Below are 71,288 nucleotides of genomic sequence, written 5' to 3'. Positions count from 1 at the left end.
TTTATATTCGAGTGCTATTTATTTTGTGGCACCGAAACTTTATATATAACAATATAAACCTGAGGCCTTGGCAGGCACACACACACACAAGCAACTGAATATCAAGAGGAGCAGAGGAATGGAGTGGCAGAGAATGGCAGAGAGCGCTCGAGAGTGGCAGAGCAGCATGGCAGAGAGGGAGGGAAGAGGCGTCTGAACGTTGGAAGCCACCTTCACTGCTCAATAAAGTCTCCGCATGTATCACCTTTCAAAGAGTTCATGTGACCTGATTAATCCAGTATGCCAGACAAGAATCTGGGGAAGTTAACATTCAGCCATCCCCGGATGGCAAGGCTAAAGGAGCACACTGTAACATATACCCACTTGGGCTCCAGCACCTGTCCATTTGCATGCTCCCCCTTCCCTCTCCCTCAAGGGTTTGAGCAGTGGGGTGACCAAACAGGCGAGCCACACCCCCTGTTGCATGTCCTGTAAGGAGAACCAGGGAACTCTCCTGCTTCAATTGGAAGAACAAGTGTCCCTCTCTCTCTCATGGTGGGGGGCCACCTGTTCCTTCTGAGCTATCACAGCCACAACCTCACCAACCTACTTGACAAGGGAGTCTGGCAGAACAAGGGCAAGGGCAGGGAGAAGCACCTCTAACTCTATTCCTGGATAATAATCAAGCCTCTAAAAGTCATCCTGGGACCGGGCGCAGTGGCTCATGCCTATAATCCCAACACTTTGGGAGGCTGAGGTGGGTGGATCACCTGAGGTTAGGAGTTCGAGACCAACCTGGCCAACAGGGTGAAACCCTAACTGTACTAAAAATACAAAAACAATTAGCTAGGCATGGTGGCAGGTGCCTGTAATCCCACCTACTTGAGGGGCTGAGGCAGGAGAATCACTTGAACCTGGGAGGCGGAGGTTGCAATGAGCTAAGACTGTGCCACTATGCTCCAGCCTGGGCGACAGAGTGAGACTCTGCCTCAAAATAAATAAATAAATAAATAAATAAATAAATAAATAAATAAATAAATAAAATCATCCTCTAGGGCTCTGAGGCCGTTCAAGCCCCTATTTTTTCCATCTCTGTGGATGAGCCTCTGTTAAATCTGACTGTGGCTGAACAAGAGACAATGTTCCTAATAGATATAGGGACCAGTTATTCAGCTTTAAGTGTTTATTACAACCCAATGTGCTAGTCCTCCATTGGAGTATTGATGATAAACTCCAATGAGGCTGTTTCACACTGCCACTCCCTTGTAAAATGAAAGGCTATTCCTTTACCCATTCTTTAGTCCTGCCAAGCTGCCCTGTTTCTTTATTAGGTCACAATTTACTTACAAAATTATAAGCGAATTTACAGTTAAGACCTCACCTTCTAGCTGTATTAACTCACACTTCACCAAAAAACTGCTGCAGTCTATAGAACATCACATTTTAAAATAAGCACTGGCCAGGCACAGTGGCTCACGCCTGTAATCCCAGCACTTTGGGAGGTTGAGGCGGGTGGATCACTTGAGGTCAGGAGTTCGAGACCAGCCTGGCCAATATGGTGAAACCCTGTCCCTACTAAAAATACAAAAAGTAGCTGGGCATGGTGGCACTCACCTGTAATCCCAGCTACTTAGGAGGCTGTGGCAGGAGAATCACTTGAACTTGGGAATCGGAGGTTGCAGTGAGCCGAGATTGTGCCATTACACTCCAGCCTGGGCATCACAATGAGACTCTATCTTAAAAAATAAAATAAAAAAATTTAAGAAGTACCTTTTGAGGTTTAAAATACTTCTATTCCTGGCTATTCAAGATCAGCTGCTCTCATCGTCAATCAGTGTAAAAATGCCAGTAAGAGGCCGGGCGCAGTGGCTCACACCTGTAATCCCAGCACTTTGGGAAGCCAAGGTGGGTGGATCACCTGAAGTCATGAGTTCATGACCAGCCTGGCCAACATGGTGAAACCCCACCTGTACTAAAAATACAAAAATTACCCAGGTGTGGTGGCAGGCACCTGTAATCCTAGCTACCAGGGAGGCTGAGGCAGAGGAATCACCGGAACCTGGGAGGCAGAGGCTGCAGTGAGCCAAGATCGCGTCACTGCACTCCAGCCTGGGTGACAGAGCAAGATTCCGTCTCAAAAAACAAACAAACAAAAAATGCCAATAAGTTCCCTAGAACCCCCAATACCCTTGAAATCAAAAGCACAAAAAGGATTAAAATCCTCTAATAACACAATTTTTAACCCATTGATTATTGCACCATGCAACTCCTGCAACACTCCCATTTTATCTGTAAAGAACAGATGGCTCCTACTGACTAGTACAAGACCTTAGAATTACTAATTAAGCTGTTAATCCTATTCATGCTATTGTCCCAAACCCTTACACCCTTTTCATACGTATTCCCTTCACCACAGCTTGGTTTACTGTACTTGATCTCAAGGACACCTTTTTCTGGGTGCATTTCTGTACACCCACATAGCCAATTTTTGTTCACTTTTGAATGGCAAGACTCAGATACTCAAATAACTCAACAGTTAACTTAGGACAGTCATGCCCCAGATATTCAGAGACAGCCCCCATTTTTCTGGGCAGGCCCTAGCTGAAGACCTGTGCATCCTACACCTTTTCCCAGACAGCAGTCTACTCCAGTACGTGGATGACCTACTAATCTGTAGCCCTAACAAGGCTGTTTCAGACCAAAATACAGTATTAGTACTAAATAAAATTGCTGATGGTGGGTACAAAGTATTTCCTTCTAAGGCGCAAGTATCTACACAATGGGTTCAGTATTTGGGTCTTATTTTAGCCCCCCATACAAAGAGCCTCTTTAGTGCTCTTAAAGATCTTATCTTAAACATGACAACCCCAATAACCCCAATCATTTTGGTCCTTCTGGGGTGTGGCTGGGTTTTGTAGAATATAGATTTATTCATTTGGAGTAATAGCAAAACCTTTATATGACGCCCTCAAGGGAACTGAGGAAAAACCTCTATCCTGGAGTGATGATATGAAGCATGCTCTAAACAGTTTAAAACAGGCTTTAATCTTGGCCCTGGCCTTAACTTTACCAAATCTGGCTAAACTGTTTTTTGTTTATTTGTTTGTTTGTTTTTTGTTTTTTTGTTTTTTGGTATGTACATGAACAAGGGGAAAAAGTTTTGGTAGTTTAAGCCCAAGATCTGGGGTCCTCTAAGTGCCCTATAGTGTATTTTTCCAAAACTTTAGACCTAGTATCTCAGGAAGGAACTCCATCCTACCCCCACTCACCACCACCTGCTTAAAGCCTTAACAGTAGTGGCCCTCTTAGTCCAAGAAGCTTCAAGAATATATTACCTGCCCCTTCTGAACCCTTATGGCTTTGCAACACTGCCAATAATTATTTAAACCCTTTTTGAGCTTTGACCCTATGCCACCTTGGTAATTCTCTTCATTATGGTGATTGTACTCTGGGAATAATAGCTCTCACCCAAGTCACTGTCTTGAACATAACTTCCAATCTATAATTCCATTCTAGAAGAAAATGGGTCTAGGATTTATCATGGCCATAGTTATGCAAACTATCACAACTCTTGCCCCTTGAGGAGGTTTTGCTTACTATGAAATCACACTATGGGAATTTACTGCCTGTCCTGAGATATCCTTAGCAAAAACTGGCACATGTCTGTCAGCGCTAGAAAAGTCTTTAGACTGTAAAAGGAAAATAAATCTCGACCCCAAAATCGCTAAGCCAAAAGGAAAAGACAAGTTGGGAACTGCATCGGGCAAACTGCCTCCCATTCTATGCCTAGATAAGATAGCTACAAAGATTTTAAAAAGCTACATACCTCCCTCACAGTGTTCCCACAGGAAATTCCTTGTAGACATAGGACAGACAGAACTCAAAAGTCATCCCTCTGCTCATGGGAGACAAATGCATATTTGATGGCTTCCTTTGCCCTGTTGTTTCACTAAGCCAGACTAAGGCATACGTGACTATTCCTGTAAATTGCATATTCAGTGAAAGGTTAATCAGAAGCTCAAAAGAATGCAACCCTTTGTCTTTTACCTACTTATGATCTGGAAGCCCCCTCCCCACTTTGAATTGTTCCACCTTTCTGGACCAAACCAATATACATCTTATATATATTGATTGATGTCTCATGTCTCCCTAAAATGTACAAAACCAAACTGTGCCCTGACCACCTTGGGTACATGTCATCAGAACCTCCTGTGTCAAGAGTGTGTTTATAACTCTGGCAAAATAAACTGTCTAAATTAATTGAGACTTGTCTCAGATACTCCTGGTTTACAAATTGGCCATCCAAGGAAGGGACTCGGAGTGGATATGACCCTGGCCTTTGACAAATATATTGGTGCTTGGTGCTGGGTTGAGCCCTCTTTATGGCTCAAACCAATAGGACAACTGGCTGAGGCCTGGGAGCCCCCCTCCAGATAATTCTTGATCTCCCCAAATTTGGTCAAGATATAAAGTTTATTTTGCTGTACAACTCTTTTTTCGTGGGTTTTATTTGCTTCCAACGAGGAAGGCAAGGTTTCCTGCCTCCATGATGATGGAAGACAGGTTGAATTGGAAATTTTATCTTGATGAAGTTAATATTAACAACCAGCTGGTCTTAATTACTGAGCATTAGACTGCTCAGTAATCATATTGTTGGGTTTTGTTCTTTTTTGTTCTGTCTTTCTTCCATCAGATTTTACCAAGTTTACCTGGTTTCATCAAATCTGAATGAGAATTTCAAACTTTGGGGAACAAGGCCTTTCTGAATTGGCTAAAATTCCTCACAGCTGCAAAAGGAAAAAAAACAAAAAACAAAAAACCACCACTACCATGAACTTGGTTTCTGTGTTTGCTTTCTGACATAGGAAAAAAAAAAAATTGGCTGGGTGTGGTAACTCCCGCCTGTAATCCCAGCACTTAGGGAGGCTGAAGTGGGTGGACCACCTGAGGTCAGGAGTTAGAGACCAGCCTGGCCAACCTGATGAAACCCCATCTCTACTCAAAATACAAAAAAATTAGCCTGGCATGGTGGTACACTCTTGCAATCGCAGCTACTCAGGAGGCTAAGGCAGGAGAATCACTTGAACCTGGGAGGTGGAGATTGCAGTGAGCCAAGAACGTGCAATTGCACTCCAGCCCTGGCAACAAGAGTGAAACTCTGTCTCCAAAAAAAAAAAAAAAGTTGTTGTTCTTTCACCCTGATTCCTCCTCCCCGCTTTGTCATCTTCACTACCAAGCTACAAAGTTAGGGGTGGCTGAGGACAGTAAACAGAATGTGGTCTTAGCTGGTTTTTTTCCCTCCTGGGAAGTTGTTGTTTAGGATCCTAATTCTAGTTCAGAGGTGCACTCTAAATAGGCTTCTCCATTGCCTTTCCCCCCAAAATTAATCTCACACATTGGCTTGTGTGTGCATTCACGTGAGGAACTGAACTGTCATTTTCATAGATAAATAAGAGACTGAGTTTCCTCAGCTCCAAAGAAAAAGGGCATTTTGCTAATCCCAGCAGAAAGGTACCCGAGTGACTGCAGGGCCTTGTGGGAGTGTCTGGGGGTTGAGCCCCCAGTGACATGAAGTGGTTCTGTAGGGAACTCACAGCAAAATTAGTTTTAAAAAGGTTTGCCCAGGAAACACATATAGGAGCTGGTCACTCTGAATTTTGAGCCCTCTTGGAGGTGCTAGGCCTCTGGAGAAAACACTGAGACACCTAAGAGGGTGGTAGCAATGATTTAGTGGTGACACACTGTGGAATCTCACCGCAACCATTACGCTTTGACCTACTCCACAAAAACCCTAGGCCACGGCTCAGTTACTCCTTTAAAAAAGTGGGAAACAAATAATCTAAGAATAAGGAAAAACAAGGTGTTGACTAAAAGAGTTAAACTGTGTAAAATAGTTAAAGATATTTATTCCAAGCCAAATATGAGTGACCATGGCCCATGACACAGCCCTTAGGAGGTCCTGAGGACCTGTGCCCAAGGTGGTCAGGGTGCAGCTTGGTTTTATATATTTTAGGAAGGCATGAGACATTAATCAAATACATTTAAGAAATACGTTGGTTTGATTCAGAAAGGCAGGACAATTCAAAGCAAGGGTCAGGGTAGGGGTGGCTTCCAGGCTATAGGCTATAGGGAAATGGGTAAATTTAAACTTTTTGTTTTGTTTTGTTTTGTTTTGAGACAGAGTCTCACTCTTTCACCCAAGCTGGAGTGAAGTGGCACAATCTCAGCTCACTGCAACCTCTGCCCCCCCGAGTTCAAGTAATTCTCCTGCCTCAGCCTCCTGAGTAGCTGGGATTACAAGTACCCACCACCATGACCGGCTAATGTTTGTATTTTTAGTGGAGGCAGGGTTTCACCATGTTGGCCAGAGTCATCTTGAACTCCTGACCTCAGGTGATCCACCCGCCTCAGCCTCCCAATGTGCTAGGATTATGGGTGTGAGCCACCTTGTCTGCCCTAAATTTAAACATTTTCTGATTGACAATTGGTTGAGTTTGTCTAAAGACCTAGGATCAATAGAAAGTAAATGTTTAGGTTAAGATAAAAGATTGTGGAGTCCAAGGTTCTTTTGAAGTCTTATAGTGGCTGCCCTTAGAGATAATAGGTGACAAATGTTTCCTATTCAGACCTTTAAAAAGATGTTAGACTATTAGTTAATCTCTTCAGGATTGGGAGGGCCTAAAATGAAAAGATCTAGCTATGTTAATAGAGATTCTTTATAGTTGAAAATTTCTCCCCACAAAGGACAGCTTGGCAGGGCCATTTCAAAATATGGCAAAGAAACATGTTTTGGGGTAAAATAATTACCTTTCTTCTTGGTCATGTAATGTTATGCCAGAGTTAGATTGGAAAGTAGTCGTGATATATAATGTTAAATAAAATCCATCTGGTGAGAATTTATGATTTGTAGGGCATGATTCCCCAGACCCCTTAGATAGGAATTTAGGCAAGATAAAAAAAAATCAGAGCTTAGTCTTCTCATAGGAGAGTGACCCCCTTTTAGGCATGCCATTGGTTTTAAGGCATCTCTACTTTGCAAGTGTTTGTGTAAAATGTACATATTATGGTCTCTTTGTGCACAATTGTATCAAGGACAATTTAGAGCTTGAAGGTTGACCTCCAACTGTAAAGTTCCTAAGTTCTCTATCTGCTTGCTTTTCTGCCTGTTTTAAGTCTGCTATTACTTTTCTTTTTTTTTTTTTTTTTTGAGACAGAGTGTTGCTCTGTGTCCAGGTTGGAGTGCAATGGTGCAATCTCAGCTCACTACAACCTCTGCCTCCCAGGTTCAAGCAGTCCTCCCACCTCAGCCTCCTGAGTAGCTGGGATTACAGGCATGTGCCACCACTTTTGGCTAATTTTTGTGGGTTTTTTTTTTTTTTTTTTGAGACAGAGTCTTGCTCTGTTGCCCAGGCTGGAGTGCAATGGCATGATCTCAGCAAACCAATAAGTTTGTATTAATATCTCATGGCTACAGTTCTGAGGTAAAAACTAGAGGATCTTTGGTTGTATGAGTATGTATGTGTGTGTTTATGCATACATAAACTTATTTCATTGTGTTTTCTAGCCACAAGGTACTGAATTGGCTTAAAGTTAAAGAATACTCATAAATTAAATAATAAGCCAAAATGCTTTTCAAGTTCACATGACTTAAGTAAAATCTTTAATAAGCTAGCTTTAAAATTTTTGATAAAGTAATATTAGAAATGTCTTAAAAATTGTTAGCATAAATTTTTGTTTGCATTTATTGATCAAGGGATTTCATATACTGCCAAATACTATAAGGTGTCAAAATTTGGCATAGGGTTATAAAACTATAAACCCAGCTCAAAACAGAATGATCTTTGCTTGTGTAATTTTTGATAAATGAGACATTGATATTGGTTTAGTGAAAACAGCTAAATCATGAATTATTTAGTAAAATAACCATATATTTAATCTTAAGCTTCTTACTTAGCAAACACCTGAAATTCACAGGCTATCAAATGGTTGACAGGGAAATAACTTTAAATGATGCCTGTCACAGTTTTCATAAATAATCTGGGTAAACTATAAAATAAAATATTTAGGTAAATGTAATGGGATAAATACTTGTAGACAAACTTGTCATAATTTAGGATCAAAAGTTATGTTAAATTAACTAATAGATATTTCATTAACTGGTTATTTTTTATTAAAAATATATTGTAGGAAATCTTTTTTTTCTAAAAAAATGTGTTCTTGTTAAAAGGAGGATAATTTTTGTCTAATTCAAAGCTTATTTAAAGGTTTTATATAAAATAAGGTAAAAAACAAGAAAATAAGTGTAAAGAAAGTTATAGAAATAAAGTATTTTTGGTAAGAAAGCTTAAAGAAAAATAATTTTACATGAGAAAGAATCTTGTATGGTAAATTTTTGTCCTAGAATAAAATTACTGGTTGTTTAAGAAAGAAGAATGTTCATACAAACCAGAAAGTCCAAGCATGTAGTGAATGGTCTGTTTAAGTTATAATAAGAGCATTTATGGAAAAAACCGCACAAACTTTTATATAATCAAGTTGTCTATAATTAAAGGGAAATTATTTATAATGACCTTTTGAGAGATTGGGTTTTGATATCAAAAAACACACACTAAAGAATTTGGTAGAACAGCATTTTCTTAAGGTATTGTTTTACTTTTAATAAATTACAAGACTATATAAATACATATATATTTTTTTTTCCACAAAGTTCAACTTTTTTTGCATCTCACTGTTTTCAGCTTTTTCTCCCCTTTTAAAGCACCTGAAATAATAACTCTATCTTTCCACTCATTTTTAACTCCTATAAGTTTTTTTATTTTCTCCTTTGGGTTCTAACTGTTGTGGCCTGATGCTAATAAATGTTTTATCTTTGTGGTCTAAAGGAAACATTCCTTCCAACATAATATTCCCTGTAGGGAACAGCAGTTGAAATGCAGAAGGTCTTTTGTTTTCCCTTTGGGAAACTGGCCTAATAAACAGATTTTATGCTTTGTTGAAATAATTCCTATGTCATTATTACTAAGTTTTGGTTTGCTTAGAAAAAAACCTCTTTGGGAGGCCGAGATGGGTGGATCACAAGGTCAGGAGATCGAGACCACGGTGAAACCCCGTCTCTGCTAAAAATACAAAAAATTAGCCGGGTGCGGTTGTGGGCGCCTGTAGTCCCAGCTACTCAGGAGGCTGAGGCAGGAGAATGGTGGGAACCCGAGAGGAGGAGCTTGCAGTAAGCTGAGATCGCGCCACTGCACTCCAGCCTGGGCGACAAAGCGAGACTCTGTCTCAAAAAAAAAAAAAAAAAAAAAAGAAAAAAACCTGAGATTAAATTTTTTAAAAATTAAGATTATTACATCCATGTAACCCTCTGTATGTGTTTTTAAAGTCCTTGTGCCATTAAGTTACAGAGTTTTGAGTCCTTGGTCTAAAAAGAACACCAAGTCCTGCTAAATATTAAACACTGACAGCAGTTAAAACCTCATTTTCTGACCTGGTGGAAGATGCAAATCAAAATAAACCGTGTTCATGAGACAGAGGGCCAGAAATTAAAACTATTCAACTCCTCAAGGTCTGGAGACTATCACAGAAGAAGTGTGTGCATGAGATTGTAAGGGCCAATTTTGAGAGATCAAATGATTGTAATGGCCAAGCTTGAGAGATAAAATAATTGAGAGTTTCTCTATAAATTAACCATTAATCTTAAAGGCACACTGATGCAAGACTAGCATATAGGCTGCTGTGTCACATTAACAAGGTTTTCTTGGAGAATTAACCCACTCCTTAATAAAAGGTTATAAAGGTTATAAAAAGGCTTATGGAATTTTCATCTTGTGGTCAAAATGATTAAAATTTTATAGATTGTTTATAAATTTGAAAAACGAATTTAATTGGCCTCATGTTGTTTTTATTAGGGCTTATTGTTTAGAAAATTAAGTCTTCTCTCTCAAAGAATCAAGGTTTTTGCTTTTTTTTTTTTTTTTTTTTAATGTTTGAGCTATCAAGTTGGGTAAACGAATGACTTATTTTACAATGACCTGATCTGTGATCCTATTTTGTGATATCAAGCATTTTATTTATTTATTTATTTATTTATTTACTTATTTATTTATTTATTTTTGAAATGGAGTCTTATTCTGTTGCCCAGGCTGGAGTGCAGTGGTGTGAACTTGGCTCACTGCAACCTCCATCTCCTGGGTTCAAGTGATTCTCCTGTCTCAGCCTCCCAAGTAGCTGGGATTACAGGTGCTTTCCAACATGCCTGGCTAATTTTTGTATTTTTCATAGAGATGGCATTTACCATGTTGGCCAGGCTGGTCTTGAACTCCTGACCTCAGGTGATCCACCCACCTTGGCCTCCCAAAGTTTTGGGATTACAGGCATGAACCACTGCGCCCACCCAAATCAAGCCTTTTAAACTTTTAAGTTTTATTTTTAAAATTTGAATCTTTTGAGATGGAGTTTCTCTCTGTCACCTCAGGCTGGAGTGCAGTGGTGCCATCTCAGCTCACTGCAACCTCTGCCTCCCAAGTTCAAGCAATTCTCATGCCTCAGCCTCATGAATAGCTGGGATTATGGGCATGTGCCACCACACCAGCTAATTTTTCTATTTTTAGGAGTGACAGGGTTTCACCATGTTGGCCAGGCTGGTCTTGAACTCCTGACCTCAGGTGATCCACTTGCCTTAGCCTCCCAAAGTGCTGAGATTACAGGTATGAAAGGTGTTTAAAGGCCACTGTGCCTGGCCTTTAAACTTTTTATATTTGACAAACTTCCCAAAGTCAAATTCTAACTTGGTTCCTCAATGATTTTTTGATATTAGTCCCCTGAAGTCCAAAAGAGACATAGTGAGCTTATTTGGTATAAAAATCATACAGGAAGCATTGTCGAATATGAAATAGTGTTTGGTTTTCTTTGGGCTGTATTTGTATAAATATGTTATTGGCATGTGTTCCAACTATAATTCTGAATGACTTAGTATATGTTATTAATCATTATAATTATTATGTAAAATTGTTGTATGCTATGGAAGTAACCAAGTTTCTTTGTCAATTGTGTCTTTAAGTATGACTTTTCTAAAACTTTTGTCATCCACAGTTGTTTTACTTTTATTCTTTTCAACAGGATGATTTTATAATCAGTATAGGACTCTGACAGTTGCTCTTGAATACAGGTTTTGGAGATTGTGACACTGAAATAGAGAAAAAAAATCCAATACTCCCATAGAGAGCTGAAAAATTCATGAATATCAAGCAGAACAGGAGTTAACTGCATGGACTGAACTAATAGAAGACTGAAATAATCCTTTTATGACTTTTGGCTTAAAACATTGCTAATCCTTTCTTTGTTTTTCAGAGCCAAGAAAACATTTATTTTGAGCTTTTAAAAAATTTATTTTTATTATTATTTACAAATAAATAATATTCTTTCTTTTTTTTCTTTTATTTTTTCTCTGCAGGGCAAGTTCTGTATTTACAGCTTTTAACAATTGAGGAAATTATACTCCTATAAACAAAATTTGGAGCGTATTTCTCTCGGTTTCTCTAAAATTTGGAAACTAGTTGTGAGTATTCTTAACTTATAGCAATATAGTTATCTGCACAAGTAGAATAAGAATATGTTTTCTTTTATAAGAGGACATAATTGGAGACAGTGGTCATTTTACCAAAGTTTTGACTGGAACAACATGCTATCAGATGCAGACTCCTTTAAGGAATCAAAGTTAACTTACAGAGTCTCTTGGGAAAGCTGGCCTCCTATCTTGTCTACACAGTCACTGTACAGGTTCCTGACCTGTGGTTAGTAAAGAATGTCACTTTCTGACAGGCCCAGGAGCCCCAAGTCTTCCTGAGGTGAGGAATTCACCCAATTAATACAGGTATTTGCAGGCACAGGCTGGGCTTAAGATGTTAAAGTGGAATGTGAGATTACTTATGGAATAAAGTTCCAGCAAAGTGAATTTAAAAAAAAAAAAAAAAAAACACACAAGGAGCCTACGTGGCAAATGATTATTGTTGATGATTTTATGCAACTACTCCAGCCAAATATAATACAACAGAAACTTATTTTGCAAATGAATTTTGTCCTATAATTTGTCCTCAGTGAAAGGGGACTGGAGAGAGAAAAAAATATGTTTCAAAATCACCTATGGTACACCTGTTGTTAGATTTTAGTCTTGCTTAATGATTTTTAATTTTTATTATTTTCTATAGTTTGGACTAAATTCTAAAAATTTTCCTGGCTACAAGTCTCCAACATAATTTTTTTCATTTTTTTTTCTTTTTTCTTTTCCTTTTTCCCCTACATTTTTTCCTGATTAGAAATCACTTAAACATTAAACTGTGGTTTCTTAAAACCCTGTGAACTAAAGCTAGACAATCTATTTACATACATAAGCTACTTTCATACCTGCCTACTGATGTATGAACTTCAGAGCAATATGACCTTTATTGATTTTCCAGGATTGTTGTTGTTGTTGTTGTTGTTGTTTTTCTCCCTTCCTCCCCCATTTTCTCTTAGGACATGAGACTTCACAACCTGCTAAAATGAGCTTTCCTAATAATGTGGAACCTACCTATTTCCTAATAATGTGGAAGAATGTCCTAGTCATGAGAAATCAGACAAAACCTGAGACCAGAGACTAATTTTATTCTAAAATCCCTTTAAAAAGAAAAGTGGGGGGGGAACATGAAAAGAGAATAAACTTGTGTCCCTCAAATCATTAAGCCAAAATGAAAAGTCAAGCTGGGAACTGCATTGGACAAACCTGCCTCCCATTCTATTCCTAAATAAGATAGCTACAAAGATTTTAAAAAGCTACATACCTCCCTCACAATTTTCCCACAAGGAAATTCCTTGTGGACATAGAACAGACAGAACTCAAAGTCATCCCCCTGCTCATGGGAGACAAATGCATATCTGATGGCTTCCTTTGCCGTATTGTTTCACTAAGCCAGACTAAGGCATAAGTGACTACTCCTGTAAGTTGCATATACAGTGGAGGGCTAATCAGAAACTCAAAAGAATGTAACCTTTTGTCTTTTATCTATGACCTGGAAAACCCCTCCCCACTTCGGGTTGTCTCACCTTTCTGGACAGAATTGATCTACATCTTACATATATACTGATTGATGTCTCATGTCTCCCTAAAATGTATAAAACCTAGCTGTGCCCCAACCACCTTGGGCACATGTCATCAGGACCTCCTATGGCTGTGTCACTGGTTTGTCGTTGACCTCGGTAGAATAAATTTTCTAAATTGATTGAAACTTATCTCAGATAACTCTTGATTTGCAGTAAGTAGCATTTCTATACATCTCTGGAATGCATGCATATTGAAACTCATTATGCAACCCTTGCTGACATCAAGGCACCAAAATGTCTACATATGTAATAATTTAGCATGACCTATGTGGCTAATGTGGTCCAAATTATCCTTAAGCTCCTGCGTTAAGGTCCATAAATGCCCCTGCGGAAAAATCCACCTTGGCACTCTCCATTCTATCTTGCTGAGGTGCTCCCCTGCGTTCTTCTACAGAGTTCTTTCTTTCTAATAAAACTTTCCTTTTTTCAAACCAACACTATCATCCATAAATAATTCTTTTTCTTCCTCCTCCTCCTCCTCCCCCTTCTCCTCCTCTTTTCCTCCTCCTCCTCCTCCTCCTCCTCCTCCTCCTCCTTCTTCTTCTTCCTTCTCCTTCTTCCTCTTTTTTCTTCTTCTTCTTCCTTCTTTTTTGTTTTTTTGAGATGGAATCTCACTTTGTTGCCCAGGCTGGAGTGCAGTGGCATGATCTTTGCTCACTGCAACCTCCGCCTCCTGGGCCCAAGTGATTCTCCTGCCTCAGCCTCCAGAGTAGCTGGGATTACAGACGTCCACCACCACGTCCAGCTAATTTTTGTATTTTTAGTAGAGATAAGGTTTCACCATGTTGGCCAGGCTGGTTTTGAACTCCTGACCTTAAATGATCCACCTGCCTTGGCCTCCCAAAGTGCTGGGATTACAGGTGTGAGCTATTGTGCCCACCAGTAAATTCCCCTTACTAACCCACGAGTGGACCACTTTCCAATGCTGAGGCTCTGACACCTCGCTGGGCAGCCACTTTTGATTATTGGGGTTGTCAGGCCTCAGGGACACAAGAACTTGCTCCCTAGGGAAGCTGGAGGCCTGGTAGGGATTGCTTATTCTCCATCAGGCCCCCAGTAGGGAAGCCTCTCCTGTCCCTAATCCCTGTCTCCCAGGGATGCTCCCCTGCAAGCCCCAGCAGGAAGTTCCCCCTTAGGTGTGACCCACAGCCCTGCTGCTGTGGTCTCACTGCAGGTCATATTCTCACAGGGGCCTCTTATATTATTTTAATTTTAATTTTAATTAAATTAAATTAATTTTGTTTGAGATGGAGTCTTGCTCTTATCGCCTAAGTCTTGCTCTTATCGGAGTGCAGTGGTGTGATCTTGGCTCACAGCAACCTCTGCCTCCCGGGTTCAAGTGACACTCCTGCCTCAGCCACCTGAGTAGCTGGGATTACAGGCATCTGCCATCATGCCTGGCTAATTTTTGTATTTTTAGTAGAGACAGGGTTTCACTATGTTGACCAGGCTGGTCTTGAACTCCTGGCCTTAAGTGTTCTGCCTGCCTCAGCCTCCCAAAGTGCTAGGATTACAGGTGTGAGCCACCATGCCTGGTCTTATATTGTTTTAATTTTAAATTTAAGAATACATTCTTAACATCAACCTTCAAAGACTCCCTGTTGCTTACCAAGTTAAGAAAACTAGTTAAACCTCACATATAATTCCTTTCTCAACTGAGACCAATAAACCATGACAGCTTTATTGAAGGGGGCCAGCCCCTCCACACCTGTGGGTATTTCTCATCAGGTGGGACGAGAGACTGAGAAAAGAAATAAGACAAAGTATAGAGAAAGAACAGTGGGCCCAGGGGACCGGTGCTCAGCATATGGAGGACCTGCACCAGTGCCAGCCTCTGAGTTCCCTCAGTATTTATTGATCATTATTTTTACTTCTTAGCGAGGGGAGTGTAGCAGGGCAACAGGTGGGGAGAAGGTCAGCAGGGAAACACGTGAGCAAAGGAATCTGCACCATGAATAATTTCAAGGAAAGGTGCTATGCCCAGATGTGCATGTAGGCTAGATTTATGTTTCTCTTTACCCAAATATCTCAGTGTAGCAAAGAGCAACAGAGCAGTATTGCTGCCAGCATATCTCACCTCCAGCCACAGGGTGGTTTTCTCCTGCCTCAGAATAGAACGAAAGGGAATGGTCGGCTTTCCACGGAGACATTCTATTCCCAGGGACAAGCAGGAGACAGAAGCCTTCCTCTTATCTCAACTGCAAAGAGGTCTCCCTCTTTCCCTACTCCTCCTCAGCACAGACCCTTTACGGGTGTTAGGCTGGGGGATGGTAAGGTCTTTCCTTTCCCATGAAGCCATATCTCAGGCTCTCTCAGTGGGGAGAAACCTTGGACAATACCCAGGCTTTTTTGGGCAGAGGTCCCTGCGGCTTTCCGCAGTGCATTGTGTCCCTGGTTAATCGAGAATGGAGAATGGCGATGACTTTTACCAAGCATACTGCCTGCAAACGTATTGTTAACAAGGCACATCCTGCACAGCCCTAAATCCATTAAACTTTGATTCAATACAGCACATGTTTCTGTGAGCACAGGGTTGGGGCTAAAGTTACAGGTTAACAGCATCTCAAAGCAGAAACAATTTTAGTACAGATCAAAATGGAGTTTCTTATGTTTTCCTTTTCTATATAGACACAGTAACAATCTGATCTCTCTTTCTTTTCCCCACACTTTATCAGGTGTTCTTTCTTTCTTTCTTTTCTTTTCTTTTTTGAGATGGAGTCTCGCTCCGTTGCCCAGGCTCGAGTGCAGTGGCGTAATCTCAGCTCACTGCAACCTCTGCCTCCCAGGTTCAAGTGATTCTCATGCCTCAGCCTCCTGAGCAGCTGGGATTACAGGCGTGCACCATGACGCCCAGCTAATTTTTGTATTTTCAGTAGAGACGGGTTTCACCATCTTGGCCAGACTGGTCTCGAACTCCTGACCTCAAGTGATCCACCCACCTCAGCCTCCCAAATTACTGGGATTATATGCATGAGCCACCATGCCCGGCCCATGTGTTCTTTCTTGTACTTTAGGCTTTGCTACTTACAACCAGAACTGTTTACCATTCTGTCAGAGGCCTTCCAACCAGGGCAACTCCATCTTGAAGAGGGGCTGGGTAAAGTAAGTCTGAGAGCCACTGGACTGCTTTCCCGGGAGGTCAGACATTCTTAGTGATAGCAGTTTGGCAGGACTGGTATCACAAGTACGGGTCACAAAGACCCTGCTGATAAAACAGGATGCAGTAAAGAAGCTGGCCAAAATCCACCAAAACCATGATGGGGATGAAAGTGACCTCGAGTCGTTCTCTCTGCTCATTACATAGGAATTATAATATATTAGCATGCTAAAAGACACTCCCACCAGCACCCTGAGAGTTCACAAATCCCATGGCAACATCAGGAAGTTACCCTATATGGTCTAAAAAGGGGAGGAACCCTCAGTTCTGGGAATTGCCCATCCCTTTCCTGGTAAAACAATGAATAATCCACCCCTTGTTTAGCACATGATCAAGAAGTAACTGTAAGTATGTTCAGTTTGAGCAGCCCATGCCGCTGCCCTGCCTATGGAGTAGTCATCCTTTTATTCCTTTACTTTCTTAAATAAACTTGCTTTCACTTTACTCTATGGATTCACCCCAAATTCCTTCTTGCATGAGGTCCAGAAACCCCGTCTTGGGGTCTGGTTTTGTACCCCTTTCTGGTAATAATTCTGTAAGTATTTATAGTACGTCTGAGCCACCAAAATTTCCTTACTGATCCTTCCATCAGAATATCCTTTCTGCCTGTCTCTTTCTGGCAGGATCTGATCCATATTTCAAAGCCAGTCTCAAATGCCACCTTTTCCAAAGAAACCTGTCCTGATATCTTTATCTGATGTAAACAGTATATATTGGGAGCCTAATAAATGCTTGTTGCATACATAAATGAATGAACTCCAAACCAATGTATTTCTCCCTTCCTTGTAATCTCCAGAAGTTTTTATAATCTTTGTGGTTGTTTATTTATTTGCTTTATATTTTTATTTTGAGATGGAGTTCGCTCTTGTCGCCCAGGCTGGAGTGCAATGGCGCAATCTCAGCTCGCCTCAACCTCTGCCTCCAGGGTTCAAGTGATTCTTCTGTCTCAGCTTCCTGAGTAGGTGGGATTACAAGTATGCACTACCATGCCCAGCTAATTTTTGTAGTTTTAGTAGAAATGGGGTTTCACCATGTTGGTAAGGCTGGTCTCGAACTTCTGACCTCAGGTGATCCACCCGCCTTGGCCTCCCAAAGTGCTGGGATTACAAGTGTGAGCTACGGTGCCCGGTCTCTGGCTACTTATTTAATATACATTATTTTTTGAGTGATTTTAAGTTTATTATTTATTTATTTATTTTTGAGACAGGGTCTCATTGTCATCCAGGCTGGAGTGCAGTGGCACGATGTTAGCTCACTGCAACCTCTGCTTCCCAGACTCAAGTGATCCTCCCACCTCAGCCTCCTGAGTAGTTGGGACCACAGACATGCACCACCACGCCCGGCTACTATGTTTGTATTTTTAGTGCAGACAGAGTTTTGCCATGTTGCTCAGGCTGATCTTGAACTCCTGAGCTCAATCAATCTGCCAGCCTTGGCCTCCCAAAGTGCTGGGATTACACGCGTGAGCCACTGCGCCCGGCCTTAGGTTTACAGAACAGCATTCCACCCATGTTACTTACACAGGGGAGCCACCACACACATCACCTTGCAGCTTCCTTTCTCCTCTTATCTGTCTTACAGATCATTCTGTGTTCTGTACATTGAGACCTTCATTCATTGGCTTCACTCATTCATTTGAATTCATTCCTTTGTTCAACAGATATTTATTGTCAGCTCTATGTCAGGCACTATGAGAAGTGCTTGGGATATAAAACTGAACAAAATAGACAAAGTCCTTTCCATTGGAGAGATGATATTCTAGTGTAAGGAGATAGACAATAAATACAACAAATAAATACATTATTTAGTATGTTATAAGATACTTTCTGTAGGAAAATAGTGAGAGGGACCTGGAGTGCAGAGAGGACTGAGTGGGGACAGGTGCAGGGTGCGGGCAGCCAGTAGAGCCCCTCTGAGGAGGAGTGGATCACAGGAGGGGGACTGGCATGACCTAGAGGTGGGAAGCTGTCTCTGGTGCTGGCTCTGAGAGCAGGATAGCTGGAGTAGAGTGATGGAAAGGCGAGGTCAGAGGTGAACCTGCAGGGCAGGTGGGGCTCCTTCTGCTAGTGCATGGCGTTCCATTATCCAGATGTACCAAGACAAATGTCACCCACTGCCATTACTAGATGCTTACCATGTGCCATCAAGAACAATACTGCAGGCCGGGTGGGGTGGCTCATGCCCATAATCCCAGCATTTTGGGAGGCCAAGGTGGGTGGATCACCAGGAGTTCGAGACCAGCCTGGCCAACATGGTGAAACCTGGTCTCTACTAAAAATACAAAATTAGCCTAGAGTGCAGGTGCACTCCTGGAAACCCAGCTGCTTGGGAGGCTGAGGCAGGAGAATCTATTGAACCCAGGAGGCAGTGGTTGCAGTGAGCCTAGATTTCGCCACTGCACTCCAGTTGGGCAAGAGCAAAAATCTGTCTCCAAAAAACAAACAAAAACAATACTGTAATAAACATTCTGCCAATCTGTCATTTTGCCCATGGGCAGAATATCTGCAGAATTAATTCCCGGCAGTGAACTTGAGAGAGATCACTTGATTGCCTTCCACAGGAGCTGCACCTGGGCCACGGGTTTCAGCACAAAGTGCTGTTCCCTCAAACTTGTAGACTCTTCTGGCAGGTCACGGTGGAGCTCACTTTCTAGCGGGAGTGTCCAGGGCAGAGATATTCCATTCCGTGTCTTTTCTCCCAGGGCTCACACAGAGGGTTCACGCGGGAGTCAGTAGGTGGGCAGTGCCTGGTGGAGGCATTGATGGGATAGAGGGATTGAAGGATGATTGGATTAGCGGCTGACGGTGCCGTTGCAGTTACTCAAAGGAGCCACCAGGAGGCGCAGGGAGCCCACATTCTGGAGAAAACTTTTTTAAAAAGCGTCTGGTGATTTAGGACCTTTTCACCAAGGGCTTCTGTGGGGCCTTAATGCTAGGGTGAGAAAAAGGTGGGAGATGGAAGAAAGGGGAGTGGGTAAAAGGACATGTGGGAGAAGAAGGCAGAGAGAGGGGCTTCTGAAGGGGCCTCCACACCAGGTAAGGACCATTTAGCTCCCCATAAGAGCCTGCAGCATTGATGCAGACCCCAGCAAAGCCAAAACCCCCTTATGCCCACGGTTGAGCCCAAGAGCCCAGAACAGAGGGGAAAAAGAAATTTCAGGATAGGCCTGGTGCAGTGGCTCATGCCTGTAATCCCACTTCGTGGGGAGGCTGAGTAATCCCAAGTACTTTGGGAGGCCGACAGGGGAAACGTTATCTAAAAAAAAATTTAAAAAGAAATTTCCAGGATAAATATGTACAGTATAATCTCATTTGTGTGAAAAAAAAATCTCCACAAATAAAATCTTTTTTTTTTTTTTTTTTTTTTTTTTTTGATGGAGTCTCAGTCTGTCGCCCAGGCTGGAGTGCAGTGGCGCGTTCTCGGCTCACCACAACCTCCGGCTCCCGGGTTCAAGTGATTCTCCTGCCTCAGCCTCCTGAGAATCCGGGATTACAGGCGTGCGACACCACACCCAGCTAATTTTTGTATTTTTAGTAGAGATGGGGTTTTACCATGTTGGTCAGGCTGGTCTCGAACTCCTGACCTCGTGATCTGCCCGCCTCGGCCTCCCAATAAATTCTACATATTAGTTTGGGGTGTGTGTATTTACCACATAAACATCTATAGGGAGAATCTGGAAAGGTAAATGTCAAATTGACAACAGTGGTTACTTTTGTTATTGTGTGTGTAGAAGGGGGCAGGGGACAAAAAGGAAAATAAAGAGTGATCAAAGGGGACTTTAATTTTCTTTTAATTTTTCCAAGACAGAGTCTCAGCTCACTGCAATCTCTGTCTCCCGGGTTCAAGCAATTCTTCTGCCTCAGCCTCCCAGGTAGCTGGGATTACAGGTGCCCACCACCACGCTTAGCTGATTTTTGTATTTTATTTTAGTAGCGACGAGGTTTCACCATGTTGGCCAGGCTGGTCTCGAACTCCTGACCTCAGGTGATCCGCCTGCTGCGGCCTCCCAAAGTGCTGGGATTACAGGTGTGAATCACTGCACCCAGCCCCCAAAGGGGACTTTAGACTAAACTGAAACATTTTAATTTTCCAGGAGTCTGTAACCCTGCTATTGTATAGTCACAAATTAAAAATTACTTAAAAAAAAAAAAAAAAAGAAAAAGAAAAAAAAGGCTGGGAGTGGTAGCTCACGCCTGTAATCCCAGCACTTTGGGAGTCCGAGGCCATGGATCACGAGGTCAGGGGTTTGACACCAGCCTGATCAACATGGTGAAACCCTCCCTCTACTAAAATTACAAAAATTAGCTGAGTGTGGTGGCACCTGCCTGTAATTCCAACTACTCAGGAGGCTGAGGCAGGAGAATCACTTGAACCTGGGAGGCGGAGGTTGCAGTGAGCCTAGACTGTGCCATTGCACTCCAGCCTGGGCGACAGAGTAAGACTCCAGCCCAAAGAAAAAAAAAAAAGGAACAACAACAAAAAAATCAAATGCTATCTTGTGTTGCATCAATAGAAGTCTTACATGCAGCTCAAGGGAGGCGACAGCCCCCTCTGCTCTGCTCAGACCACACCTGCGACCTCCTTTCCTCTTCTTGGCCCTGTCCTGTGAGAATAATGACAGCCTAAGGCATGCTGGGGGTTGGAGGTGGGGGGAAGCTGGGGCCTTGTGCACGTGATACAGTTCTGGTAGCAGGCCCTTTACCCAAGCGGGAGGAACTGGGCAGGTGAGCAGCTTCTAGGTGTGTGGATGGTAAATGGATGCCAGGCTTTAGGACAGGAATCCAGGGGTGCAGGGGATGGAAAGTTCAGCCCAGGATGGGGCAGAGTTTTCCCACCCAGCTAGGGAGGGCAGGTAGGGGCTACTGTGGGGTGTCAGGAGTGCCGAAGCCTGAGATAGATGCAAGCCAGGCAGCATGCCAGCATCCTTCCAGAGGGTGTCGTGCAGCCGTGGAAAACAATAGCTGGGAGGCCGGGAGGGGCAGTGGTGGAGGAGACCAGAGCTCAACAGGTGGGTCACAATAGCCTCATCTGTAGAATGAGTGAGGGGTGGGGCGTAGTTTCTGATTTTTTTTTTTTTTTTTTTTGACAGAGTTTCGCTCTTGTTGCCCAGGCTGGAGTGCAATGGCACGATCTTGGCTCACCGCAACCTCCGCCTCCTGGGTTCAAGTGATTCTCCTGCTTCAGCCTCCCAAGTAGCTGAGATTACAGGCAAGCGCCACCACGCCCAGCTAATTTTGTATTTTTAGTAAAGACGGGGTTTCTCCATGTTGGTCAGTCTGTTTATAGACTCTGTTCTTCCTCGGTCTAGTGTTGGGATTACAGGCGTCAACCACCGCGCCGGCCGCTGCGTTTTACTGGCTGGGCGGGATCATGGTTTTGGTCCTTTAAGGCCCGCAACCTGAGGGATTGCAATCTTAAAAATTCGCCAGCAGAGGTCGCCATCTGACGGATTTGACCAAAAAAATTCATTCCGGTGGGAAAGGGGAACCTGAATCAATCTCTCTCTCTCTCTCTCTCTCTCTCTCTCTCTCTCTCTCTCTCTCTCTCTCTCTCTCTCTCTCTCCCTCCCCTCCCTCGTCTCTCTCTCTCTCCCCTCATCTCTCTCCCCTCCTCTCTCTCCTGCTCTCTCCTGTAACACTTCCCTTCTCCCCTCTCTCTCCCTTCTCCCCCTCTTCCCCTCTCCCTCCTCTCCCTCCTTCTCTCTCTGTCTCCTTCTTTCTTTGAGACAGAGTTTCACTCTGTCACCCGGGCTGGAGTGCAGTGGTGTGATCTCCACTCACTGCAACCTCTGCCTCCTGGGTTCAAGTGATTCTTGTGCCTCAGTCTCCCGAGTAGGTGGGATTACAGGCGCCTGCTAGCAAGCCTGGCTAGTTTATGTTTTTTTCGCAGAGACGGGGTTTTGCCATGTTGGCTGGGCTGGTCTCTAACTCCTGACCTCAAGTGATCTGCCTGCCTCGGCCTCCCAAACTAAGACACATTTGTTGACTGAGTGAATAAAAGGGGAGACACTGAAGAGGGGGACCTGACTGGATTTGGGGGTGAAGGTGGAGTTCAGAGTGACTTTGAGGCTTCTGCTTGAGCAATGGGTGGAGGGTGCATCTCCTGAGCTGGGGAGGCTGGGGCAGCACTGACGGCGGGGACACAGCTACAGAGGGGAGAACCCTCTCCTGCTGGGGCTGCGGGTTACAGCCTGCACTGCGATTCCCTCATCTCAGGGACCTCAGACTTCTGGGGCCCTGTCCCCTACCTCTGTGTACGACCCTGGCTGGCTGAGGGCTGAAGGCTGGCTGTTGGCTCTTTCTGTGCCCTTGGCCTTCTCCTTCCTCTTCCCTCTGCAGGACTGTGTGTCCTGGGTCCTTAGGAAGAGTCCAGGCCCCAGGACAGGACACTTGGGTCAGGCCTGGGCCTCAGTTTCCCTGCCTGTCCCATGAGGTGGACAGTGAGAGGACAGATGCCTGGGCTCAGATCCAAGGGGGTGGAACCAGCTGATGAGAGGTGGCTGGGCCCTCTGCCCCCTCCCCAGCCTAGACACTGGCAGAGTGGCTAGGCCTCCCAGGACTTGGGGACAGCTAAGCTGTTGGACTCCTCCCTGGCCCCAAACCCAAGAGCAGATGTACTGGAGAAGAGCTGTTCAGAGCACCAGGTGCCAGGGCTGGGGTGGAGAATCAAGGCGGCCCAGGGGAAGGGGCTGCAGATGGGGGAAGAGATAGATGCACAGGGCCTGTGTGCCTCCCAGATACAGTGCCGGCTTTCCCAGCCTGGAAGGTACTTTCTGCCTTTCCCAGTCTTCTTCCAGTTTCATTTCATGTTCACACTTTTGGCCATACCCAGAGTCAGCCATGAGGATTGTTCTCGAACTTCTTCCCTCCTCCCTCCCTCCTCCTTCCTTCCTTCCTTCCTTCCTTCCTTCACTTCCTTCCTTCCTCTCTGTCTCTTTCTCTCTCTCTTTTCTTTCTCTCTGCCTGCCTTTCTTTCTTTCTTTCTTTCTTTCTTTTCTTTCTTTCTTTCTTTCTTTCTTTCTTTCTTTCTTTCTTTCTTTCTTTCTTTCTTTCTTTCTTTCTTTCTTTCCTTCTCTCTCTCTGTTTTCTTTCTTTTCTTTCTTTCTTTCTTTCTTTCTTTCTTTCTTTCTTTCTTTCTTTCTTTCTTTCTTTCTTTCTTTCTTTCTTTCTTTCTTTCTTTCTTCTTTTCTTGAGACAGAGTCTCACTATGTCACCCAGGCTGTAGTGCAGTGGCACGATCACTGCTCACTGCAGCCTTGACCTCCTGGCCTCAAGCGATCCTCCCGCCTCAGCCTCCTGAGTAGCTGGGACCACAGGTATGCACCACCATGCCCAGCTGATGTTTTAATTTTTTGTAGAGATGGGGGTCTCACTATGTTGCTCTGGTTAGTCTCAAACTGCTGGGCTCAAGTGATCCTCCTGCCTTAGCCTTCCAGAGTGTTGGGATTACAAGCGTGAGGCAGCACGCCTGGCCAATGTTTTCTTTAAGTCAACTCACTTAGATTGAATTAGAATTATTTTAGACACACAGAAGAGTAGAGAATAACATTTTGAATTATATACCCAACACGCAGATATGACATTAGCATTTTGCCATATTTGCTTCATCTCTTTCTTTCTGAAATAATTTAAAGTAAATTACAGATCATGAATTTTCATCCCCAAATACTTTAGTCTGCATCAGTCAAAGATATCTAATACTTAATCCACAGTGGATTTCCCCATTGGCAATTCCCCTAAATTGTGTTTTACAGTTGACAACAGATTTATTGTGAAAGGAAACTTGATATACTAAATGACAAGCAAGTTATCTTCTGTTATAAATAGAAAGTATCCCTGGAAATGGACACGGTGCCAGGCCCAGAGCTGTGGGTGGAGACCTGTTCTCTATTTGACACAAATAGGAGATCAGTGGCTACTAAATCTGAAGACAGGGCAGTAGCAAAGAACATTTTCTCACTGATGTGATGAGACTTGAAAGGGACTTAGAAAGGGGGTCACATTCTCCAGATTGGGGTAAGAGTTATTTAAGCCAGGGTTCATCTGCAGGGTGGGGAGCCAGAGGTGGCCCCTTCCCTAGGTGAGGGAGGTGGCTGAGGCTCCAGAAGTTTCCAGAGAAAGATCTGGTGTTCTTACAAGGCCAGAGGCAGGGGAAGAGCACTAGACAGTGGACTGGAGGGTGTGGGCCTGTGCCTGCTCTGATTTTGGGCACTGTATTTTTGCCTGTAAAAAGGGGATATGTGAGGGTCTCCTACTCTGTCCCCACTCCCACACCAAACAGGGCCCTGAGGACTCTTGTGACCTCCATGATCCAGCTTCCCTCCTACCCCAGCCCCAAGCCTCTTTTTGTTCCCCTCCCTCCCTCCTGCTTGATCTTTGAGCCTCAGCCAGGATGTTGCCTCCTCCTGGAAGCCTGCCTTGGCCCCTGGAATAGATTAAGGACCTCTCTCCTGGGCCCCACAGCTGCCTAGGATCACTCAGCACTGTAGTGCCCTGTTGGCCTTTGCCTCCCTCCAGGTGTGGACGTACAAAGCAGACAGCCAGTCTATCTTGCTCACCACTGTACTCCCAGCCCCTACTGCAGCACCTGGCACATAGTAGGAAGGCAGCACACTTGTTGAATGAACAAGGGATTGTTACTACTACACTTCCCACTCATAAATGTCTGCCTCTTCAGGGGGCTTAGAATGCACATTTGGTCCTTCATTAACTCACTTACTCACTCACTTTTTTTTTTTTTTTTTGAGATGGAGTTTCACTCTTGTCGCCCAGGCTGGAGTGCAATGGTGCGATATTGACTCACTACAACCTCTGCCTCTCATGTTCAAGCGATTCTCCTGCCTCAGCCTCCCAAGTACCTGGGACTACAGGCGCCAGCCACCACGCCCAACTAATTTTTCTATTTTTAGTAGAGATGGGGTTTCACCATGTTGGCCAGGCTGGTCTCAAACTCCTGACCTCAGGTGATCCACCTGCCTTGGCCTCCTGAAGCGCTGAGATTACAGGCGTGAGCCACCGTGCCTGGCTCATTTACTCACAGATATTTACTGAGCACCTACTATGTCCCAGGCAGTATTCTAGGCACTGGAAATGGGGCAAGGCCACTGCCTCTGTGGAACTTACACTGGGGTGTGGGAGTCGAAGAAAAACAAGCAAACCTACATATGAAGTAATTTCAGATGTCACTCGTGGTGGGAGGGACCGACAGGAACTGTGGAAGAGAGCATTACGAGGGCCTTGCTGAGGGGTGACTTTATTTCAGCGGAGAGTTGGATGAGAAGGCAGCTGCAGGGGAAGAAGAACCAGGGGAAAGGCATCCCTGAGTGAGGAACGGTCTGTGCTAAGGCCCCGAAGTGAGCACCAGCTGAGTGCTGAGGGACAGAACCAGGCACAGGGTCTGCTAGAGGAAACCTGAGGTCCCAGAGGAGGCAAGATAGGGGAAGGACAGGAGGGCAGGCCTGAGCCACAGAAGGCCAGTTGAAGGTTCCGAGTGGGAAGAGGATGGGATAGCAGTTATATTCTGAAAGGTCCGCTTGTGCTGGGTGCAGGATGGGTGGGGACAGGTAGGAGCAGCCCAGGCTCTGATGCAGCCTCCAGGCACAGATGGACCAGGGGAGCCCATTTCCTGTCTGGCCCTTGTGGAGGGTCTGAGGGTGTGGAGCAGATAGGCCCCGGCTTTGGAAATCCTGGGTGTCTGGACCCACCTGCCTATGGGCCCTAGTAGAGAGGAAGGGAGGCGGGGCTCCCAGTGCCTGTCCACTCATTTGCATCTGATTTGCATGTGAAGCAGAGAGGTCAAGTTGAAAGCTGGAAAGGCCTGCGCCAGCCCTGGGTAGAGTATCTTGGGTGTTAGTTCCCACAAAGACTCTGTCCCCAGGCCATGACCTTCCTGTTCAGGAGGGGCTCTGCCTTCCCTTGCCTCCAACGCCCCTCCGGCCTGGCCCTGCCATCTGGGGCTGGGGAGGGGCCCCGGGGACAAGGTCGTTTCTTTTTAGGAGAGGTCTACACGCTGTGAGGACAAAGGACAAACCCCCACCCTCGGGAACCCCCTTCCCCAGCAAAATCCCATCTGTCAGGCTCAGCCTCTGACCTTCGACCTCTCTGTCATCGCAGGCTGCAGCGTTGGGGAGGGGAGGGAAGGGGAGGGGATGGGAGGGGAGGGTCCCCACCCGGGTCCCCACCCCCAACCCTAGGGGAGACCCCAGCCTCTCCCTGCAGCCTTCTCCATCTGTCCTCTTCTGCTTCTGCCACCTGCTCCGTGTGATCCAGACCAGGTCACCTCCGCTTTCTGGGGCCTTGGTTCCCCAAACACCAGTGACTTGTGTCCGTCCCACTTTTGTAATTGTAGCCATCTCCACTTACTATTTTTTAAATGAACTTACTCTCCTTTACTTAAATAGATTTAATTTAAAAAGAAATTTTATTCCAGTTCTGTAAATGGAAAATCAGTTTCATCTGCCACAAGTAGAAATATAATAGGAAAAAATAATGAAATGGAAATAAAACAATGTTATTCTAGTCTAGCCTCTAGTGAAAAAAGTCAGACACAAAAGGTTACATTTATATGATTGTCTAGAAAAGGCAAAACTAGAGAGAAAGAAAACAGACCAGTGGTTGCCAGGGCTGGGGAGAGGGAGCTGACAATATCAAGGGGTGCAGAAACTTTTTAGGGTGATCCAAACTGTTTTTTGATGATGGTGGTGGTTACAGATTGTATATATTTGCCAAAAATCACCAAAGCTTACATTTAAAGTTGGTGAGTTTTATTTTATGTATAAACCACCTCAAAAAGACAAATTTTAGAGAAGAAAACAAAGAAAAATGCCATTTTATCCCCAAGTCTGAGACTTCCTCTCTGTTAAACAAATTAGCAAATAGAAGGCCAGGCGTGGTGCTCTTACCTGTAATCCTAGCACTTTGGGAGGCTGAGGCAGGAGGATCACCTGAGGTCAGGAGTTCAAGACCAGCCATGGCCAACATGCTGAAACCCTGTCTCTACAAAAAATACAAAAATTAGCTGGGCATGGTGGCGTGGGCCTGTAATTCCACCTACTCAGGAGGCTGAGGCAGGGGAATTACTTGAACCTGGGAGGCAGTTGCAGTGAGCCGAGATTGCACAGTGCACTCCAGCCTGAGTGACAGAGCAAAAGACTCCATCTCAAAAACAAACAAACAAGGAAGAGCAAGAGGGATTTCTCTCTCTCTCTCTCTCTCTCTCTCTCTCTCACCAACTCTCTCACCCTCCCTAGTTCCATGCACCAAGGAGAAGCCATGTGGGGACATAGGAGAAGGTGGCCAGCCCAGAGGCCAAGAAGAGCCCTCACCAGGGACTGAATCAGCTGGCACCTCCATCTGGTACCTCTAGGCTCCAGAGCTGTGAGAACTAGATGTGTGCTATTTGAGCCACATAGTCTCTGGTATTTTGTTTTCGCAGCTGGAGCAGACTCATGCCCTCTGATACCATCATTAGTATAATGCCTGTTTATAGAACCAAGCTCTGGGCAGGCTCTGTGCTCAAAGTTTTGCCAGCATCATCTCAGAGACTTGATGTGACATCTTACATCGTAAGGGAAATTCTCATTCCCATTAAAGATGGGCCCACAGTGTGGCTGAGCCAGTGGGGCATGTCCTCAGACCTGGAATGCTCCCATAGGAAGCCGGGCCAGATTCTTTCTGAAGGTGTGACCTGGAGAGAGCGATGCTGGTTTGAGAGGCATGGGCTGTGGGGAACTGGATACTGAGGGCAGTCCCTGTGTCCCAGGGGAAGCACTCTGTGCTTTCAAGGGGGGCACTGGCAGAGAAGGAAGTGTCCCTCATCACATCCCGGAGACCCACCCTCTGGAGATAGTGTTTTCATAATTTTTCTTTTTTTTTTTTTTTCTTTTAAGACAGAGTCTCAGTCTGTCACCCAGGCTGGAGTGCAGTGGTACAATCTCAGCTCACTGCAACATCTGCCTCCTGGGTTCAAGTGATTCTCCTACCTCAGCCTCCTGAGTAGTTGGGATTACAGGCACCCACCACCACACCCAGCTCTTTTTTTTTTTTTGTATTTTTAGTAGAGACAGGATTTCACCACGTTGGCCAGGGTGGTGTCAGACTCTTGACCTCAAATGATCTGCCCGCCTTGGCCTCCCAAAGTGCCGGGATTACAGGCAAGAGCCACCATGCCCGGCCATGTTTTCACTATTTCTATGGACCATTTCATAAGTGTTGTGTGGACGTAGGGCTCCAGGGTTAAATGTGTTTGGGAAATGTGGTGTAAGTAAAGAGAAAGAAATTTCCACTCCACTACTTCTCAGATACTTTAATGTGGTGATAGGCATGTTGAGTCTCTCACTGCAGGACAAGTGGGCAAGAGAAATGTGGATGCTGCCTTCTGGGCACTCACAGTTGGTGGAGGAGACAGCTAACATGCAAGCACGGGCCACACCACATGTCTGCAGGTTGGAACACTATGCAGAGAGACCACAGGAACCATGGGGGAAGTGGGGAGGGATCTCCCAGAGGAGATGACATTTGGACAAAGATGCAAAGGAAGTGTGGAAGGAGGTAAGCAAGAGCTGTATGACTGTCTGGGGGAAGAGAAACCCACGCAGAGGGAACAGCAAGCACAAAGGCCCTGAGGCCCGAGGTTGCTTGGTGCATTTGACAAGCAGACCAGGGCCGTTACCTGGAGCCAGGTGGGCTGAATGGGAGGGTGATAATGGATGAAGTTGACCAGGGTCAGCTCCCAGAGGCCACGGGATTCAGAGCATACTGGAGAGCCCTTGGCGGGTTTGGACAGTGATACCTTGGGACATACAACCTCATGAGCTCATACTGATCAAACAAATCCCCCAAAACAGCAGCAGAAACAGCAGCCACAGGGTGCAGAGGGTCAGTCAGGGCGCCTCTCACAAGCCTGGGAAGTAGGCATGTGATATGGTTTGGCTGTGTCTCCCCACCCAAATCTCATCTTGATTTATAACTGCTTCAATTCCCACGTGTCGTGGGAGGAACCCGGTGGGAGGTGACTGAGTTATGGGGGCGGGTCTTTCCTGCGCTGTTCTTGTGATGGTGAACATGAGTCTCACGAGATCTGATGGTTATAAAAATTGGAGTTTCCCTCCACAAGCTTGCTTTTTTGCCAGCTGCCATTCAAGTAAGATGTGACTTACTCTTTCTTGCCTTGGGCCATGATTGTGAGACCTCTACAGTCTTGTGGAAGTCCATTAAACTTCTTTCATTTGTAAATTGCCGAATCTTGGGTATGTTTTTATCAGCAGCGTAAAAATGAACTAATACAGCTTCCTTAACTCCCATTTTACAGGTGAGGAAGCTGAAGCTTAGAAAGATAAAAGAATTGGCTTGTGACCCTGAATGTTCACTCTGGCTGCTACATTGCTCCTACCTGCTCTGTTTCCTTGTTTATGAAGCTTGCAAGCTCCATGGTCCTCAACCCTGGCTACTACACACTGGAATAACCTGGGGTGGCAGAGTGTGTCTCCCCAGGATGGCCACACCAATACATCTCACATCCCACACGCTTGGCCAACAGCATGTGACAGACGTGACAGTAGGTTACTTCTGAAGCCAGGCCATAATAGGCATCACAACCCCCACCGTGATCTCTGGGGTTGCTAGTTCTGAGGGAAGCCAGCTGCCATGTCCTGAGGTTACTCAAGAAGCCCTGTGGAGTAGGCCATTTCCGGAGGGACTGAGGACCCCAGGTGACACCTGTACCAACTTGCCAGTCATGTTAGTGAACTACCCTTATCCAGCCTTCAGATGACACTTCATGAGAGGCCCTGAGAGAGTCTTATTGTCCCATTCACCGTTCCTGTTGCCCTGTGGCCAGCTAATTAGCTTGTGGTGGTTTTCTTTTTTTCTTTCCTCTCTTCCTTCTTTCCTTCCTTCCTTCCTTCCTTCCTTCCTTCCTTCCTTCCTTCCTTCCTTCCTTCCTTCCTTCCTCCCTCCCTCCCTCCCTCCCTCCCTTCCCTTCCTTCCCTTCCTTCCCTTCCTTCTTTCTTTTCTCTTTTCTTTTCTTTTCTTTTTGCCATTAATAGCAATGCAGGCTGGCCGCAGTGGCTCAAGCCTGTAATTCCAGCACTTTGGGAGGCCGAGGTGGGTGGATCACCTGAGGTCAGGAGTTTGAGACCAGCCTGGCCAACATGGTGAAACCCTGTCTCTAGTAAAAATACAAAAATTAGCGAGGCGTGGTGGTGTGTGCCTGTAATCCCAGCTACTTGGGAGGCTGAGGCGGGAGAATCACTTGATCCCGGGAGGTTGAGGCTTCAGTGAGCCATGTTTGTTCCACTGCACTCCAGCCTGGGCAACAGAGTGAGACTATCTCAAAAAAAAAAAAAAAAAGTAGCAATGCCATAGTAAATATTCCTCTAATTAAGCCCTTCTGAATCAGCTTAATTATTTGCTTAGGTCAATTTCTAAATGCACAGTTGCTGGATCAGCATTTCATTGTTGGATCAGTCAAGTTCATTGACACAGCATTTAATTTTTTCAAAGAATTGTGAGTAGGCTGGGCACGGTGGTTCACGCCTGTAATCCCAGCACACTGGGAGGCCAAGGCAGGCGGATCACCTGAGGTTGGGAGTTGGAGACCAGCCTGACCAACATGGAGAAACCCTGTCTCTACTAAAAATACAAAATTAGCCGTGCATGGTGGTGCTTGCCTGTAATCCCAGCTACACAGGAGGCTGAGGCAGAAGAATCACTTGAACCCGGGAGGCGGAGGTTGCAGTGAGCCAAGAGGGCACCATTGCACTCCAGCCTGGGCAACAAGAGTGAAACTCCATCTCAAAAAGAAAAAAAAAAAGAATTGTGTCTATAACTGGCTGGCTGTGGTGGCTCATGCCTGTAATCCCAGCACTTTAGGAGGCGAGATCGTCAGATTGCTTGAGTCAAGGAGTTTCAGACCAGCCTGGGAAACATGGCAAAACCCTGTCTCTACAGAAAAATTAGCTGGGCGTGGGGGCAGACACCTATAGTCCCAGTTACCTGGGAGGCTGAGGTGGGAGGATCACCTGAGCCTGGGAAGTCGAGGCTGTAGTGAGCTGTGTTTGCACCACTGCACTCCAGCCTGGGCAACAGAGTGAGACCTTGTTTCAAAAAAATTTAAAAAATAAAATAAATAAATGTAACTATATTCTCCTTCAGTAGCAACATCTCAATTTACCTTCTCATGCACAGTGTTTGGAAGGACATATTTTGGGATGAGTTTTCTTTTACTTCACTACCTTATTTTGTTATCTCATAGAATGTCTTTAAAATGTTACTTAAAAAAAAGAACAGATAATACCTTTACAAGATGCAAAATCCAAAGAGTATAAAAAAATATATATATATTTTTTTGGAGACCGAGTTTTGCTCTTGTTGCCCAGGCTGGAGTAAAATGGTATGATCTTGGCTTGCTGAAACCTCCGCCTCCCGGGTTTAGGTGATTCTCCTGCCTCAGCCTCCCGAGGAGCTGGGATTACAGGCACCCACCACCACACCCTGCTAATTTTTGTATCATTAGTAGAGATGGGGTTTCACCATGTTGGCCAGGCTGGTTTTGACCTCCTGACTTCAGGTGATCCGCCCGCATTGGCCTCCCAAAGTGCTGGGATTACAGGCATGAGCCACCACGCCCGGCCAAAAATATTTTATAAAAGTCTTTCCCCCACCCCTTTCCCCTCAGTCATCACAAGTAGCCCCCACTGGGACCAGTTTCTGGCAGGTGAATCCAGAAAAGTTCAGGTGTAAGTAAACACACAGAGAACACCCTTTAAATTAATGAAACTAAAGAAAACAGAGCCACAGGTGCACAGGAGACAGAGAGCTGACATCTAAGGCTGATTTCATCTTGGTTTCGAGCTGAGTGGCAAAAACATTGCTAAGGTCAACGTTCTGAAGGAGGCAAAACCCACACACGGAACCAGCCGTAGGCCAGTCAACACAGCGAGATGTTATCATTACTCACGTCCTGGGTCGGGATAAGGCCATACGGACGGCCCAGTTCTCTCTGATCTGGGTGCAGTTAATGACAGTTTATCCACCTTTATCTTCTTTCTCAACACTTCCCATGGTGGGGGAGGGGAAGGACTGGGAGGCCTTGAATACTCTGAGTTGGCACCAGGTGCTTACTATATTCTTGAAAATAGAGGACCAATATGCTGTTGGCATGTAAAGATGCCCACAATTCTAGAATCTGAGTGTGCCCAGATGATCTCTCTTTACGTTGCCTAATTTGGGATCCTGACAAAGTTCCTTCTGCCCTCTGCCTCACTTTCTCAACCTAGGAAGGGGCCTCCCGGTTTTTGTTTTGTCTTATTTTAAGCTCTGGGGTGTGCATGGCAGAGGCAAACTTGAAGATGCAAGGGTTAGTGAGCAGGACCTTTATCCAGGCATCTCAAATATCTCCCAACCCCTGATTAAAGTTACATATCTCAGAGAAGAATTTGGTCAACACCATTGTTGTCATTCCCGGTTAATAACAGGGAAGTTGAGGTCTGGGAAGCACCCTAGTGATGTGTTCACATGGCCATGTGCTTCTGTAAAATTTACCAACGTAAGGCATCTTAACCTCACTCTGTTAAAACCACTATCTCCTTTCCTTCCAACTTCCCTTTGCATCAGATGATGTTGGGGTTGGTGTGAGCAGTTTGGGCATCTTGCTAAAAGGAACTTAACATTTACTTTGGGTTTAGTGGGATATATTCATATTATTTCCAGTCACTTCTGTGAAAAATTATTACTAACTGATCTGGTATAGAAATGGCTTCCAGGAATATCCATACCGAGCATACTGAGCCGACTCAACTTGTTGTGACATAAAGATTCAGGATCAGAGGTTATATATTGAGATATATGAATGGTCCTACAGCACTCAATTCCACAAGAATGTGAAGGAGAGGTTTGAATGTATACAAGGAGCCAGCAGCTAGTTTATGGAAAGTATTACAGATGTGTTTGTGAGACAGGTAGTTAATAAAAAGAATGTTATTTTTCTGGGTTTCGTAACGTTTGTGAAATTTGTCTTATTTTGTTTTATTTTATTTTATTTTATTTTTTGAGACAGGGTCTTGCTCTGTCACCTAGGCTGGAATGCAGTGGTGAAATCATGTCTCATTGCAGCCTCAACCTCCTGGTCTCAAGCAATCCTCCCTCTCAGCCTTCTGAGTAGCTGGGAGTATAGGCATGTGCCACCATGCCTGACTAATTTCTTTTTTTCTTTTTCTTTTTCTTTTTTTTTTTGAGACAGAGTCTCACTGTTGCCCAGCCTGGAGTGCAGTGGTGCAATCTTGACTCACTGCAACCTCTGCCTCCCAGATGCAAGTGATTCTCCTGCCTGAGCCTCCCAAGTAGCTGGGATTACAGGTGCCCACTACCACGTCCAGCTAATTTTTTATATTTTTAGTAGAGATGAGGTTCTGCCATGTTGTCTAGATTGGTCTCAAACTCCTGAGCTCAGGTGATCTACCTGCCTCGGCCTCTCAAAGTGCTAGGATTACAGGTATGAGCCACCGTGCCTGGCCAGTTAATTTCTTTTTTAAATTTTTTGTACAGTTGGGGGTCTCGTTTTGTTGCCCAGGCTGGTCTGAAGCCCCTGGAATCAGGCAATCCTTCCACTTCGACCTCCCAAAGTGGTGGGATTATAGGCATGAACCACCTTATTGTGATTTCTTGTCTCTTTCTAACCAAATCTTCACTTTATTACTTAATTTCATATCTGTAATTTTTTCTTAAAGAGGTCTCCCTAGGGCCAGACACAGTGACTCATGCCTGTAATCCCAGCACTTTGGGAGGCCGAGGTGGGAGGATCACCTGAGGTCAGGAGTTCAAGACCAGCCTGGTCAACATACTGAAACCCTGTCTCTACTAAAAATACAAAAAATTAGTGGGTATGGTGGCAGGCACCTGTAATCCCAGCTACTCAGGAGACTAAGACAGGAGAATCACTTGAACTCGGGAGGCAGAAGTTGCAGGGAATTGAGATCGCGCCATTGCATTCCAGCCTGGGCAATAAGAGTGAAACTCTGTCTCAAAAAAAAAAAAAAAAAAAAAAAAAAAAAGTCTCCCTAGGCTGTATAAGCATTAGTTAGGAAGTACAAAGCCTGAAGCTACCTGCTCAATTTTCTCTTGCATCTTACAGGATCACAGGATCCCCTTGCCTTTCCTCACTGTTACTCCCAAGCAGTTCTTGCATGTTTACAAGGGAATGTAACAGAGTGGATCAGAGAATTCACTCTGGATCCAGACAGACCTTAGTTTTCTCATCTATATAATTGGAATAACAGCAGGATCTCTTGCCTTAGATAGTCATGAAATCAAATGAGATGATATGTATAAAGCCCTAACACAATGTAGCAGAGGCCACAGGGCCAGGTTTGATATTTAGCTGGTCCTCACAGATATAGTAGACTCCCTGTTTATGACAGTGATTGGCTCTGATTTGGTTGCTGTCCATGCCAGAGTGTACAATCATTATTAGCTATTGATATATTATTAGCTTCCTCCCCTGCCCACTCAGGGGTTTACGCAGTAAGTTCTCAATTATTGGCAATCCAGACAAAGAATGAAAGACACCAGCTGGAATAAAACAGAGAAGCTGGTTCCAAATTGAGCAATTCAGATGGACTGCTATAAAATTTTCTCACTTTAAAGGCCCTTAGCGTTAATTCGTTCTAATCTCCCTGAAAATATACTTTTTTGGCATGTTCAAGTATTGGAAATTTGGAAAATTCACAAAAAAAGAAGAAATTAACTCCTCTGATTACAGATGATTATACACATACACATATGTATTTAATACATATTTATGCTGTACATAGTGTTTTGAAGCATCCTGTACTTTAAAAAAATTTGGGAGGGGTGTAATGGCTCATGCCTGTAATCCTAGCAACCCAGGAGGCCAAAGCAGGAGGATCACTTGAGGCCAGGAGTTCTAGACTGGCCTGGGGCAACATAGTGAGACCCGTAGCTTGACATGGTGATGCGGGCCTGTAGTCCTAGTTACTCTAGAGGCTGAGGTGGGAGGATTGCTTCAACCTAGGATACAGTGAGCTGTGGTTGCACCACTGCACTCCATCTTGGGCAACAGATCTAGACCCTGTCTCTAAAAAACATAAATAAATCAATATTTAATACTTAGCATTTTCCCCTATCTTTAAATATCTTTTAGCTACTTCACTTTTATTTTTATTCTTTTGAGATGATCTGTTGCCCAGGTTGGGGTGCAGTGGCATGATCTCAGCTCACTGCATCCCCCACATCCCAGGTTCAATCTATTCTCCTGCCTCAGCCTCCCCAGTAGCTGGGATTACAGGCTTGTGGCACCACGCCTGGGTAATTTTTGTATTTTTAGTAGAGACAAAGTTTCACTGTGTTGGCCAGGCTGGTCTTGAACTCCTGACTTCAGGTGATTTGATCGCCTCAGCCTCCCAAAGTGCTGGGATTACAGGCGTGAGCCACTGCTCCTGGTGGCTGCTTCATTTTTAATGGCTGCATAATATTCCTCATCAGAAAGTGGGAATAATTAGACTAGTCGGCGTGGCTCATGCCTGTAATTCTAGAACTTTGGGAGGCTGAGTTGGTAGGATTACTTGAGTCCAGGAGTTTAAGACCAGTCTGGGCAACATGGCAAAACCCTGTCTCTACAAAAAATACAGAAAATACCGGGTGTGGTGGCGCACACCTGTAGTCCCAGCTACTTGGGAGGCTGAGGTGGGAAGATTGCTTGACCTCAGGAGACTGAGGCTGCTGTAAGCTGAGATCCCATCACTGCACTCCAGCCAGGGTGACTCCATCTCAAAAAAAAAAAAAAAAAAAGGAAAGAAAAAAAGAAAAAAAGAAAGTGTTAATAATTAAAAGTACTTTTAGAGGGTTATGTCATAAGCCTTGACAAGAGTTGTTCTGTAAAGCTACCTGGCATGTAAAACGCTCAATTAAGTTAGTTAGCTCTTCCACAGGATGGAATTATATAACCAACCCCTTTCAAGAGGCATTTAAGTTGTTTCCATTATTTTGTCATGATGAATAAGGCTGAGCAATATTAATCTTTGCTCATATCTTTGGTCATTTCCTTTGTAAATTTCGGGACTGCTGGGTGTGCACATTTTAAAATTAACTCACTCATCATCATGCAGTTAGGAGAACAGAGAAAGGAAGGGGCTGTGCGGGGTCACATAGGGAGTTAGCGTCAAAGTCAGGACTAGGAATCAGCCAGAGTCCTCTAACTGGAGCTCTTCCAGCTGGTGTCCTAGAGGAAGTCCCAGCTGCAAGCCGGAGGGAGGAGGAAGGGAAAGAACCAGGCGCCGGGTCTGAAGCGGCGGCAGGAAGAAGGTGGGGCCGGTTGGGAGGAGGGGGCGGAGCTGCTGCGCCGCGGCGCTCCTTCGGGCTGCAGAAGCTAAGCGGTCGCCTGGCAACCCCGGCGGCGCGCCGTTCGAACGGAAGCGAGGAACCAATCAGGAAGTCCGGGGCGAACCATTCTGGAGTGAAGGGGGGCGGGGTGCTCACTTCCCCTTTCTCGGCGCTCGAGGGACTTTCCCTGCGGTGGGGGCCTTCGACAGTCAGGGCCACCCGCTCAGCTCGACTGCGGAGGGCAGTTCCGAAGGGGACCCCAAAGGTGCCCACGCGGGGCTAGGGCCTCCTGGGCGTCGTTGGGAGCGGCCACTACCAGCCCGGGTCCGAGCTGTCAGCCTCTCCGAAGACTGCGCGGAAGGAGCCGGGACACGCCTAGGACGGGCTCCAGGTGAGGGCGCGGGTGGTTCCGGGTGCGACCCGGGGTCTGGGGGACTCCGTTCCCCGAGCGCCTGCTGTCTGCTTTCTCCCCGCGTCGTACCTGCGTGTCATTTCACAGATGAGGACTCTGAGGTTCAGAGAGGCAAGTGTCCTGGCTCGGCGAGCTCTGGCAGAGAATCCAGTTCAAGGCTTTCTGCCCTACCTCGCAGCCCCTAGTCTAATCATATCTAGACTTGCCTTGAGAGGTACAGACGGGCAACTGGTAGTCATTTTCCCAGCATTTTATCGGCAGGGACACGGCCTATGGACCCCTGGCTGGATCACCTATCCCTGCGCCCCACACTGTCCTCGGGATGCCCCTTTTGGGCGTCTTTCTTCTCCGCAGTCCGGGGTTGGACTCGGCTCATTTGGCGCCCTTCTGCCTACGGGGCTCTGAACTCCAGAGCTCCCCCTCTCAGAGGACCACTCTTTGGGCATCGGATGGCACTGACATTTCTGGGCTGGATGTAGGGGCAGCAGATTCTCCAGCCCCCAGAGTCGCTGCTGGCCTCTTGGGAATCTTCCCCGGTTTGGGGAAGGGAATAAAGCCAGTCCCTGAACCAAAGCCTCTAGTCACCAGAGACTTTGGAATTGGGGGTGGGGCCGGGATCCCCTCAGGAGGAGCATCTGATCTAGGCCAGACCCTGCTCTGTCTCCTGGGGACACCCCTTGCCCCCTAGGTTGCTATTGTCAGTCTCCTTTTGTAGGTGGGGAAACTGAGGTTCTAAGAAGTTAAGCCTCTTGTTGAAGTCCCAGTCAGACAATGCAGTGGTTATTAGCTCCCTCTGGCTTCAATCTTAGAATCCTTGACACTCAGAGTCATGCATTTTGAGAGTCTTGAATCTCTGCATAAGGGAGTTACATATCTCCTCTCCTCTGGAGCCTCCCCCTGGCTTTGGGGACAGGATCTCCGAACACTCAGAAAACAAGCCTTTCCTTTATTCTTTCAACAAATATTATTGACTTCATAAGCCTTGCTCTTGTTCTTGCATGTTTTGTTTTTCTCAGTAGCATTTACTCCACCTTATGTCCTATATATTTTACTTATTAGCAAATTTATCACCTTCTCCCACTGTGATGCAAGGCAGGGGCTGAGGCAATTGAGGTCCTCACCACCAGTGCAAAATTTAGGGATGCCCTGAACCTCAGTAATCAAGATAACTGAAACTAATGTTCATGGACCATTTGTGTGTTCTGCAGGCAGGAGGTTAACTCACACAGCCTTCATGAAGCACAGTCCTCCCATCTCATTCTCTCTCTCTCTCTCTGTATATATATATATGTGTGTGTGTGTGTGTGTGTGTATATATATATATATATGCATATTTATAAATCATGAAACCACTGCCCTGTCCCTGACTTGCTCTGTGACATTGAGTAAGTTTCTTCAGTCTCTGGGCTGAGCTAAGAAGTCATGATGGTGCACTCAGGCCTGGGCAGAGGGCGGTCTAGGATAGGAAGCAGACTTGGTTGTGGATTACAAATACATCCCCCAGACTCAGCTGTCCCACTTCTAAGCAAAATGATGTAGATGCAGTGATGCTGCAGTGTGGTTTGTAGGCAGAAATGAGACACACGCTAAGTGGCCACCAGTAGGGGATGATGGGAAATTCTACTGTGCAGCTGGGAAAAAGAACATGCTCTTTATGTACTGATGTGGCACCAAGAACAAAACATGCTATTGAGCAAAAAGAACAAGATGAAAATGGTACACATAGCATCATGATGCCATATGTGTAACAATGGAGACAGAATATATATTCATACTTGCCTGCATCTGCCTAAAGTCTCTCAGGAAGGATAAGCAACTGTCTGGTCATGATGGTGCCTGCAGGGAGGAGAAATGGGGACAGGGTGGGAGGAGGTTGTTGTTGTTTTTTTTTTTAAACTTCACTATCTTTACCGTTTTTGAATTTTGAGTTGTGTGCATGTATCATCTATTTTAAAAATTTTAAAATTAAGGCCAGGTGCGGTGGCTCACGCCTGTAATCTCAGCACTTTGGGAGGCCGAGGCGGGTGGATCACTTGAGGTCAGGAGTTTCAGACCAGCCTGGCCAACGTGGTGAAACCTCATCTTTACTAAAAAATACAAAAATTAGCCGGATGTGGTGGCACGAGCCTATAATCCCAGCTACTTGGGAGGCTGAGGCAGGAGAATCACTTAAACCTGGGAGGTGGAGGTTGTGGTGATCCCACCATTGCACTCCAGCCTGGGTGACAACAGGGAAACTCTGTCTGAAAAATAAAAAATAAAATTATATATATATATGTGTGTGTGTGTGTGTGTGTGTGTATAATATATATATATATATATATATATATATATATATATATATATATATGCATGTTTATAAATCATGAGACCACTGCCCTGTCCCTGACTTGCTCTGTGACACTAAGTTTCTTCAGTCTCTGGGCTGAGCTAAGAAGTCATGATGGTGTACTTAGGCCTGGGCAGAGGGCAGTCTAGGATAGGAAGTGGGCTTGGCTATGGATCTGCCTCCCACTCACCTTTCTAATCCTGCGTGCCAGGTCCTTCCCCAAGACCTTGCATGTGTTATCTCTCTCATTCCGTCCCCACTGCAAAATCCTTTGTCCCCATTTTGCAACCTCAAGTGCAGACCTAGAAGATCAACTTGGTAGAGGTGAGCATATCAGTGGGCCTAGATATCCACATCCACACCCATTCCACAGCCTACTCCCTTCTCCCTTCCTAAAGTTAGTGCAAGGCCACCCTGAGCAAGGCTGACTCCTGGGCAGGCCAGGGCACCAGCGTCTGGGAGGCCTCCAGAAATAGCTCAGGGCCTGGTGTGGCTCTGGAGGCAGCCCAGCTGGGTGTCTCTGACCTGGACAGCTGGGCTGAAATTGAGCTGGGGCTGTCCTGCTGGCTGGCCCCTTGCCACTGCCTGGAGCCTTCCTGATCTCCTCTGGGGCAAGCAAGGGCCTCCCCAAATCTAGGCCAGGCTTCCGCTGAAGGGAAAGAAAGAAGCAGGTGGAAGGAAGGGGGCGGGTTGGGTGTAGAATGTCATGAAAATTATAACCTTTGGAAACCACACCTCCCACCCTCTCACCAAAGAATAAAAATCACTGACACCTCTTGAGCAGTTACTGTGTTCCAAGTACTTTACAAGTATGAACTCATTTAATTCCCTCAACTCTGTGATGTAAGGTAATTACTGCTGTTCTTATTTCCATCTTGCAGAGGGGAGACTGAGCACAAGAGAGGTTTAATAATTTGCATAAGATAACCTAGAGGTGGAATTTGAACCCAGAGAGTCTGGCTCTAAATTTTACATTTTTTAGGGGGGTGGGGTGGGGCGGTGAGTGAATTAAAATGTATATAAAATAAAATTTACCATTGTCACCACTTTTAAGTATACAGTTCGGTGGCATTAAGTACATTCACATTGTTGTACAACCATCACCACCATCCATCTTCAGAATGTTTTCATCTTCCCAAACTGAAACTCAATACTCAATAAACAGTTCCCCACTGCCTCTCCCTCTAGTGCCTGGCAATCACTGTTCTACTTTCTGTTTGAGTGAATTTGACCACTTTGGGTACCTCTAGGTATTATAAATGGAATCATACAGTATTTGTCTCATTGAGTCTGGCTTATTTCACTTAGCATAATGCCTTCAAGTTTCACCCATGTTGTTGTATGTGTTAGAATTTCCTTTTCAAGGCTGAATAATATTCTATTCTAATATTCTATGTATATGCTACCTTCTGTTTATTCATTCATCCCTTGATGGACACTTGGATTGCTTTTGGCTGTTGTGACTAATGCTGCTTTGAGCATGGATGTACAAATATCTGTTTGAGTTCCTGCTTTTAATTGTTTTGAGTATACACCCAGAAATGGAATTGCTGGGTGATCCTATGGTAATTCTGTTTAATTTTTTGAGGAACTACTTTACTGCATTTCACAGTGACTGCACCATTTTATGTGTCTATCAGCAGTGCACAAAGCACTAATTTCTCAACATCTTCACCAACACTTGTTATTTTCTGGTTTTTTTTTTTTTTTTTTTTTTGGTAATGTCCATCTTCAGGGGTGTGATGTGGTATCTCATTGTGGTTTTAATTTACATTTCCCTAATGACTAATGGTGTTGAGCATCTTTTCCTGTGCCTAATGGCCATTTGTATATCTTTGGAGAAATGTCTATTCAAGTGACAAGTGACTCTGCATTCTTTTTTTTTTTGAGACAGAGTTTCTCTCTGTCACCCAGGCTGGAGTGCGGTGGTGCCATCTCAACTCACTGCAACCTCTGTGTCCCCGGTTCAAGTGATTCTCCTGCTTCAGCCTCCTGAGTAGCTGGGATTACAGGCACCCGCCACCATGCCGGGCTAATTTTTGTATTTTTAGTAGAGACGGGGTTTCACCATCTTGGCCAGTCTGGTCTTGAACTCCTAACCTCGTGATCCACCTGCCTTGGCCTCCCAAAGTTCTGGGATTACAGGTGTGAGCCACCGCACCCAGCTATGACTCTGCATTCTTAACTATTACCTGTGCTTCTCTTAGATTTGTAACCTCTGAGAATAGTGGATCAGCATTCTGGGCTGATGAAGGCCTCCCTTCATTCTGGGCTGATGAAGGAGCCGGGCACTGAATGATCTAGTTGGTTGAATAGTTATCATAGCCCGCTCTTTGGTGGCATTTCTCATACATGGGCCTCATGCAGAGAGGGAGGCACGGTTGTGAGTCCTGTTTTGCAGTTAGGGAAACTGAGATATGGAGACATTGAGTATTTTATCCGAGGTCTTATAGCTAATCATTGGTGGAGCTGGGATTTCAATGGGTTCTGGAGTCCATGCTATACCTTACAGATATGGCCAGGGGGATGGAGGCCTGCAGGCCTGCAAAGACCACTGCAGGCAGCAGAACCAGTGTGTGCAGAGGTTTGTATATGGTGGCTTTGGAGAAAGAACAGGACTTGGGTAGAAGTGGTCAGAGCCCAGCTTGAATGGTGGTGACTTGAAGTTGGAGGAAGAGTAGGACAGGTCTGGAAAGGCCAGGAGCAGGGTCAGGGTTTGGAGAGGAGGCTTGGTGCTTAGGAACCCTGGCCTTTTTTTTCTTCTCACAAGATATTTATTAATTACAAAGGGAAAATAGTAACTGTACAGTGGAGAAATTTGGCAGATATTGCCTTAACCAAGGAATTGGCTGATCACTAAGATTAAGACAAACTGTTGTTATGAGTGGGTGTGGTAATGTACCTATAGTCCCAGCCACTCAGGAGGCTGAGGTGGGAGGATTGCTTGAGCCCACCTATTTGAGGCTGCAGTGAGCTATGGAGTGCACTCCAACCTGGGCAACACAGTGAGACCTCATCTCTTAAAAAAAGAAAAAAGAAGCCTCCTGACACCATGTACTGAGAAGGACACAACATCACTTTTGTGTTATTCTTGATAGATATGTATAACTTTCTCTCCTTTCTTTCTTCCTCTTTCTTTCTTTCTCTCTTTCTTTCTTTCTTATTGATATAAGAAAAAGCTTTATACATTTAATGTATACCTCTTGATGAGTGGCCTTGGCCTTTGAGGTGGCCTGGGTCCAGTCCAGCTAGTTGTTCAATGGTATTTCCTCTTTGTTTGGTCCCTGGAGGAAGAAAATTGGAAGGGTGTGATGGAGCTCATGGTCCAGTGGGAGAGATAAGGAAACGAATTATATTTCCTATCCTAGATAAAAAAGTATCTAAAATGACAGGATGTAATGAGTGCTCGGAAGGGAATAAAATGGGTGAAAAAGCTGACACCCCCTCTTGGGGGGTCTCTTGGAGGAGATGGCATTTGAAGTGAGATCTGAAGGGGGTGAGGGAAGAGAGTCCAGGCAGAGAACAGCTGGTGCAAAAGCCCTGAGGCAGGAAAGACCTTGTGTTCAGGAACAGCAGGGAGGGCTTTGTGGCCAGAGCAGGAAAGAGGTTGCAGATAATATGGGAGATTTGGACAAGGACTGAGTCCTGGAAGGCCTGAGGGCCAAGTAAGCAGCTTGGATTTTTTTTTTTTTTTTTTTTTTTTTTTGAGACGGAGTCTCGCTCTGTCGCCCAGGCTGGAGTGTAGTGGTGCGATCTCAGCTCATTGCAGGGAGTTTGGATTTTATTGTTAAGGGAGCCACAGGAGGGTTTAAACACAGCAGTAATGAGACCTTATTTCTGCTGGGAAAACATTGCCATTATTGCCCCCATTTTACAGCAGAGGAAACCGAGACTTAGAACCATAACCAGGGAGTGCTTCCTAAGGTGGCTTCTCCCTCTGGGGTCCAGCCGACGAGGCAGTAGATTATTCAGGAGTTCCTTGCGGGGCACATCTGGTAAGTGGCCAAAGCACAACACAGAAACACTGTCTCTTCCACCTCGCCTCCCCAGATGTGAGCCTGGGTTCCAATCCTGGCTCTACCATTAATCAACTGTGGAATTTTGGGCAAGTGGCCTTACCTCTTGGAGCCTCAGTTTTCTCATCTGAAAATTGGCATAATGATAGTAGACCTCACAGAGTAGGTTTGAGGATTAAATGAGTTAACATTTTGTAAAGAGCTTAAAATGGTGTCTAGTACAAAGAAAGTGCTCAGATGAGATTTGTTCTTTTCTTTTTTGGCTGTAAATTTATTCAATGCAAAATAATCCTCTCCAATTTTACTGAGGTGGCTGACCACGTCCACGACCAGATCCGCCTCTAAATTGGAATTTGGTTGCTGACCCAGCCCCAGCTTCGGCTGTGTTGTCAGCACCAGGGGGCACAGAACACTGTCTGTAGGTGTCTCTGTCAGCTTCCTCTCTTGTGAGTCTTGCAGGTCGCTCACCCTCCAGACCTTTAGGCCGAGGCCTGCCAGTCTCTGGACGGCTGCGGCGTAGGGTGGCAGGAACAATCTCTGGGGGCAGATGAAGGTAATCATGGAGATACTGGATACCCTCATTGGTAAGGTACCAGTAGAAATGTCTCCAGGCAAACTCTTCCTTCACGTAGCCTCGGGACTTGAGAGACTGCATGGCCTTCATGACATGAAGGTTGGGCACATTCTTGTCTGCCAGCTCCGGGTGCTTAGGCATGTGGACATCCTTCTTGGCCACCATGACTCCCTCCTTAAAAAGGAGTTCATAAATGGCAATCGGTTCTTCTTACACATCAGCATCTTGGCAGCTGTAAGGTCCGGGGCTGGGGCTAGAAAGGAAGGACTGTTCTTTTCTATTATGAAAATAATTATTGTTGCTTTGCTGTTACTACTATTAGTGCCTGAAGGAGCCTTCCCTCCCCATCCTCCATTTCTGCCTCAGTGGAGGGCTAGGCAGGGCTCAGCAGGCCATTTGGAGGATGATGGATTGTTGCCCCATTCCCTGTAAAATCAGGGACTGGAGGAGGCCGCAGTGCTGAGGGGGAGGGAAAGCTGATGTGAGTCACTGCCGGCCTCCTCATGCCCTACACCCTGGTGCTGGCCCAGCTGCCACAGGCACAGAGATGGGACAGGAGCCTCTTCAGCCTGAGCGGGGCGGAGGGCTGAGGCTGAGGCCTGGGAGACAGCTCCTTCTCTGCGCCTCAGGATTCCTGTGAAAAAATAGCCTATCAGATGTGCCTACCTGAAGTGAGTTATAGGACTTGGGCTGGAAGAGGTGACAGTCACTACCCTCTGGGAATTCCTTCCTGCAGGGGTGCAGTCTCATGGGATAAAATGAGGGGGCTCTGGGGGGTTAAATGAGTATGGTGTCTAGCACCCAAAAATTCTAGTTATTGTTGTTACTATGACGGCTGTTGTTACCGATGTTAACAGTTTTTCACAAGGCTGCTAAGGCATCCTCAGACTCAGCCTGTTCCAGATGGATGGGCTCTGCGTGTGACGGAATGGAGCACCAGGAGGGTCCCGCAGCTTGCTCAGGGACACACAGCTATAAAGTGGTGGCGTTAAGGCTTGGTCTGGAGGGAAAGTGCGCAGGCTGGACTCCCCAGAGTGATTTTGGGCTAGTGACTCAGCCTCTCCCAGCCTCAGTTTACCATTAGTCAAATGGGATAACAATAGAACTCACCAGATAGCGATTGTTGGGAAGATTAAAATGGGTTACTTGATACCAAGAAAAACACTTTCCCGTGCCTGGCACAGTGAACATTACCTGGCGGTCCTTCTGAGTGTCAGGGAAGGGGGCTCAGTTTGTCCGTCTCTAAGATGGGTGCGCTTGCCTGCGGGAGCCACCGGGACTCCGCGCGCCAGGTGTGCGGTGGGCGGGTCTCGGCTCCCGGAAGAACGTCCCTGGGTGGTCCTGGAGCGGGTCGGACCCGGTTACTGAGCCAGGCCAGCTGCCAGCGGCCGGGGCTCGGTTTCCGGCCCCTGCCTGGCTTTCCTTACCCTTTTCGGGTAATACCTGGACCGGCGGGTTCACTTGCCCGCAGCCGCCGGAAGTTGCGCAAACTCAGGTTGCCGGAGCCCCAGGTGGGCCGGGCCGGAGGAGCGCAGGCCAGCGGCGCGGGCGCAGCCAGGTACGTGCGGACCTGCGTGGGGGGCGCCCAGCCGGAGGTAGGGGGCGGCCCGAGTACCCCTCCACCCCGGGACGGCGGAAACGGGGCAGGGATCTACCTTTCGGCTTCAAGAGGACCGCGGGGATCGCGCCGCTCGCTCCCTCATTTGAGATCCAGGCCAACTCGGACTCAGAGGGGCGGCGAGTGGCGAGGGTCACACAGCGCCCTGCTAACCGTCCCCCCATCTCCCGCCACCGGGATTCCTCAAGCTTGCCCGGAATTGAGGGAGAGCAAAAGCCAGACTGGGGATCTGAGTTTCCCCTAGTCTTGCCCCGCGGCCTCTGGAGGCTGACGCGGGGGAGCTGATGGGGAGGGGACGAGGCGGTGATGCAAACCAGAAGGGCCGGCGGTTGGGGGCATTCATGGGAGGCATTTGAATCCGTGGGTGGGGCATTGGGCGGTGAGAGGAGGCCTCAGAGGGGACCTTGAGTCCCGCTTGGGGACTTGGGACCCTGGCTTCATCTGGCAGGAGCCGCTGCACCTCCGTTTGCCCACCCGTGACATGGGGCTGTTGAGGTGAGCACACTGATCAGCCTGTCTTGGGCCTGCTTTGTCAGCGGTGTGGGCTGGGACAGACCCTCGTGGGGTTTGCTTAGAGACCCCTCCGTGGGGGTGGTCTGTGGACTTGGGTAGTCAAAATCTTCTTAAAGACCAGTAGCCTGGTTCGTGGCTCCGCCTTTTTGCCAGATGCTGAGGAAAGCCCTCGACCTGTTTGATCTCCATCCTTATCATGACCTGGAGGCTCAGGAAGGTCTATTTTTAACCTCATTTCACGGAGAAGGTAACCGAGTCTGTAAAGAGGCGAAGCTGCTTGCGCAAGGCGCACAGCGAGCGGGTGGGCGAACTGAAGGCCGGCGGGCCCGCAGCGCCAAATCCGGGGTTGGCTCTCGCATCTGTCCCAGCCCCGCCAGAGGGGACACCAGGGCCAGCAGATCGGGCCGCAGGGACTGGGGGCCCGATCGGGGTCGTGCATGGGACTTCTGCCCCGGCCCCGCCCGTCTGACCTCCTTCTCCCTCTTTATCCGGATGGTGCCCGCGAGGGAACTGCCACTGTGGACGGGTTGGACTGGTTTGGGAGGTGGCGGCCTGGGGGTGGGGCAGAGTTTGGCTGCCTCTACTATGCTCCTTTCCTGTCAGGTCCTTCCCACCTGAGGTCTCCTGGGGGTCGGCCCTGGTGGAGCAAGGCTTCCTTTCCCATCCACTCCATCTCTCCTGCCTTGGGAGCAGCACCCAAGGTTCTATTCCCAACTTATCGCTGCTGCAAAGGTCTCCAGCTGGTGGTTGAGGGCCAGATGGAGGAGGGGACAGATATGTTTGCAGACATATTTTGTTTGCTGCACGTGCAATGTTTTAATCATTCATTATTGAATATGCTAACAGTTTTAAGAATCTAGAGTTTTTATGGAAGTCTGAATTTCCAGCTTCCTGGAACAATACACCTACCACCTTGGACCCATATACCTGCAGCAGGCAGGGTACCTAGATGTCTCTAGTTCATCTCTGATCACCCAGTTGACATCTGGCTCCCATAAATATTTCAGTTCAATAAATATTTATTGAACATTTTACCTTAGTATGTGTCTAGGGCAATATCTTGAAACTGGGGTATAGTGAACAAAATAGCCACCCTCACCTGCCCCCCCCCCCACACCCCTGCCCTCATGGAGCTGATATTTTAGGGGGGCAGGGACAACAAAGAATAAAACACCCATACACAAATAGAGTACTTGTGCAGGGAATAAGGAGAAAAGGAATAGTGCGGGGAGGGGGTCAGGAGCGCAGGGGAGAAACAGGATGTGGTATTGAAATCAGTGCCTTATTTATCTACTCTGGGGCCTGGGAAAGTCAGTTCTCTCAATCTCAGTTTCTCCATCTGCACAATGACCCACAGGCTTGTGGGAGGTTATAGGGAGGATGGCACCCAGCAGGGATCCCTGCCTCCCCACCCTAATCCAGACTCGCTCCCTTCTGGATTTTTGGATGTCTAGGTGGGGCTGTCCAATGTAGCTTCCTACCATGGATGGAAATGCTCTACTCTGTGCTGCCAAGTACAGTGACAACTGGCCACATGTGGCTACTGAGAACTTGAAATGCCACTAGTGTGGCTCGGGAACGGAATTTTATGTTTTTATTTCATTTAAATTTAAAGTTAAGGTTGAATAGCCATATGTGGCTGGTGGCTGTTGAGCTGGACAGCACAGGTCTAAATGGCTTGAACTGCATGTCCTCTTGGGGAACACCTAGATTAAGTACCCGCCCTCTCTGTTTTACAGATGAGAATGTTTAGGACTTGGTATATGGGTTTTCTTCTGCCCCATCACCAAGGGGCCTTGTGGGGTGACTCTGTGGGCTTGACCCTTCCTTGGAAACAGGGTCAGGGTTGGCTTGATGCCTAGGACATCAGGCTCTGACACTTGGGTGACCACATGGACACTTGTGCATCCAGGTGTATGCCCTCCTCCCAGGTGAGTGCCCATTCCATGGCTGCAGGCAGATCAAGGGTCTGCCGGATGCCTCCATGCAGGGCTGTGTGATTTGGGACATTTCCAGCTTCTCTCAGCACAGCATAGCTCAGGGCTGACGTTTCCACGTGACAGGCATTTGTGGATCACCGTGGGCCATCCAGTTCTATGCTGGAAGCTGACGGATGTATGGACTCCACTGGGGCGGGGGTGGAGATTTTCTTTGCTCCTTCCCTATAAGCTCTGCCCTTTGCCTGGGGCCTGGCATGTCTAGGCGGGTGGATGGCACAGGGAAGCTTCCTGCCTGGATGGGTGAGGGGTAGAGGTGGTACCGGGCTCCCTTTGGGAAGTCCAGATGGGGTGTGGGGCTGGAGCCCTTTTTCTTGGTCATTTAACCCTACACTCCTGTGGCAGCACCTTCCTTCTTGGTGGTAAGGGGCAGAGCTGGGTTAACTTAAGCAAGTTGGTTGCCTCTCTGGGCTTCAGTTTCTCCATCCAAAAAATGGGGCTGTTGAGAGGACCTGAGGTTGAGTTGACTGGTGCGTAGCACAGAGCCTGGAGCCTCCCTTGCTCCCTTTAGCGCTTGCCTTGCCCTGTCTTTTCTGCCCAGGTTGCCCAGGTCTTTCTTCTCTAGCACCTTTTTTCTTCTCTTGGCCTCAGCTGGGCCTGGTTCCCCGGGGGCAGGAGGGAGGGGGTGTGGGTGGGGCCTGAGGCCCCGCAGCTGTTGCCTTCTGCCTGCTGATTGGCTCCTTATGGAGGGGCGTGGTCTCTACCTTATAATAGGGAAGGCGTCTTACCCTCTCTCAGCGGTGGCTGAACCTCTTTGTCTGAGCGCTCTCGGCTTTTTTTTTTTTTTTTTTTTTTTTCTCTCTCTCTCTCTCTCTCCTTCACTGCAGCAGTTGCCGGTGTTCAGCTGCCTACTTTCTGCCTGGATCTCTGGCTCCTCATTTCTCCAGTCTTCTCAGACCAAAGCCCTCGGGATATGCAGCAGCCATGCCTGTGGACACGCTGAGCCCTGGAGCCCCGGCCGCCCCCGCCCTACCTTGCCGCCTTCGGACCAAGGTCCCTGGCTACCTGCTACGGAGGCCGGCAGATGGTGGAGTTCGGAAACCGAGTGCTGTGGAGCGCCTGGAGGCCGACAAGGCCAAGTACGTCAAGAGCCTGCATGTGGCCAACACCCGCCAGGAACCAGTGCAGCCCCTGCTGTCCAAACAGCCACTTTTTAGCCCTGAGACTCGCCGCACAGTGCTCACGCCCAGCCGCCGAGCCCTGCCTGGCCCCTGCCGACGGCCCCAGCTGGACCTGGACATCCTCAGCAGCCTCATCAACTTGTGTGATAGTCCCGTGTCCCCTGCCGAGGCCAGCCGTACTCCTGGACGGGCAGAGGGAGCCGGCCAGCCTCCCCCAGCCACCCCTCCACGACCGCCGCCCAGTACCTCTGCGGTCCGCCGAGTGGACGTCCGCCCCCTGCCTGCCTCGCCAGCCCGGCTCTGCCCATCACCGGGTCCTGCCGCCGCCTCCAGCCCAGCCCGGCCACCGGGTTTGCAACGCTCTAAGTCGGACTTGAGCGAGCGCTTTTCTAGGGCAGCTGCTGACCTTGAGCGCTTTTTTAACTTCTGCGGCCTGGACCCGGAGGAGGCAAGAGGGTTGGGTGTGGCCCACCTGGCACGGGCCAGCTCGGATATCGTGTCCCTGGCAGGGCCCAGTGCTGGGCCGGGCAGCTCTGAAGGGGGCTGCTCCCGCCGCAGCTCGGTTACTGTTGAGGAGCGGGCCCGGGAGCGCGTTCCCTATGGCGTGTCGGTGGTGGAGCGCAATGCCCGCGTGATCAAGTGGCTGTATGGGTTAAGGCAGGCACGGGAGAGCCCAGCAGCTGAAGGCTAGACGCCACTGGGGAATTTGCCACAGGACAGATCAAGTGGTCCCTGGACCTCTTTTGCATCCATTCTCTGGATGGCCATGTTAGAGGCTCCACCCTGGTGTGAACTTGGTGTGGAGGCAAAGGCTTAGAGGCTGGACCAGCATTCTTGGGCAAGGACTGACTCTGGGAGGGTTTTGCTCTTGACTTTGGACACTTGAGAACCCCCTCCCCCCATCCCAATGCAAGGTTTTTGACATGAGTGTACTCCTGCTTAGTTCCTCTTGTGGGCCTGCATTTGGGGTGCTTTGCCCTTCCCACTGAGAGTGAGGGGCCAAGGGATCTCCTCAATCTTGTCTCCCCAGCGGCTCTGTTTCCTCCTTCCTTCCTTGGCCTCTGTCATTTGCTGACTTCCTCTTCCTTACCCAGCGGAACTCACCCTGGGGTCAGGGCAGTGGGGAGGGGCCTATCCACTGCTCTTCCTAGTCCTTGGCAGCTGGCCTAGGTGGGCAGACTATAGGAGGGACTGGTTAGGAGTCTGCATTGCTTTGACTTCCCTCCCGTTGGTTAATAAACACAAATGCTTGTTTCTCGAGGGCTGGGCCTTCAGACTCTTCTGTGTTCACAAGAGAAGGGGTAAGAGAAGTCTTGGGGTGGGGCCATCAAAGCAGTAATTGTTTACCCCGAGATCTAATGGTGGGGCATGATGATAGCAGCTGGCCTGGCTGGAGACATGTCCCCGCGATGGATTCTCATAACTCTCCTGGAAGGCTGGCAGGCCTGCTTCATCAAGGAGGAAACTGAGGTCCAGCCACGAGTGGGCTGGAATAGAGCTGGGAGTAGGAATGGGGTCTTTCCCCTGCACCAGGAAGGGAGCCTGCAGGGGAAAGGCTGATGGGGTGCATAGACTTTCCCCCGCCATGAGTGTTCCATCCTCATCCAAGCCCTGCCCAGTTCCCAAGGGGGCAGGAAGCTTGGAGAGGGTAAACCCTGAACTTGAGGTCGCACAGACCATAGAGTGAGGATGGGAAATGGGAGTTTTTGGAGGACGAGAGACTTGGGGTGGACGGCACAAAATGAGTGGCCTTGCCTGGTGATCTTGGACAAGCCAGTCTCCCTCTGGGCCTCAATGGGAGAGTTAGGCAGCACAGTCCTCCTTGGGTTGGGGCACTGGTGCATTCTGGGCCTTTCATGCTATATTCCAATACCTGGGGAGAGGGGAAGGAAGGGGCTGGCACTGGGCTTTGAGGCCTCAGCTTCTTCCAGTCTCCCTCCAGGTCAGTTACCTACTAGGAGACCCCACCTTGGCTAGTGGAGCAGCTAGGGCTAGGGCTGGGCTTACAAAGGGCAAAAGTGGTGGTGGCCTCTCTGGTGCCCCACAGTGGGAGTGGAGAGGGGGTGGGTGGCGCTTCCTTTCACAGGCTGCCTTGGCTACAGCACTCAGAAACAGGAAGCTCTAATGGGGGCCCTGGTGACAGGTTTGATGTAGGTTTTATTTTAAGCATAAAGAGGAGATTTCCGTTGGACTGTTGACAAACATCCAGGTCAGCCCAGCTGTCCATCTCTCTGTCTGTCTGCCTGTCTACAACTAGCCCCCGGGGGCCTGGGATGCGCCTGGGCAGTTTGGTGAAAGAAGGGAAAATTGGGTTCTAGAAGAGGATGGTGTTCCAGCTCACAAGACTGGAGCTTGTGATACAGGTGGGGAGACAAGCATGAGGAGGGTGGTGACCTACCCATAACCCCCCGTGGTGCCCAGCAGTTTTGACAGTGCAGGAGCTGGGCCTCCAGGGTCCCCATGCTGAAGGAGTGATGGTGTCAGGAGAGAGAATCCAGGCAGGATCTGCAGACGTGGTGCCCTTTGAGGTGTCAAAGACTAGATTTCCTGGACACTTCTGCTAGAATTCAGGGCTAGTCATTGCCCCTTGCTGTGACCTGGCAGCCTCCGAGTAACGCAAGAAGGTGGATGGGCTGGCTGCATTTTACATGTGAAGAAATTGAGGTTCAGGTCACAGGACTGGTGGGTGACACCTTGTTTCTGAAGGAGGTTTCAGTGCTTGAATCCTCAAGGTAGCCATCTGAGGACTAGAATTATTGTCAGAGCAGGATGCTGAGCTCACGGAAGGATAGCGACTTGTAGACTGTCACATAGCAGGTCTGCAGGACAGCCTGGGGTCACACTCTTGCCTGCCAGACACATCGCAATCTGTATTCCTGGTTCTCCCAACACATACCCCACCACTCTTTCTCATCTTGGCAGCCTTCTGGTCACTTTATTACTGAGCATCTACTGGGTGCCCAGCAGTGGATAAGACAGACATGGCCCCTGTCCTAGTCTGGAGAAGAGAATGGGCAACTAAACATTCAGCACATAAATCATCATAGAATGTAAAGCAGGTATACTCAGGGACTTCTGCCCTAAACCAGAGCTGTTCCCAGGAGCTAGACCAGGGAATAGCGGCAAAGAGAATGCCTTTCCATAAATCCACTGGGAGGGTCTGTTGGGGAGAGAGCAAGGAGGGATTCTTAGAAGTGGGGAAGGTGCCAGATTGAGTCTTGACTTCTCCAATGGTTATGGCTTGGTCTTGGGAGGGCTCCCCCTGTTTCAGGATTCTGGAGCCTCCCGCCTTCCCTGCAGGCCTCTGTGGAGGGAGCAGGGCGGGAGGGCTTTTGCACTCCTCCCTCCCACAACCCTGCAGCCTCGGGGATCTGTGGAAACAGCCCCTCTATTGTTCTGCCTCCAGTTGGAGTGTGAGCCCTCGGAGGGCCTGCAGCTGCTGCCCTGTCTCCTGGGGCTGCCCAGCCTCCGAAGCAGCTCCCCTAGGCCAGCCTGGCCCCAGCTGCCTAGCCCCTAATTAGGCAGAGATGAGATCTGCTCCCTGATCCATTTCCCACCAGCTAATTATATACACGTGGATTTGGGAACCAGGCAACCTGGCTGCTCACTTCTATCATGAAGGTAGTTGGGCCCTGGGAAAGGCAGCCCCCCACGGACCTCAGTTTACCCTTTTGGCAGAGGGTGGAGTGTAGCTGCAGAGGCCTGTTCCTGTCCTTGGTTAAACAGTTCTGTTCCTGCTACCGAAACATTCAAGGAGACCCCACATCTTACCTGATAATCCTGTGTACAGGGGACCAGGAAAGGGCTGAGGAATTTGGCTATAGGAATTCCTTGACTCTAGGACCCCAGGGTAGTGGGGGGATATAGGTGAGAGTGCAGCTGCAGCTGGCCGCCAATTAGATGTGCATATAGGAGGGCTTACAGTTGTGCTGGTCCCCTATCCAGGCTGGTTGATCCGGGTGGGCTGAACACCTTGCTGGGTGTGGTGGCTCACGCCTGTAATCCCAGCACTTTGGGACGCCAAGGCGGGTGGATCACTTGAGGTCAGGAGTTTGAGACCAGCCTGGACAATGTGGTGAAATCCCATCTCCACTAAAAATATAAAAATTAGCCAGGCATGGTAGCGGACACCTATAATCCCAGCTACCTGGGAGACTGAGGCATGAGATTCGCTTGAACCCTGGAGGTGGAGGTTGCAGTGAACCAAGATCGCACCACTGCACTCCAGCCTAGGTGACAAAGCAAGACTCCCTCCCCCCAAAAAAAAAGGGAGTGAACACCCCATCCAGGTTTTTAGAAAGGTAATATTGGTTGATGGGTGTAGCAAACCACCAAGGCACATATATACCTACGCAACAAACCTGCACATTCTGTACATGTATCTCAGAACTTAAAGTATAATACAAATTTAAAAAAGGTAATATTATTTTTCAGATAATTCACTCATACATTTCTTCCAACATTTTATTAAGAAAAATTTCAAACATAGAGTTGAAAGAATTATACAGTGAACATTCATATACCTGCCTACTAAAGCACACTTGTTAATATTCCACTATATTTGCTCTGTCAGGAATCTACCCATCTCTCCATCCATTAATACAACTTACTTTTTAATAAAGCTTTTCAAAGTTGCAAATATCAGTACACTTCCCTTAAAGTACTTTAGTATGCATGCCATTAGCTAGAATTCAATATTTTGTTTGTTTTGTTCCTCTGGAGGTAAGGTTTACATGGAATGAAATGCACAGATCTTAAAGGTACCATTTGCTGAATTTAGACAAATGCATACTGTACCCCAGACCCCTATCAGAGTATCAAGCATCATTGTCACCTCAGAAAGTTTCCTTGCATCGCTCTCCTGCCGATTCCTGCCTGCCCACCATGGACATATTTTTATATCCATATATATCCAAATATATATGTGTGTGTGTGTGTGTGTGTATATATATATATATATATTTATTTTTTGAGACAGAGTCTCGCTCTGTTGCCCCGGCTGGAGTGCAGTGGTGTGATCTTGGCTCACTGCAACCTCTGCTTCCCAGTTTCAAGCGATTCTCCTGCCTCAGCCACCTAAGTAGCTGGGACTACAGGTGCACGCCACCATGCCTGGCTAATTTTTGTATTTTTTGTACAGATGGGGTTTTGCCATGTTGGCCAGGCTGGTCTTGAATTCCTGACCTCAAGTGATCCGCCCACCTTGGCTTCCCACAGTGCTGGGATTACAGGTGGGAGCCACTGTGTCCAGCCAATTTTAGGCACATATTGACTGACTTTCTGGTCTGATGTTTTCATAGTGTGGCCTCCACTGCCTGGCTGCCTGGCTTTGGATCCCAGCCCTTCCTCTTTCTGGCTGTATGACCTTGGGCAGTAACTTAACCTCCTTGGGCCTCAGTTTTCTCATTTGTAAAATGAAGGTGATAAGAATAGTGCTTAGGTTATTGAATTGTTGTAAGGATTCAACATGTAAAAGGCTTAGAATAATGAACATCACCCAATGAGTAGTCAAGCTTTTTCTTCTCATAATGATTATTATCAAGAAAGATTTAGCTTTTGGTTCCCCCCTTTCAATCGGCATTTATCACAATTTTTTGTGAAGTGGATTTTAGTGTTACTTATATTAGAACTATATAAATACTGTTTCCTGCGAAGCCTAGTCATATATTTTGGTTACATTTCCTTTCCTATACAACTCTTTGTTCTTCCTGGAGTTACTACTGGCTTTGCTTTTTTTCATTTGCTCAGTTTCCTCTTTTTTTTCTTGAGACGGAGTCTCGCTCTGTGGCCCAGGCTGGAGTGCAGTGGCCCGATCTCAGCTCACTGCAAGCTCCGCCTCCCGGATTTACGCCATTCTCCTGCCTCAGCCTCCCGAGTAGCTGGGACTACAGACGCCCGCCACCTCGCCCGGCTAGTTTTTTGTATTGTTTAGTAGAGACGGGGTTTCACCATGTTAGCCAGGATGGTCTCGATCTCCTGACCTCAGTTTCCTCTTAACCCATCCTTAATTCTCTTAATTCTTTGACACCCTCAATCTCCCCATAGTTAACATTACACATCCTGAAACCCTTCAAGTGCTTTTAAAGAAGCATCCCTGTCCATTTTAAAAAATTGGACACCATTTTAAAAATAGAATCTCAAATACAGTCTGTAAGATAAGGATTTGTGAGCGTCTACTATGTGCCAGGAGCTGTGCTGGGCAGAGTAGGAAGGTAGCCAGATAGGTGATATCCCTGCCCGTGTGGGTTTCCAAGAGGGATGAAAACTGAAGCTCCACACCCCTAGCCTCTGCATTAACCTGGGAACACCTCAGCACCTCTGGGAATCTCAGCACCTCAGGGAGCCCAGATTTACTTATTTGTAAAATGAGGATAATTTTGTCATTCTGCAGTCACTCCTTAACCATGTTGTCTGGGGCTGTGTTGTGGGTGCTGGGTACATAGCAATGATCTCCCCATCCCTTGAGGGGCTCACAAGAGCTGTGGGATAGGATGGAGGCTGTGGATGGCAGGGGAGCAAGGGGAGCTAGGGAGTGGGTTTCACAGAGGAAGTACCATTGGAGGAAGAGGGTCTTGGTGGGTAAGGGTAGTAAACAGCTGTTATGTTCCAAGGGCTGTGTGAAGAACTTCCATGTATTATCCCATCAAATCCTCCCAAAGACCCATTGAAGGGGGTCCTATTTTTATCACAATTTCATAGATGGGGAAACTAAGACCAAGAGAGTCCAAGGCCAGGGTCACACAACTAATAAGCTGCAGAGGCAGTATTCGAACCCATGCAGTTGGGTTCTTAACCACACACTGCACTGTCTCTCACATCCAGATGCACAGCTCCTGTCCCCACCCCATCCTGTAGCTACCTGGTCCTCTCCTGTCTACCCACTGGTGCTAACCTCTGGCTCATTCCATGCCCTTTGCTTTATTCATCCATTCATTCAACACAGATCTACTGGATGCCTTTTCCATGCCCAGCCCTGGGCTGGGCAGGGCCAGGGACATAGAGCTTGGGCAGTATTGACTCACCCATTCCCAGATAGGCATTGACATTGACATGCAAGCTGCCAGGAAAGTTGTCTAAATAAAGGGGTGTTTGGGGTTGAGTGATGGCTGTGTGTGTGTGTGTGTGTGTGTGTGTGTGTGTGTGTGTGTGCGGCCTGCAAGGGGTGTGTGAGTGTCTGTGTGGCAGTGACAGACTTTCTGTGGAGGCCATTTATGAAGTTACATCTGTGTACTCTTGAGAATGTGTTGTCTGTAGAGGGTGTGTACACCAGGTATGTGGATCAGTGAGGTTTTGCTGCATAACAAACCACTCTAAGCCCAGAAGCCTAAAACCACTTATTAGCCCGTGTGAATTGGCAGTCTGGCCTGGGCTTAGCTGGGCAGTTCTGGTTTTACCTGGGTTCGCTTGCCTTGCTGCAGTCAGCTGAGGGTGGGGTGTCTGGGAGGGCTTCACTCACATGCCTAGCAGTTGGCAGGCTGTTTGCTGAGGTGCCTCCATTTGCTTTGATGAGGCTGGCTTGGGCTCATTCTTATGGTGACCTCAGGGTTCCACATTCAGCAAGAGAAGATAAGCTCCAACGCACAGTGCATTTTGAGCCTCTACTTGTTTCAAGATTATAAATGTCCTAATAGCCCAAGTGACATGCCAAGTCAGATTCAAAGGATGGAGAAATAGACTCTCTCTCTCTCTCTCTCTCTCTCTCTCATTTTTGTTTTTGTTTTTTGAAAACAAGTCTGGCTTGTCTGGCTCCATCACCCAGGCTGGAGTGCAGTGGCACGATCTCGGCTCAGTGCAACCTCCACCTCCCAGTTCAAGCAATTCTCCTGCCTCAGCCTCCTAAGTAGCTGGGACTGCAGGTGCGTGCCACCACACCCAGCTAATTTTTGTATTTTTGGTAGAGACAGGGTTTCACCATGTTGGCCAGGCTGGTCTCGATCTCTTGACCTTGTGATCTGCCTGCCTCGGCCTCCCAAAGTGCTGGGATTATAGGTGTGAGCCACCGCGCCCAGCATAGACTCCATCTCTTAGTCACATTACACAGGGCATGAGTACAGAGAGGGAGGAATTATTGTAGCTGATTTTCAAACAACTTACCTATGTGTGCAGGTAAAGAACTAGGGAAATTTCTCAGTTTTGGAACTAAAAAAAAATATGGGCTCCAGTCCTGGCTCTTCCATCCTTGCTGTCTGACCCTTAGTCAAGTTGCCTCATTCTCTGAGCTTCCATAAGTTGGATAAAATTGAATGAAATGAGATGATCTTTATAAAGTGTTTGTGCAACTCATTTGTTTACAAATGCAGCACATATTTATTGAGGCCTCTTATGTACCAATTACTGGTCCCACCCTGAGGATATTGCAGCGAACAAAATGGACCAAAACACCTGCCCTTGGGAAGCTCACAGCCTATGTTGTGGACAGACATTAATTGATCATCTTAATAATTTTATGACCATTGAGAGTAGATTCTGGAAGGAGAGATTGCTGACCTGGCCGGGTTGATCTGAGAAGCCAAAGATATTTAAGCTGAGATGTGAAGGATAGATAGGAGACAATGAGGAGAAGAAAGATAGGAGTGGAAAATGATTCTAGATAGAGGGCATGTGCAAAGGCCCTGTGGTGGGAGGAGTCAATTCCAGGAATAGAGAAAAGGTGGGTGGGGCTGGGCCTGAAGCACCAGGGCCAGATGGTGTGAGGCTGCTGGAGCCTTTGAACAATGTGAAGATCAGTCTTGCCAGGCAGCCTGAAATAAAACCCAAAGGCCTAACTCCTCCACAAGGCCCTCATGATCTGGGACCCTGTTACTCCTCCAGTCTCCCCTTTACCTACTCTGCGGCAGCCATGCTGCCTCCTTCCTGTTCCAGGAACACCCCGGACACATTCCTACCTCAGGGCCTTTGCACTTGCCATTGCCTTTACCAGTATCGATCCTACCCAGATACTCTGACCACTCCTTCTGTCACTTCATTTCCATCTCTGCCTCTTCAGAGGGGCCTTCCCTACCCACCCACCACAACCCCCCTGCCCCTCCAGCTAAGCAGTCAGCATCCAACAGTCTCTACTTGCCTGGCCTGGTTTATTTCTCTTCCTAGCACATATCACCTCCTGGCTTATATTAGCCAGAGGCCACATTGTCTTTTTCCCTTCTGGATCTCTCACTAGAGTGCAGCTCGGTAGGCAGGGACTTGGCCTTGCTATAGTCTGTGTCCTCAGCCTCAGGGGAAGTATAGGCATTCCATAAACATTTGCAAATAAAGAAATGAGTGAAAATGAGTGAGCGAATGCTGGAAAGAACTAGCTCCTGGAATTAGGAAGTCTGGGTTCAAGTTCTAGCTGGGCGATCCTTTCTGTTCATTGGTTTCTGCAGTTGAGCTGTGAGGCATTTGTGGTCTCTAGGGAGGTTCTAGGACAGGAAAGGAATATTCCAGGCTGTGGAGGGGGTAGGGCCTATGGGGGAGAAGGGAGCTGGAGCCTTCTCTTTGGCCTTCTGGCGTTTGAAAATAGCCTAGCCCAGCCCCTAGCTTGGGCCCCTACCCTCCCTGGGGCGCCCAGCTGGAGCCAGGGGGCTCTGTCTGGAGCCTGCCAGCCTGGTGCTGGGCTGGGATCAAGGCCACCTGACAGCTGGGCCAGGCAGTCCTGGAAGGTTCTTAAGGGCAAACAGGGCCTGCTGGATGTCCCAGACCTCCCTCCCCACCTATGGTCCCTCCTCCCTCAGTGTCCACCGGCAGGATAAATCCCTTAATCCTCTAGAGGCCTGCAGCCTTTGCAGCTTGTAAATCTTTTTCTTGGTTTGTTTCTAATTTCACCCCTGCTCGGTAGCTACTTTACTGGTGGGGACACTGAGGCTCAGAGATGACAGCTGCCTCACTGAGGTTACATTGCAGTTATGATTCAAGCTTGTCTTGCCCAGGCCTGTCCTGTCACCTCTTGCACATGTGTGTATTTGTGTGTGTGTGGTCTCACTATCAAAGAGTGCCCTCCCTTAACCACCGGTGCCCTGGGTCTCTGATAAGGTGTGATGATTATGAGCACCTGGAGCCAGGTGGCCTGGGTTCAAATCACATCTTTGTTACTTCTGCACTGGGTGGATTGCTGGGCCACCCCCACCTCAGTGTCTGCTAATAGGACAAATCCCTTAATCCCAGGCACTGGGGCACTATCAGGACTAGCATTGTATACATTGCACAGGTTTTAAAAAATGTAATTTGTATGCCAGGCACAGTGGCTCACACCTGTAATCCCAGCACTTTGGGAGGCCGAGGTGGGTGGATCATGAGGTGAGGAGTTCAAGACCAGCCTGGCCAACATGGTGAAACCCCGTCACTACTAAAAACACAAAAATTCGCCAGGCATGGTAGTGGGCGCTTGTAATCCCAGCTACTCAGGAGGCTGAGGCAGGAGAATCACTTGAGCTGGGGAGCTAAGGTTGCACTGAGTTGAGATTGTGCCACTGCACTCTAGCCTGGGCAATAAAGCAAGACTCTGTCTCAAAAAAAAAAAAAAAAAAAAGTTTGTTATCAATATTTACACTCTTAAACCATTGGAAGAATAATGTATATATAAACCAGCTAATGAACACCTACCAAGCCCCAGGCACCAACTGTGTGTCCAGTACAGAGCCAGCTGCTCCAGGGCAATTCGTTCCTTGGAGGGGGTGTCATGGTGAAGTGTGCACAGTTCCCATTTCCTCCAGCGTAGTCTCAGAAGGGGGAAGCCATGTGACTGAGGTGACAGCCAGGGAGGACAGAGGCCCCGGGCACTCACCCCTCTGGGGTGCAAGCCCCGGTGGCATGTGTTGTGTCCCTGGGTAGGTGTGCCACTCCCTGTCTTGTCTCCAGTGTTCCTGTTGGCGAATCAGGGATGGGACGGAGGTGAATGGAGAGGCCCTGCCCAGCCTACTGTCATCACCCAGGATCTTAGACTCAGTGGGGCCAAAGCTGCCAGGTTCTCCTGATCAGTGAGGCTGCAAAAAATGTTTGGCATGTTATTCTCTCACCATTTAAATGTTGGCAAGTAACTACTTAAATGTAAAATTACCCCCATATCAAGCATATAAAGTTATTTATTATACCATTGTTTACAATAGCAAATAATTGGAAATTATTTGAGAAATGGCTAAAGAAACTCAGGCCCAGATATGCAAGGGAATCCTAGGCAGCCCTCAAAAAGATGTCCTGCAAACAGGAATCACAAGATACACAACACAGGTCAGTGAACAAAGCAAGTTGTGGCATGATACCCACAGTGTTCAGCTGCTGGTGGAAGCAGGAACACATGCCCATGTACTCTTGTACTGGCACAGAACCTGGAGAATTATCCTGGGAACCCTGCACACTGGCTGCCCCGGGGGAGGGGAACCGGCAGGTTGAGGTCAAGGGTGTGAGGCAAGACTCACTATTTACTTTACATACCTTTTGAATTTTGAATCATGTGAATGTGTTATCTGTGCAGAAAAAATAAAAATACATTTAAAGTAAAGTGAAAGTAGACAAGAAACCTGAAACAGAGACAGACAAGCAGGCCTGCAGGCCCAGCCAGCTACCGCCCCCGGGCAACCTCATGCCTCATTGTGGGCTCTGCCCAGCTTGGTTTTGTGGCTCCACCCTCTACGGTCATATTTGGGTTTCCACACACACAGCACCCAAAGGAAATCCCAGCCAATGAACATCAGGTTCTGGGCTGGGCCACCTGCCAAGGTGGTTGGTGGGCATGACACTGCCCCGGGAATAGCGTCGTCCAAATGCCTGAGCGATGACACTGCCCCAGATGGAATGATGCTGCTGCCCACAGTCTCACAGGCCCTCCCATCTCGCCTTTGTTCTGCAACCTCCAGGTGGGTGTATGGACACTCCAAAACAGCCATCCCTGTCAATGAATCAGCCTGCAGGGACTGAATTCATTCCTTCATTCATCAGTATCCATTGAGCACCTACTGTGGGCCAAACGCTCTTCTAGGAACTGAAGATGCAACGGAAAACAAAAGAGATAAAAATCCCTGCCCTTGAGGAGCTGACGTTCCAGAGGGGACACAGACAATACTTGCCAGAGTGAAAATGTTAAGGAGGAAAACGAAGCAGGGAAGGATGGGGAACTATAGACTTTTTTCCTTTTTTTATTGAGGTTTAATTGATAAACAATAAAATTGGCCCATTTTAGGTGTACAGTTGGATGCATTTTGACAGTTGTATGGCACTAGAAACAAGTGCTAGAATTCTTGTATCATCCCACCATGTTCCTTCATGCCCCCTCGCAGTCAACCCCTGACTCCCATCCGCTCCCACCCGAAGAAACTACAGATCAATTTTCTTTCACTGTAGATCAGCTTTGTCTTTTCCAGAGTTCATGCAAATGGAATCTGGCTTCTCTCACTCAGCATCATGGACTTGGTTGAGATTCACCCGTGTTGCTGAGTGTATCTGTAGTGTGTTCCTTTTTACTGACGAGTAGGATTCCACGGTGTGCATGTACCATATTTTGTTTATTCACCCAACTTGTTGACGGACATACGGATTGTTCCCATTTCTTGGCTATTACAATTAAAGCTACTGTAAACATTTGTGAACAACTCTTTGTGTGCATGCGTATTTTCATTTCTCTTGGGTAACTACCATGGAGTGGAATTGCTGGACCTGGTGGTAAGTGTATGTTTAATTTTATTAGAAGCAGATCTCATGCTTTTAAACAGGTCAGAGCAGGCTTCATCGACTAGGTGGTATTTCAGGAGAGGCCGGAAGGAGGTAAGGGGTGTCTGCAGGGAAGAGTGTTCTAGGCTGAGGGAACAGAAGCAGTGTGCGCCTGGAGTGTTTGAGGAACAGCATGGAGGCCATCGAGGAGGGAGTGAAGGGCATGAGGGGAGAGGACTAGGAGGTGCGCTCGGTGTGGAATGAGGCTGGATGATATAGGGTCGCATACGCCATGGTGAGGACATTTTTTTTTTTTCTTTTGACATGGAGTCTCGCTCTGTCACCCAGGCTGGAGTGCAGTGGCACAATCTCGGCTCACTGCAACCTCTGCCTCCTGGATTCAAGTAATTCCCCTGCCTCAGCCTCCCAAGTAGCTGGGACTACAGGCACGTGCCCCCACACCCATTTTGTATTTTTGTAGAGACAGGGTTTTGCCATGTTGGCCAGGCTGGTCTCAAATGCCTGACTTCAGGTGATCCGCCCACCTCAGCCTCCTGAAGTATTGGGATTACAGGTGTGAGCCACTGCACCTGGCCTAGGACATTGATTTTTCCTCTGAGAACCCATGGGGGGGGTAAGCAGAGGTGGGACAGGATCAGACTTGCATTTTAACACCTTCCCCCATCTCCAGCTACCAAGTGGAGAACCCCGCTGCAGGGTTGCGGGGAATAGGCTACTGTAATAGTCCTGGCAGGAGGTGAAGGAGTTGGACTGGGGTGGAGGTGGTGGGGGCTGAGGGGTGTGGGATTCTGGATCTTTCTGGATTTACCCCAAATGTGGAACCAACAGGAGATGTATTAGATGTGGGATGTGGGGAAAGTAGGGACATGAAGGAAGGCTGGGACCCGAGGTGACCTCTAGGAACTGAGAGTGGTCCCCCAGCTCCCTGCTGGCAAGGAAACATGCACTTCGGACCGGCAACCACAAGAAGCTGAACTGTGCTGACAACCAAAGGAACTTAGAGTGGACCCTGAGCTGCACCAAGGATCACAGCCCAGCTGACACGGTGATTTCAGCCTGGTGAGACCCTAAGCAGAGAAGCCAGTCATTTCATGCCAAGACTTCTGACCTGCAGAAACTGTAAGAAAATAAATGGGTGTTAAGTCACTAAGTTTGTGATTGTTATATAGCAATAGATGATTAATATGGGCATACTAGAATCCTACAATGTCAGAGCTAAAAGAGTGCTTAGCAACCACTAAGCCCACCCCCCTCATATACATATGGGGAAACTGAGGCTCAAAGAGCACACAGGACTTGAAGCCTGGTTCCTGCAGGGAGGTGACATCAGATAGAAACTGCCCCAGCTCTGGAGCTTCCACGAGTCCCAGCCTCTCCTCTCTTAGGAGGCTGCTGTACCTGCCCCTCCGCCAACCCTTGCTCATCAGGACTCCCAGAGAGCCAGCCCCTGGCCACCCACTATCTGCCCTCAGCTCCCCAAGCAGCGAGTTCAGGCAGGCTCCCCACTGGTCCAGGCCCTCACCCCCGCAGCAGAGCATGGGCCAAGGGTGCAGGAGCCAGGCCTGAATCTGAGACCCCAGGGAAGAGAGGAACAATCACAACCTTGGGCCTGGAACCCCAGCTCTGTCACTCACCAGCTATGTGACCCTGGTTGAGGGACTCCCCTTTGCTGAGCTGCATGTATAAGATGGGAATAGGGATGCTTTCCTCTGATGGTCAATGAGCTAATGAAGATGAAACTCTTGGCAGGAGCACTGTAAATGCATGTATCCAACCTCTTCCTCTGCATGGGCCTCAGCTTCCCCATCTGCTAAATGGTCTTGTGTTCCAGATGTGTTTGGGGGGCCCTTGCAGCTCTAACTATTTTAGGATTCAGATTCTGGCTCTGCTTCTCACTAGCTGTGTGACCTTGAATATGTTCCTCAAGCTCTCTGAGCCCCAGTTTTCTCACCCATAAAATGGGGCTATTAATAATACCTTCTACTACAGAAGAGATGCAGGTCAGACACCTAGCAGAGTGACTCAAAAAAATGTTAGCTCGATGTGTTATCATCATGGTCACGTTTCTAGTGGTTGTGCCTGCTGGAAGGGGCAACAGGGCCGAGCCTCCCAGGGTGAGGAAGTTTGGTTTTCTTAGAGACAAACATTTGTAGGCTGAGCAAGGCTTGCATGCATTTCTGGGAAAGCAAAATTAGTTCATTTCCCTCCAACTCCCTGCCTGTGCAACGACCTAAAGCCAGGCTCTGAGTATCACAGTGCTTATAAGTGGTAAACCATGGGCAGGTTTGTGAAAATGAAAATATGCATTTATTTCTGTTCCCAGTTCTGAGAACTACCTCCTGTTTCCCTCTAGAGGATGGCAATGGCTTGTGCACATGCCTGGAGGTGGGAATGAGTGTCATGGACACAAACTGGGGTAGTTATCACTGTGATGTTCCCACTGGCCATGTCTGAATTGTACACGCAGTCCTCTGGCCATAGCTGATTCACCAGTGTTAACAGATACCTGACTGCAGGCTGGACAGTCAAGAGTCTCTATTGGAAATTTGACACTTGAATGGGGCACACAGACTGAGAGTGGCTGGAGATGCATCATTCCTGGCCAGTACCCTAGAAAGGAAAGCCACAGGCCCTGCCCCTGAGATCCCCAGAGATGCCTTTTCCTGTTCTTCCCACAAGAGTACTCGTGTTGGGGGTTTGCTCTTCCCTCATCCTGGGAATGCCTTTCCATAAATCCACTGCTGGGCTCCGTAGTTAGTCAGTTTTTTGGTGTTTGCCACCCAGTTCACCTTGGCCAATGTGCTGGTTAGGGAGACAGGATTGTTGGGGGTTCAGGGCAGACTGTGCAATGGGGCAGTGGCCCTCTACTACGTGCAGGCAGCTGTGGAGTAGTTCTGGGCAGAAAGAGCACTGGACCCAGAGTCTGGTTCTTCATGATGTACTGCTGTGTGACCTTGGGCAAATCACTTAACTTCTCTGTCTGGGATGGAACCAGGGGGCACCTCAGTAAGCAGATGGGGACACTAAGGATCAGAGAGAGGAGGGGTTTTACTTAAAGCCACACAACAGGTTTAGGACAGATCCAGGAGAGCTGGGCCCTGCAAATCCCGGCCCTTGGAGGGAAAAATTTCCTGGGTTAGGAAGCTTGTTTCTAACTATCACCAGGACCTGTTTACCCCAGATGAACAGGGTCCCCAGGCACTTGGCAGATCACAAATTTCTTTCCCAACCAATTGTCACATTTGGCCCTGGCAACAGCATCAATGGCCCAGGAGGGGGCTGAGTAAGCTGAGCCCAGAGAGGGACAGAGGCTTGTGCAGGGTCACACTACAAGTTCATGGCAGAACTAGGGTCTGGGCCAGGTCTGAAAAACTGGTGCTTTTTGCTTTAAATATAAGGAGGGTGAATTGGGGGTAGTGGCTAATGAGTTCTCCAAAGGAATTTTTAAACTGTTTGCTTTCATTTTGATGATAATCCTAAAAATGTAACTCAAGCATATCATGAATCATCTGCAGAGCCACAGGTAAGTCCTACCTGAGCTTGCCTTTGGACTTGGGATCACACTGGCAGCAAAGAATAGCATTTGTCGAGAATTCATTATGGCCCAGGCACTACGCTTAGCATTTTTAATCTATTTTTAAAAATTTTATTTAACCCTCACCACAACCCTATAAGATAAATACCACCAGCATCCCCATTTCACAGATCAGTCAGTCAAGGCACAGAGAGGTTAAGTAACTTGCAGCAATGTCAACAGCGAGCCTGTGATCTTGCCCACTACACTTTACCATTGTAACCAGAGGAGAAAATGGCAGAGGTGGCTTTGATACGTAAAGATGAATTCCTGCTAAATGAAGGCCAGTGATGCAGAAGTACAGCGTGGGGAGAAATTTCACCATGGGTGAAACGGTGCCAAATGGTGGGAGAACAAAGCCATCATCAGCATGCAGAGTTGGGTAGAAGTGCATGACAAACCCAAACGAAATGGCATCGCAATTGAGTGTCCCACATTCACACTGCTGGTGGCAATTCAGGTTTAGCAAAGCAACATCAACCATATCATTAATTAATTAATATTGTTACATTGATGATATGGCAGCATAGCTTAATGCTTAGGGTTGCAGGCTTAAGACTCATAATTTCAGACTTCAAATGCGTCTTCCTCTCTGCCCAGTCCTCAGACTATGGACAAATCACTCAACCTCTCTAAACCTCAGTTTTGCTCATCTTTAAAATGAAATTGTAATAGCACCTGATAGACTGCTGGTTGCCTATGCAGTTCCCTTCTTTCCCTGTTTTTTGTTGACCAAATCCTGATTTTATTCCTCATGGTGATATATCCAGCTAAATATGACTTTATTCCCAGCCTCTCTTACAGCTACTGGTGGCCAGTGAGTGGAAGTTATTCAGCGAGAGGCTTCTGAGGACTACCGCTAGAGGGGGCCGATACATCTGGGAGGAAAGCCCATTTGCTCTTCTTCTTCTCCCTACATGGAACTCAGGCATTATGGCAGGAGCCCCAGCAGCAATCTTGAATCAAGAAGTGACCTTGAGGATGAAGACACATGATAAGGATGAAGCAACATGAGGCTGGAAGGAACCTGAAACATTGTTGATACCACAGAGACTGCAGCAGCCCTGGGCTGACTCTTCCCTGATTTTTTTTTTTTTTTTAAGTAAGACTTTTATTTTAGGACGTTTCTACAAAAATAAAAATAAAAAATTTAGCTGGGTGTCATGGCATCCCAGTAGTCCTAGTTACTCAGGAGGCTGAGGTGGGAGGATTACTTGAGCTCAGGAGTTTGGGGCTTCAGTGAGCTATGATTGTGCCACTGTACTCCAGCCTGGGTGACAGAGCAAGACCCTGTCTGTGAAAAAACCCAAAAACCAAAACCAAAAGAATCTTATATTAGGGTATGATACATATTAAAACCAAAAAATCTTATATTAGGGTATGGTACAGATGTCACAACAAATGAGCCAATACTGTTATTATTAACTGAAAAGTCCATACTTCATTCAGATTTCCTCAGTTTCTCCCTAATATCCCTTTTCTGTTCCAGGATCCCATCCAGGATTCCACATTACATTTAGTTGTGTCTCCTTAGGCTCCACCTGGTTGTGACGGTTTCAAAGACTTTCCTTGTTTTTGATGAACTTGATAGTTCTGAGGACAACCGGTAGGTATTTTGTAACACATTCCTCAAATTGTATTTTTCTGGTGATTTTCTTGTGATGTGTTTAGGGAGGAAGACCGCAAAGGTGAAGTGCCAATGTCATCGCTTTAGATGGGGGGACATAGTATCAATACGACTTCTCACTGTGGATGTTGACCTTGATCGCTGGCATGTTTCTCCACTATAAAGCCACTCTTTCTTTCCTCCATTCCATGCCGTACTCTTTGGAAGAAAGTCACTCCATGCAGCCCATGCTTAAGGAGTGGGAGTTATGTTCTACCTCCGGAAGGGTGGTGCACTTAAGCTACTTAAGCTACTAAGTTTTGGGGTATTTTTTATGTCACAAAAGCTAACAGATAAACAAACCCCTTTGTTTTGTAAATCTATGTTTATTTGGGTTTTCGATTACATGCAGTCAAGCCTAATTTTAAATGGATGCAGAATATATTTCTCAGGGAGGTTGTGAGAATTGAATCAGAAAGGCAGGGACAGTACATACAGCAGTGTTTGGGTGAATAAACAGTAATAATAATCATTGTTGGCCAGGTGTGGTGCCTCATGCCTGTAATCCCAGCCCTTTGGGAGGCCAAAGCCAGTGGACTACTTGAGCCCAGGAGTTTGAAACCAGCCTGGGCAACTTGGCAAAAACCCTGTCTCTACAAAAAGTGCAAAAGTTAGCTGGGCATGGTGGCACATGTCTCTAGTCCCAGCTACTTGGGAGGCTGAGGTGGAAGGATCTCTTGAGCCTGGAAGGCAGAGGTTACAGTGAGCTATGACTGCATCACTACACTCCAGCCTGGGTGACAGTGAGACTCTGTCTCAAAAAAAAAAATTCATGATTATTAATAACTTAATTACAAATAAATAATAATTATTATTATTAGTTTTGTAGTGCATTAGTATTTAATTGATAATTTTGCTTCAGTCTTTTTAGTTGTTTGGGAACTATAGGCCTAAGGAATTGATAGCTCACTTTATGAATGCACACAAATAAGTAATTTACTGTCAATGCCCTCCTAAGGGCCTAAGATCACCAGGAACGCACCTGTAGTTAAATAAGTGGGTCTATTACTCATTTGGACAAGAAAGTGCACACCATGGGGAACCCTGGAATGTCTTGGTAAGAGTGTTAGAAAAGGCTTATTATAGGATTGGCCTTTTGTTAGGTGACTTGAATAGGGTTTGAGGATGTGGGATTTTTCTTCAGATTGGATGCTTCAGGAAGCATCCAATCCAATCACTTCAGGAAGTGGGGGTAATTATGCAGTTGGGATCTTAACAAGTCCTTTCTATAGAGAAGGCAGACTCAACAAGGCTAACGGTTTCATTGGGAAAGAAGCAGTGGTCACTTGTATTAGCTGGGACTGGGGGGTGTTTGGTCATTTTTGTGGCTTGGAAATGTGCATGATTTGTCTTTGTTCAGGCACAGTTACAGAGTGTTCCACATTTTGTCTTGATTCATCAATCACTGAGGACCTCATCTGATGTTGGTGTTCTGGGCAATCATTAACGTTGGACAGGACATAAGCTGTTTCCTGTGCGTGTTGGGCTGACTCGCAGCAACACCCAGTCCTAGCTGATGACTATCCAGGACGGCCCCTGGATGTCAGGGCTGCTTTCCTCTTTCTCAATTTCCGTCAACATTAGTGGGTCTGAGAGGATCCCTTCCTACTTGTAAAGCTCTCTATATATTAAGTTGGAGCAACAAGCTCATTCCTGCTCAAACTGGGCAGGCATTTTTAGATTCTTTTCTACTCCCGGAAGTTTTACTGTCCCATTATTTGGTCTTGAGCTGGTCTCAGGAAGAAGTAATGAAGGTGAGAGATCTGCAGTGGAATCCTGGGAGAGGTGGCACATGTGGATCACTGAGACCCGGGCTCGGATGGTGAGGATTTGAAGATTCCTAAAGGCTATACCTAAGGGTCACCAGAGGGTGTCCAGCCCCCATTATCCAGATGGGGGAACTGAGGCCCAGGAGGGAAGGGCTCTGTGTCGGTTTCCAAGGTGTGCCATTCCAATTATCAACTGCCCTCCCTTACCTGACTGGCAGAGTCCCTTTCTTCCAGTTTGACAGAAAATACTGTTACCTCTTCTGCTGGCTGGGTGTGGTGGCTCACGCCTGTAATCTCAGCACTTTGGGAGGCTGGGGTGGGTGGATCACCTGAGGTCAGGTGTGTGAGACCAGCCTGGTCAACATGATGAAACCTAGTCTCTATTAAAAATACAAAAATCAGCCAGGTGTGGTGGCAGGCACCCATAATCCCAGCTACTTGGGAGACTGAGGCACAAGAATTTGCTTGAACACAGGAGGCAGAGGTTGTAGTGAGCTGAGATCGCACCACTGTACTCCAACCTAGAAGACAGAGCAAGACTCTGTCAAAAAAAAAAAAAAAAAAAAAAGGAAAGGAAAGAAAAGAAAAACAAAGTTTCTCTCTTCTGCTGATGGGGAAAAGACACTACACAGCGTGGACACTACTCCAGTATGGACTACCAGGAGAACCACATTTGGGACCAATCTGACAGGGAGGTGGAAGAGTGAGTGGTTGAGTGGAGGGTCAGAAGTGGCCTGGAGCTTTACTGACATCATTGAGGTCCTGATTCCTGTCATCCCTGAAGCCTACCTCTAGATGATCAATTTCTTTTTCATTTAAACCAGTGGAGTTGGTGTTCTGTTACTTGCAGCCCAGAGCATTCTGAATGATGCAATGCTTACATTTCTGTTACCTCACTGAACTCCACCCTTTCTCTGAGAGAAGAGAACCATATTATATTCCAGAAAACTGAGTCTTAGAGAGGTCAATCAATTCGCTCAAGGTCACATAGACAGTAAACAGAGAAGCAAGGCCTTTTATCTCCAAAACACATCTACCTTCGCCTTTTCATCTTCCATCAGCTGGAAATCATCAACAAGGGCAGCGAGTTTGGAGTCTGGCTCTTGAGCCTTTTGTAGCATGCATGTGTTCCTGCTCTGTGCATACAAGCTCTGTGCACAGGTGCCCAGATGCACATGTGTGTGCTGAGGTTCAGCTCTGGAACTTATTTGGTACAACAGATGTGTCCTTTGGGCCCTCACAGGAACTTGGCATAACACACGTGCCTACAGAGGACTGTATTTTTACAGGCTGGAGTGCAGTGGTGCAATCTTGGCTCACTGCAAGTTCTGCCTCCTGGGTTCACGCCATTCTCCTACCTCAGCCTCCCGAGTAGCTGGGGCTACAAGTGCCCGCCACCATGCCTGGCTAAACGTTTTTTGTATTTTTAGTAGAGATGGGGTTTCACCGTGTTAGCCAGGATGGTCTTGATCTCCTGACCTTGTGATCTGCACGCCTTGGCCTCCCAAAGTGCTGGGATTATAGGCGTGAGCCACCGTGCCCGACCAATGACTGTGTTTTTAATATAATTTGTTTCCTTCATAATCCAATGCATTTAATTTTATTTTAAGCATATGAAGACACCATTCTGAGGAGGGGTCCGTGGCTTCACCAGATGCCAAACATGCCCATGCCACAGCAAAGAAAAATTCATTGATCAATCCTTCAATGACCCCATGAAGCAGCAGTATTACCAGCTTGCTACAGAGGGGAACCTGAGGCACAGGGAGGTTGTGCAACTTATTTAAGGTCACACGGATATTGAGTGGTTGTGCATTATGATATCCATCAGTTGTTTTTATAGCCTGTGGGCTGGTGTGGGCTCATCCTTTGTGTCACATCAGAAAGCAAGTCTGGTTAATTATTTTCTTTCTCAAGGTTAACCGAGATCGATAAAAAATAATACACATATATCACATGGATTATTTGTGGTCATCATTTGCTAATCCTTATACTTGTGCCATGTTGGATTAATTATTACAGCTTTGTGAGCTGCTTTATTAAGGAGGGGAAGTAGAATGAACAAATCATGGCAAGTCACTTCACCTCATCTTCTCATTTAAGGATGTTGATTCTGGTGTTGCCAAGGTGACGCTGTCAGCTTTCTGAAGCATCTTTAAATGGGAGAGGTGAAGGCCCACACAGACTGAGGGGAAGGAAAACTCAGAAAAAAGGGTCAAATTCCCCAGCCACTGAGACAAACCATCCTGATGAGGATCATCCCTCACCCTCGGCACATGGCCGCTTTCTACCTCGCCCGTCGTGGATGTCTCTGGGGTGTACTCAGGGAACTTTCTCCCCAGTGTGGAAACTGCCTTTGCTGGGAACATGCAGAGATCTCAGAAATGCTGTGTTCTGCTGATCTGGCTCCCTCAGGATCCATCAGGTGCCAGTGGGAGAGACTGACGGGTC

General features: G+C 47.1%; 1 protein-coding gene and 1 pseudogene across 5 annotated transcripts; one reads left to right on the top strand and one right to left on the bottom strand.

Annotated features, from left to right (window-relative positions):
* The first annotated feature begins 36,747 nt into the window (after positions 1–36,747).
* On the top strand, positions 36,748–50,446 carry FAM110A (family with sequence similarity 110 member A). Of its 5 annotated transcripts, none has more exons than XM_003904933.4 (2): positions 36,748–36,997; positions 48,893–50,446. In XM_003904933.4, the coding sequence occupies exon 2, from the start codon at positions 48,990–48,992 to the stop codon at positions 49,875–49,877; it is 888 nt and encodes a 295-aa protein (XP_003904982.1). In that variant the 5' UTR covers positions 36,748–36,997; positions 48,893–48,989; the 3' UTR covers positions 49,878–50,446. The 5 variants fall into 5 exon arrangements, with proteins under 5 accessions (XP_003904982.1, XP_009214682.1, XP_009214679.1 ...); XM_009216418.3 differs by having other exon boundaries at positions 36,756–36,997; positions 48,896–50,446; XM_009216415.4 differs by lacking the exon at positions 36,748–36,997 and adding an exon at positions 44,687–45,495 and having other exon boundaries at positions 48,896–50,446.
* On the bottom strand, positions 43,665–44,161 carry LOC101005989 (annotated as a pseudogene).
* Positions 50,447–71,288: the final 20,842 nt, after the last annotated feature.

The sequence above is a fragment of the Papio anubis genome, chromosome 16, assembly GCF_008728515.1.
Source record: "Papio anubis isolate 15944 chromosome 16, Panubis1.0, whole genome shotgun sequence".
Taxonomy (NCBI): domain Eukaryota; kingdom Metazoa; phylum Chordata; class Mammalia; order Primates; family Cercopithecidae; genus Papio; species Papio anubis.
The sequence above is the reverse complement of the archived record's forward strand: the minus strand, read 5'-3'. Positions and strand labels throughout refer to the sequence as shown.

Coding starts and splice junctions, on each gene's coding strand:
- FAM110A (XM_003904935.5), top strand. CDS start 45,185: ATGGGTGCGCTTGCCTGCGGGAGCCACCGGGACTCCGCGCGCCAGGTG. Junction 45,496..48,892: donor AGCGGCGCGGGCGCAGCCAG/GTACGTGCGGAC, acceptor CCTTCACTGCAG/CAGTTGCCGGTGTTCAGCTG.